Source organism: Malus domestica, chromosome 12, assembly GCF_042453785.1.
Source record: "Malus domestica chromosome 12, GDT2T_hap1".
NCBI lineage: Eukaryota > Viridiplantae > Streptophyta > Magnoliopsida > Rosales > Rosaceae > Malus > Malus domestica.
Genome location: NC_091672.1, coordinates 24,139,326 through 24,196,303, shown reverse-complemented (window position 1 = coordinate 24,196,303; position 56,978 = coordinate 24,139,326). Strand labels below are relative to the sequence as shown.

Here is a 56,978-nt window from a genome sequence, read left to right as displayed (position 1 = left end):
AAAATGAAATTCAATAAATACTGACTCAAAAAACAACATCAAAAGTTGTTTCTTAGTTATTCTCAATCACCTTTCTACACTATCTAAATATTGTTTGATTATCCATCCATTACATCTAATTAAATAAGGTTTTAACCTTTTAATGGTACTTTTTATAGTTAAACAACTTCAAAAGGTTTTTAGGGTTACCAATAAACAAAAACTTCAAAAGGTTTAGGAAATTTAACTTACTTGCGAAGTGGAAGATACATCGATCAATGATTCAATGTGAAAGAGATATTACTATTTTTTCCATAACCTTAATTGATATAGAATATGTTGTTGTGGTGAGTTGTTAATGACATTTCGAAAACGTGAGTCTGCACTTTTCTACATGTGCTTTCTCCTTTGTATTTTCACATGTTCGAATTGTAGAATGACTGTTTTAGTGTGCTAGTAACATCTTAAAGTTAAGTGAAATTATAATATCTTTGAATTTGTGGTCTTAATTAGTAATATTTTATTGCAATACTATACAGAGTAATTTTCGCTTCGATTCACCTACGTATGGTGAGCAACTCTCAAGTTCATGCGAAACCCACCGTAAATATATAGATATAAATATTAACAACTTGGATTGACGCGTGGGCGGATTATCCCTAGCGATATTATAATGCATTTGGAAGTTTCTTAGTGCATGATGGTACCAAAAGTCTTATACATTTTCGATTGAGGATCCTCTCTGGAACCTCTTTGTGAGGATCTCGAGGATCCTCCAAGTACATTCATTCATCATACATCGTGCGGTTAGTTTTTATCAGGTACTATTTATATTTAATTTTAAATAAAAAAATTTTACAATAATTTCTGATCGTACGATATACGATGAACGAATATGATTAGAGGATCCCTGAGATTCTCAGAGGATCCATAGAGGATCCATAGAGGATCCTGATTCTACATTTTCTACCTTACCAAGTGACTTGTCAACCAACCGGGGGGTCGAGTGACTCGGATTGTACCTTCCTTCAAATGATCTTGGAACAAAAAGGTAAGCAGGTTATCAATCATTTGTAGCGCCCAATTCTACTGTGGTCCATGTTACCATGTCCTGAACCTGCATGATAAGTAATGGGATATATGGATGGTTTGGGAGTGAGGTGCATAAAAAAAATAACACCCATGAAAAAAAGCTATGAGGGTTTTACATGTTTGGTAAACTAAAAAAGAAGGGGCTTATTTTGAAAGTTGCTGTGAGAATAAGCTGAAATCAAAGGAAAAAGCTGAAGCTGCTATTTGCAGCTTTGGAAAACTGGTTTTTTTTTCAAAGCACACGGAGCTACAGTGCTCCTTTAATGAAAAGATCCACTATCAGACTACTTTTTTTTTTTCCAAAAGCACTTTTACAAAAAAGTTTACCAAACACTCTGCTGATTTATTTCACAACCGCTTATTCTCACAGCCCAACCGCTTATTTTCACAGCAGTTTTTTTTCAAAGTACAGCAATACCAAACCAGCCCATATAGTAGTAAGGTACCGTATGTCAATGCGCATTACTCAATAAGCTATGTTTGTCTCGACAAGCCTTGATGGCATGCACTATATCTTAAGCCAAAGTAAGGTACACAATGCACTCACAATTTTTTGGTCATTGACAAGACAAACCAGCTTTAGGCTTATTTTTTGAAGTTTTAGAAATGTATTATTTGTATTTCTGATTTTCACCTACTAATAAATCCTACAAATATGTATATTATCATTTTTCACTCTTAACTAACCTGACAAACAATTGAAGTAATTAGTATTTATAGGTTCATTTGGTGCGCCAAATGGAATAGGCGATCAACCAATAAAATAAACTCAAGTCCACTGCCGTTGTTAATACTAATAATGGGCATCACGGGGATTGAATTCCTATTTTGGTTACAAGTTCAAAATAGGGTGGGTTTCATTACATGTCCGTTAACATAGGTTATGAGTCCAACAGCGTCTTCCTCTCTTCTCTTCGTCGACATCATCATACTTATTTTTCCTTTTTCCATCGTCTTCATCATCATCATCTCTCTCTCAATGTGCACATATCTGGTCGTACAACTATGTGGTGGGGTGGATCGTCGCGAGCAGGGTCGTGGGGTCGTAGTGTGGTCGTCGCCAGCAACAACATGGCTGGTCACGGACGGAGTCCGGTGAAGGGGGGGATATTGAGTTGTTGGTGAGTGGTTGAGATTGTCGCACATGGAGAACACCAAATTCAGCGTCGTTATCCGTCGTAGACCCAACTCCCACTGCTTCACCGCCCGGATGACACCATCGACCTTTCTCCTCTTTCACACTTTTACTTTTCAATCCAATCCTAGTCCGGTTGAGATGTTCCTCCTCTTGTAAGTTAAAAGTCTTAGGTTGAATTTTAGCCAAATACGAATTTGAATCACATTATTGCTAGCCCATTGTAAGGTTAATCTCACATCTTCATCTGTAGTATAAATAATATCGTTTGTAAAAAAAAAAAAAAAAAAAAAAAAAGATGAACAGCCCAACCCATCCAATCCAATCTAATCGTAGCCTAAACAGTTTGAAATATCAAATCTTATCATGTAAGTTTGAAATATCAAATCTTATCATGTACGACCCACCAAACTTGCCCATAGAATTCCAAGGGACCCGGCTGCTCTGCCCTTTCAGTTTCTATACATTCTCATTTCTTTCCATTTTGTGCGATCACGGTTAAACTATGTCAACATTTTATATTAATTTTTTTTATAAAAATAATAAGATAAAAATGAATAGTAATATAAAATATTAACGTGGTTTAACCGTGACCAAACAAATAGGAGGATGAGAGTATGAGAACCGGAAGGGCAGATAAACTAGGTCCAATTCCAAGATCTGTTACACAGGTAATTGCCTGTAATGTGTAAACGCCTGTGAAACGTACGTTCCCTTTAACTATCCACGTGTGCATAAACGAGTTGGAAACTAATCATTAACGTTATTGTGATTTGTGCTACAACGCATCTTAGTAATCATTAATTGACGTTCTTAAAATTAGGCTTGCAAATCTACTAGGTTAATACACAGTCAGTTAACTCGACAAGTATATATTATTATGATTAAATAAAATTGTTTACGAATACAAATTATTTGTTGCTTAAGAGGTTAAAAGTACAAAATTAGTGCACGAGAGGTCATGTGTTCAACTATCCTATTCTCAAATAGTTGCCATGCAAAAGTATGTTACGGAACAATTTAAATGCTGACAGAATATCATGTAACGTAAAATATCTTTTGTATAATAAAAATAGAAATGTTATACTAGGTGTTTCCAATGAATATGTTGTCATAATCTTTTGATTTTGCAAGAAATAAGCACGATCGAGGTCGATCATGATATGAATTTGCTTCCTGAATACGTTTTTTCCCTTTTTATTTCCTGATTTACTTTGATTTTAACAACATTTGAGAAGATGGCTGGAAATAGTTTTAATCGCCTAATACGAGTCACGTCAATGACTCAATCGTCCAAGATTGGGATATTGTCTATGTGACACTATGCCTAAGCTTAAGGGATACTTATTTCTTAATGTAATAATAACACGTTTAGAAAGACAGAAATAATTTTTTTTTAATACATTGATATATTTACTTTGAAAGGTGAAAAATAAATTGGTAAACAAGATTTATGGACTCCATGCCACCTCACGTTTTTGACACAATATTAACACAAGAATTGATGTTAAACTGTAAGATAACATAGAGTTACACTTGAGAAAATCTCCTTAGTCCTTAGCATTTCTAACTCTTTTAAGGTAAAACTCTCTGTCACCTCACAGTTTAACATCAATTCTCGTTTCAATATTATAAAACGTAGTGACAAAAACATGAGGTGACAAATAATCAATAAAAAATCTCATTTTTAAGAGAGTTCCCGCAAATATTTCTCATTTATAAACCATTCCCATTCAAATTGCTAGATTGGAATTGTGATGTAAATATCGAATCCCATTATTAATTAAAAGAGCTTTATTTTGGGATACCAAATCTCATTTATTTATTTATTTTCCATTTTCCTTCTTCAAGCTCAAAGCTAGAAACAAATAACAATTTTCTTGTTTTGTTAAATAGTCATTGACTTTACAACTAATTACGTCGTGCCAAATTCATCATAATTTCCCCCAAAACGAGTTCCGTCATTTTCATCCTTTTGCTTAACTCGCTTTTATTTTCACAAAAAAGAGGTTGCTAATAATCCGACCATAAATATTAAACCAATTTAAAAAATAAGAAACTTTTGAGTTTACGGTCACACTCTTCCTGATATTACTAACGCACGTGTTATAATTCATGTAAATGCAGCCAACGAGAACAAAAGTTTACTCTAAAAAGACGAAGAAAAAACATGACTAAGCGGGTTTCTGACATGCAAAAAATTAAAAATCACTTGCTTAAAACGGAGCACAAAGGGTGAAACTTTTGGTACCTCCTTTAACACGTGCCTAGAAAATCCCTATCGGAGCATATCTGGCATCTCATGGTATTCGTGGATGAGAGAGGATCCTCGCCGAATTCTCTTTGTGAGGATTTCAGGGATCTTCTAATTACATCAGTTTATTGTACAACGTACAACCAATTTTTATCAGGTACTGTTTATATTCAATTTTAAATAAATTTTTTTTAATAATTTCTGATCACATAATTTACGATGATCAACATATATGATTAAGGAATTTTCAGAATTCTCATAAAGAGGATAACGAAAATTACTCAACATATCCACTCTACCATGTACACGGGGGGCGTTTGTTTGCCCCCACTAAGTGGGACTGGACTGGACTGGACTAGCTGTTAGTCCAATACTGTGTTTGTTCCATGCTGGGACTAATATTAATGAGATTAAAGGGGACTAGCATGGACAAAACCTTTCACTAAGAGGTCTTAGCGAGACCTCCCAATAACCATGGGACTAGCTAAGACTATCATCTCTCGTCCTCGTCATGCTCAACAACCACTCCCGATAGACTCCTCGTCATCTCCGGTCACCTAGATCATAATAAAATATTAATAATTTATATATTAAATAATATAATATTAGAATTTGTTATTATCCAGCTTCTTAGTCCAACACTGCACCAAACGCTTCACTAAGTTAGTCCAACTTAGTCTAGTCTAAGCCAGTCCAGCTTAGTCCTTGAAGCTAGTCCAGTCCGAGATAGTCCGGCGCAACAAACGCCTCTGAAATGCTTCCTCCGGCCTCTGCTTTCTCCTCTAGTCCAAACCCGCACTGGTGGGACCCCGGCCCCACACCACTCTCAATTAATTAATTCAAAATTGCACATAAAAACAAAACAAGCAGTGTCCTTCTTCCTTTGTAGCCTTATAGGTGAGAGTTCAATACTAAATTAGTTTAAACCATTATTTTTTTAATAATAATTTCTTCTAACACAAAAAAATAATTTAATTGCTAAGAGATGAGAATTCAAACTCGAGATCTTAGATATACGGTCACGTAGTATTACTGTCTAATGATATTTTTCGTCAAATGTAATTGAGAGATCTTAAATCTGACAAGCAAGTTGGATACTAAGAGTAGTTCTACCGTGGGAAAGGTCCCCCCAGGGCTATCCACTATTTAATCCACCTAGTGAACATTAATTACCCTTAATGAACGGTAATTACCTTTTGCATCTCCACCCCTACACTTGAATAATCTTGGCAATAGGTAAATAAAATAATAGTATTTTTTGCAACTTGCTGGGAATTTCCCGTGCACTTTCCACTCCCTCACTTCACTCCATCTCTTTCCACTCATCTTTCTCACTTCTCTCCATTTTTCTGAAGTTACACACTCTCTCTAGAGCTCTAAGAGTTCTCACCCACTTTCCTCTTCAAAAATTAAACAAATCAAACTCCAAAACCATGAAACCTTAATCTCTGGGACTAAAGGATCCTAGCTATACCGTTGCATGCGTCATCGCACCATCACGGTGTAAACCACCATTGAAGCCGAGAGCTTCAAGATATGAAACTCGAACCTAGGTGAGGTTCTCTATGCAAATCTTGTTTCATTATGTCTTAATGTTGCTTGAGACAAGATTTGTGGTGTTTTTCCAGTTCAAAACCAGAGGTTTAACCCCCTGAAATTTCTCTGAAACCTTGCCCAATTTTTGGTCACCTCCTCGGAGCAAACTCAGGCATGTTTATGGGTTCTAGAGCTCTTGCTTGGTTTGAATCCATTTCAGGTACTTAAATGCCTCTTTGCATGTGAAAATTAGTTGGAAATTACTAAAGTTTGACATGCATGCATACTTTTTTTCCCTATTTCTAGAATATGGCAAAGAAACCTAGCCCTTGCAGGCGATTTTTCGGCAATAAAAAGGTGGCTGACGTCTGGGCGACGTCAGCCTTGCGTCACATTGCCTTCGGGCTCTCGGGCTGGCAACTTGTGCCAAGCCACTCCCTCGGGCTGGCACACGTTGGGGCAAGTCGCTTGGGCTCTCTAGCCTTGTTCCATCGCCAGTCCACTCCAGTCCACCCAGCAACAGACCACGATGGAACTGCTCTAAGGGGAGGGGCAAGGGCTATGGGCTAAGGACGAAATATAACCCCCAAATGGAAACTATTATTGAAACTACCCTACTTATTATTATTGGATGGGTTTAAACTGAAAATTTTTCTATCCACCACGCATATTTTGAAATATAAACTCATCCAAATGTGATAAATACGGTGGTGAGCAAAACTATTCTTTTCTAGCTCATGCTAGTTTTGTCCCATTAAAAATTAACTTTTATCATTTATTGCTAAATAACATTTTAGCCTAAGCTAATTTGCATCCCCATTATTTTTTAAATACATCTTTAATTAAAAAAGTTGAAGCATTGCAACAAACAAATAATTAAGGCCAAATAATAATTGTTAAAATTTAATCTGCAAAAGCGGCGAAAGAAAGCAGCAAGCACTCAACATTTTCCTGGTATTTAAAAAAAATGAATTTTCTAATATAACTATCACCGCCGATAAATAAAATAAAAAAACAAAAACAAAACAAAAAAACAGAGGGAATATGTCCTCTGCTCTCAGCTTCCATATAAATACGGACGCAGGTCTCGCTTGTCCCGAATACAAACAGAGTGCACTATCTCTGTTCTCTCTCTCTCCCCCCTGCTCAGCTCTCAGTAGGGTTTGTTTTCTCTCTCTAAAACTCACACAATCCAATCGAACCGACATTTTCTCTCTCCTGATTCCCTTTCCTCAGCAGCGGAAGCGGAGCGAGTGGCCGAGAGAAATGGAGTCGTCCGCGATACATTTGGCCATGGCGGCTCTGGTTGGAGCTTCGCTGGTGGCCGTGTCGGCCTACTACATGCACCGCAAAACCCTAACTCAGTTATTGGAGTTCGCCAAGACGGTGGAGAGGGAGAGGGAGGGGGACTCCGACGGCGGCGGCGACTCGCCGCAGCGCATGAAGAAGCGTAGGAGCCACGCGCGGCGCAAGGGCAGCGGCTATTACCGGCGGAACTCGGCGTCTTTGCCGGACGTGACGGCAATTTCCGGAGGGATTGACGGCGATGATCATAGGCGCAACGGCTGCCTTCCCGTCGACGGTATTCCGGATGGGTTGCCGAGGCTGCACACTCTCCCGGAAGGTATGGCTCAGCTGAACTTGTCACCACAGTAATCAATTTCGCTTTAATTTCTGACTTTCAATTTGATGCGTATAGCATTACGTCGTGGTTTTTGGACTGGCTTCATCACTTAGACTTGTGATATGGTTTTCATTAGATTATCAATGCCTTAATTACTCCTTCTAAATTACTATGTATTGGTATTTTGTAATATAAGTTTGTACTAATTGACATGCTAATAGGTATTGGCATAAATGGTGTATCTTTATGTTGAGAACCGTAGGAAGGACACTCATTTACTTTCATTTCTTGAGCCTAACCAATGAACAATACTTTGTGTTTTTTCGGTCTGAGAACTTAGTTGTTGGAAGCCACCGCCGGTTTAGGTATGTTGTGGCTACTGTGATTCATGAAGTTACTTGATTGTTCCATGAAGAAAGAAACAAAGAAAAGAAATTGATAGTGTTCTGTGGTGGTGCAAATCTTTAACTGTCGAATAACGACGAGGAAAGATACTTACTTTGCACAACATAGATCGTATACGACAAATTTACTATATACGAAACAAACCCGATGAGACAAATTTTCTATACACGACACAAATGCGAGGAGACAAAATTTTCAAGCATATGTTATCCATGTGCAAACTGGCAAATGGATTTTAAATTTCCTCTTAACACTTAAGTGGCACTATAGGCTGGGACACGGTGGCAAAGAACTTACAATGAGATTAATGCAAGGAACGTGGAGATATTTTCTTTCACAATGTAAATTTGTTTATGCTTGAAATTGTTATCAGGATGGGAAATAATATGAAATTTTTAAATGCCTAGTGTTTCATGAGTTTCCAATTTAACCTCTGATTTGATTTCGCCTTTGAGTAAGATATTAAGGTTACTTTCTGTCATCCTCAAATTGTTGATATGAACAAACCAATGAGATAGGTGCCATTTTTCTGTGCTGTTTAAGTACAGAGTTCTTCTTTTTCAGGGAAATCTACTGAGCTTGCGAATTCAGTTAAGAGAACCGGCAGTCTTATCCGACCACCGTCTCCCAAGTCTCCAGTTGCAAGTGCAAGTGCCTTTGAGAGCGTAGAAGGATCAGATGATGAGGATAACATGACTGACAATTCTAAACTTGGCACTGTGGTGAGTTTATTCAGCTTCTGTGCATTGTCTGTCAGAGGCGGTGCAAACATCCATAATATTACTTGCACTCATGCTGTTGTTGGACTTTAGTTTTGGTCGCACATTATTATCACACAATCCAGCTAAAGTTTATTTATCAGGCAAACTATTTATGTTGATTTCTTTTATTCTTGAAACTTCCATACGGATCTCTGGACTACTTTGACATTACTTACAGGGGCCAGATGGTAAGATCATATATGAAAATTTACCGAATCATGTTAATGCTAACGGAGAGCAAATACCTATAGCTGCTACAAGTATGATTAGGTCCCATAGTGTATCTGGTGATCTGCATGGTGTCCAGCCTGATCCAATTGCAGCTGATATCCTAAGGAAAGAGCCAGAACAAGAGACTTTTGCACGACTTAAAATTACTCCAACGGGTATGATTTCTCTCTTTGCTGGATATACACGTTTTTGGTTGATTTGTTTATTTATTTCATGCATATATTTACAAATATGAGTACCCGTGAAGCGTTTTGGATAGACCTGCTGACTGCTGTATATGGTTAAACATGACTTTTTGCTGAGTAATCATACATACATACATACATACATACATACATACATATATATATATATATCAATACATTAGTTCTATTAAATTTTCAATATCATTTTGAAGAAATATTCATGGTTGTACAATGTTCGTGGTCAAAATCTGAACATTGTTCCTTTCAACTTCCCCAGTTTACCATATTTGTGCTTCCTATTTGTTGGTTTTAATGATTCAATGATGGTGTTTTTGAAGTAGTTTTAAGAAGCTGATTGTAAATAGTAATATTGAAATTGGGGAGTTAGGGTGTCATCTTCATGGTTCTATCTTTATCTATAATTTTTCAGAAGTGCCATCTAGCGATGAAGCAGAGGTCTACGTGGTTCTTCAAGAATGCCTCGAATTGCGAAAAAGATATTTATTCAGTGAGACAGTTGCTCCATGGGAGAAAGAAATTATAACAGACCCAAGTACCCCAAAACCCAACCCAGCACCATTTTTTTATACTTCTGAGGGGAAATCTGATGTGAGTTTGTACTTGTTAATTTAGTAAATAAGCTATAACTCAGGAAACCTGTGTTCTTCTGTTGTCCAATTAACATTCTCCTTTATTTGGCAGCATTATTTCGAAATGCAAGATGGGGTCATTCACGTGTTTCCAAATAAAGATTGTAAGTGGCTGTTTTTGTGCGTAGTTTTTGTGCGTAGTTTTTGTTTGTCATATCTGAGGGACTTTTATTCGTTTGTAGTGTTCTTTTTTATGGGTTTCATATGTAGAGATCTTGATGTGCATTTACCCTCCCTCCTCTTTTGCAGCAAAAGAAGAACTTTTTCCTGTTGCTGATGCAACAACCTTTTTCACTGACCTACATCACATACTCCGAGTTATAGCAGCAGGGAATATCAGAACTTTATGCCATCATCGGCTGAATCTTCTGGAACAAGTAAACAGACTTGTTGATAATTTTTTAATCATTAAGATGCCTTCCAATGCTTTTTTCTACGCAGCAGTAGTAATAGTTGTTTGACAATGTTTTTTTTGTCAATCATTCAGAAATTCAATCTTCACTTAATGCTAAATGCGGATAGGGAGTTTCTGGCTCAGAAAAGTGCTCCTCATCGTGACTTTTATAATGTCAGAAAAGTAGATACACATGTTCATCACTCAGCATGCATGAACCAGAAACATCTGTTGAGGTTTATAAAATCAAAGTTGAGGAAGGAGCCTGATGAGGTAATTTGAAATCATTATGCAGATGTGTTGTCCAGTGGTTATCTCTTTTTTCTTCCATTTATTTCTATCAACTGTGGATAATCATTCCAAACTATCAAGTTTGTAAGGTGCTATGCATATAGTCACTCAACTGTTGGTTGCAATGAGATTTATTGTAATGTTGGTTATGTTCATGGATGATTTTCACTAATACCTCAAGTTCTGTGCTTCTTATCAGGTTGTAATATTTAGAGATGGAACCTATTTGACCTTGAAAGAGGTTTTTGAGAGTTTGGATTTGACTGGGTATTCGTTTGCCTCTTTTAATTAATAAAAAAGATACATTTCTTATCTTATTATCAATCCTTGTTCAGGTATTTGTAATGTATATTTTAAGATGCCGGATGTAATATCTTTTCACATTTGTTTCAACAGGTACGACCTGAATGTTGACCTTCTGGATGTTCATGCTGACAAGAGCACGTTTCATCGTTTCGATAAGTTTAATCTTAAGTACAACCCTTGTGGTCAAAGTAGGCTCCGGGAGATTTTCCTTAAGCAGGATAATCTTATTCAAGGTATAGTTTTTTTGTTTTCTCAACTATTATAAGGTTACTGGGTTATAGTGAAGAATTAGATATCTTAAACCATGGGCTTGAGAAGTCGTTCCTATCCACTTCAAATCAATTTTGATGAAGCTTGGTTTCTTGTCTTTGATCAATATATAAACTGTGGGATTTGATAATCTCTTCTTGAATAGGACGTTTCCTTGCTGAGCTGACAAAGCAAGTGTTTTCTGATCTTGCTGCCAGTAAATATCAGGTGCTTCCTTGCTCTTCTGTTTGCGGATGGGTTTTTATACATGTTCTAGTTTCTATCTTCTCGTCTTAGTTGCTTCTTTTGCAAGTATGCTTGTTAAGATGAGATTAGTTCTCCATATTGTGGTTGAGTTTTTAATTGTGTGATTTCTTGATTCCCCAATCTGTTATATCTAAATTCATTTAACCATAGGGATATGTGGATAAGATTTAGGTTTCAGAGTTATCCTTCCCTTGCCATGTCTGACTATGCAACCAATGGCCACTTGCGTGTCTTTGTTATCTTTCTGTTTTGGGTAGATCAGCCTCGCCTGATGCTCCATTTTTTTTCTGCAGATGGCTGAGTACAGGATATCGATATATGGTAGGAAGCAGAGTGAGTGGGACCAAATGGCTAGTTGGATAGTGAACAATGAATTGTACAGTGAGAATGTTGTTTGGTTGATTCAGGTGAATAAAAAAAATTGCACTTCTCGGTGACATTTGTAATATTCTTGGGATTGTATTGTACTGTTCCACTAAAGCACGTTTTTCAGATAAAATTCATGAATGCTACTTATACGTTTGGTGCTTGTATGTTTCTTCTTCTTTCAGCTGCCCCGGCTGTACAATATATACAAGGAAATGGGAATAGTAACATCATTTCAGAACATTCTTGACAATATCTTTATTCCACTGTTTGAGGTTACTGTAGATCCAGATTCCCATCCACAGTTGCACGTTTTCCTGAAACAGGTTTGCCATCTTGTCAAACTCTTCAATCTTTTCCCTGAAACATCTCTTTCTCTCTCTCGTGTGTGTGTTTCATGTTTTGAAGCATTTATCTATTTCCAAAATAAATGCTTGAGTTAAACATGTTTGAAATTCCAGGTTGTGGGGTTAGATTTGGTGGATGATGAAACCAAACCTGAAAGACGGCCCACGAAACACATGCCAACACCAGCACAATGGACCAATGTATTCAATCCCGCATTTTCATACTACGTGTACTACTGTTATGCTAATCTCTACACATTAAACAAGGTACACATTCTGCAGACAGAGAATTTTATAACTTACTATGTATTCTACTACCTACATTCTATTCCCCATACAAGTTGGATGAACAACTTTGACTAGGGCAGCATTCTTGGGAATCCTCCTTTTCTTTTCTTCTGCCAAAGTTGTCCATCTCGTTCATTTTGGTTGCAAAACCAGGGCTTAGATTCACGAATTTTGGTTGTTAACTTTACATGGCTTGGTTTGCATATTTGTTTACATATTTCGATGTTTCTTTACGATGTTTATTGGTTGCTTATCTCGTAGTCTTCCTAATTGTGATAGTTCATATATGTTTGTTATAAATTGCCATCAAGTGCTGAGCTGTTGGAATTTTGTTTTCAGCTTCGTGAATCTAAGGGCATGACAACAATCAAATTCCGTCCACATTCTGGGGAGGTATTTATTAAAAGATTTATTTTCTATTTGATCACAAGTATTTCATAATGTGAACTCATTTATTCAATATTTTTCAGGCTGGTGACATTGACCACCTTGCTGCAACATTTCTTACCGCAAATAATATTGCACATGGAATCAATTTGAGAAAATCTCCTGTACTTCAATATCTGTATTATTTAGCCCAGGTAAGGAAGAGAAAATACTCTTATTTTATATAAGCGACGTATCATTTGCAATTTTTGATTGGCTGCCATGTGCTGTTTGTCTCATCAGATTGGTCTGGCTATGTCACCCCTGAGCAACAATTCATTGTTTTTGGACTACCATCGGAACCCTTTTCCTATGTTTTTCTTACGGGGTCTTAATGTTTCTCTTTCCACCGATGATCCTCTCCAAATCCACTTAACAAAAGAACCTTTGGTGGAAGAATATAGTATAGCTGCTTCTGTGAGCGCTCTCTCTCTACTCTCTACTCTCTACTCTCTCTCTCTCTCTCTCTCTCTCTCTCTCTCTCTCTCTCTCTCTCTCACTTAAGCTAAAGGAATATAAAGGCCCAAATATTTAGAAGTTCTTCCTTTGCAGGTATGGAAATTGAGCTCATGTGATCTATGTGAAATTGCGCGTAATTCAGTCTACCAATCAGGTTTTTCACATGCACTGAAGGTAAGTTACTGCATTACGGACATACATGATTTGTAGTTCTCACATATTGCAATTGGTTTTCTTTAGTATGTAAACCACATTTATTTAGTTTGTGATAAGTTTTTACTTCTATGATGTCTCTGCAATGGCATATAATATGTCCGATTAGTTCCTCTAGTGTTGAACTTGAGTCAACAAATTTTTTGGTGCAGTCGCACTGGATTGGTAGAGAGTACTACAAGAGAGGACCAGGTGGAAATGATATCCACAAAACAAATGTGCCTCATATCCGGGTGCAATTTCGTGACACGGTGTGGAACTTTCTCTGAGATTTCTTCCAGTCCTAGCTTGTTCTATGCTTCATCTCTCTCTCTCTCTCTCTCTCTCTCTCTCTCTCTCTCTCTCTCACACACACACACACACACACACACACACACACACACACACACACACATTGGAAAATACTGAGGGAACTAAGAAATTTACCAATCACTGTGCTTAACAGATCTGGAGAGAAGAGATGCAACAGGTTTATCTCAGCAAGGTCAATATCCCAAACGAAGTTGACAGGTGAATCCCAAAGGCATATGCAACTTCAAGCCCATCTTGAAGAGTAATCTGATACAGGAGGTAGGACTGTATAGCAATTCTTGTTCGAATAATAGGTAGTTTGGTAGAAAATCTTACTGAAACGTTTTTTTCAGGTGAGGAAGTTGCACTTATGCCCTGTACCTCTGTGAAATTACGATAATCATGGAAACTCAGATTACGGGCACCGGAGAAGCCATGTGCAAACACAAGGAAAACTTTGGTTCCAAAAATGAGGTGGACCTGTATATGCTCGGATCAAAAATGCAACCAGTGAGTAAACGCCACTATATGGCCTTTAAGTCAAATAAGAAGTGGTTTTTGTACCCAAGTTAATTAGGGTTAGTTAATAATTAGCCTCAATGTAACCTTAATACCCTACTGTCGCAGTTAGTTTTATGTAAAACTATGTAAGATGTCACCATATAATTATAAGGACCTATCTATAGCAAGAGGAATGAAACTCGCTTTGTTTCGAGTTTTCGCTCGTTTTTTCACTGTACCGCATGAAATGGTTGGTAATGTTTGCCTTGTGCTCTTGCAACCTAACAGTACAACTCAAGCCGCATACATGCAGCGATCAACACCATGAACAATCAAGTCAGAATGGCTTCATGGTTGAGAAATCAAAGACGAAAAAGGACCAGAGGTGGTTTCATGAACAGTGGAGTCGAATTCGTTGATTCTATAGCCGCAGGGGGAACAGCTAATAGAACCCTAACCCAACCATAACCCAATTGCAGCGAGAACATGTTTCATAAAACTGAATACTCAAACCAATTTGGTGCTCAACGAACAGCTTAACCAACTAAACTAACATTTCATTAGTTAGGAACTGGCCAATAAAAGCAATACAAGTGTACAAATAAAATGTTGCCACTTGGCAGAATACTACCACCGGCAGGGATGAGGGTCCTCTCTGTAAGGATCATGGGAATCCTCAAATTGTGTCTGTTCATTGTACATCGTGTGGTCAGTTTTAGTCAGGTCTTGTTCATGTTTAATTTTAAATTAAAGTATTTAAAATGATTTTTGACCGCACAATGTACGATAAAACGGACCCGATTTGAGTATCAGAGAGGATCCTCATTCCGCCGGCAGGACTGGATGGGCAAAGACCCTCCTCTTTCTGTTCAGAGAATAGTAATAGTTGTAAACAATGCAAATATAACATTAGTAAAATTTGAAATTCAGACAACTTTACTGAAAATTGTCGCTTTCTTTCTCTCAACCTAGATAATGGCAACTACGGAAAAAAGGAAAACGAGGATCGATCTATCGCCTCATAACGTAAATTTGAAAAGTAACCATAGAAAATTATTCACTTGGAGTGAAGGGAAAACTAGTTTGCTATTTTTTGTACTGCTTTATCTCTTTCGTTATACCTTCAGCAAGTGAATCAACATTGTTGTTCTTTCCGAAAAATTTCACAAATTCCATCTCGGGGCTCATCAAGTACCTGCACAAAATAATCATTGATTTCAATATTGGAATGACACAAACAACTATTTTTCGACTTCCACTCAAGAAAGTAGAACATAATGATTGAATACATACATGACTATGGAATGGTCCACAAGATAATCTGAGTCTTCTTCTGTTGTTTTCATATAGTACACACGATATGCACGAGCAACACTCCGTATCTCATCAGGGTTACCAGTTAACCCAATCAGCTTTGGATGAAACTCTGAGACAGTTGAGAAAACATATCAGATAAGAAGAACTTACACTATGCGATGAATGGTCATTCTTAGTATATCTATGGTGCACTCTAAAATCTTGAGAAGTACCTTTCACATATTCACAGACTTGCTCAACGGTATCCCTTTCAGGATCAACAGATATGAAAAGGGGCACTATCTCAATCCCTGCATCTTTCTCTGCACACACGCAACAGACCATAAAAAATCTCAGGCATCACATGCTTGAGATACAGAGAATCAAAGCTAAAGGTCATGCCTATTGAAATTCTATGATCTGCACTATCTGCGAGGCAAGAGAAAAAAAAGTTTGACCCTCGTAAAAACGTAAGACTTACCTAATTTATCAACCGCAGCAGCTAGCTTTACTAGCTCATCTGGGCAGATATCAGGGCAGTGAGTGAAACCAAAGTACATCAATGTCCAATTCCCCAAAAAATCTTTTTCAGTCACTCGCTTCCCATCATGGTTGATAAGATTGAATGGACCCCCAATGGCAGCTTTTCCCACAGATGGTCCTTGCTTTACTTCCTTGGACGCCTTAAATATTTCTGCAGCAAAAATATAGTCAATTAATAGCAACAAAACTTATATTACAGGGAAGTAAAAATGAGAAAAATCAGATATCGAGCCTACGAGAAGAAGCGAGAAGCAATGAATTGATACATAATAATGACATTTTACTCTACTTTGAATACAAACTGGACATAAATATTCGAAATGAAGAATAATACAACGAGATATACTCAATCAAAAAGGCAACAGGTGACATGGACGTGCTTAATCATGTATTGTGTGCCTAATAGCAGTATGAGTACTTATCACTGACTTAAATCAACATGAAGCACCTTATAAACCTGCAACTTGATGATGGGTATCCGTTATGCATCAAATACAACACGGGCAAGATTTAACAAAGTTGCAGACCCACGAATTCAAGTCCAACATGCAAAACTCACATACAATCCAACTCACCATAGTAGTCTACCTTCAATATGTTGTCTCTTTTCCTTGTCGTAATAGAGTATAATTCCGGCTCCAGTCGCCACCAGCAGCAGAAAACTCAACCACGAAACGGGCTGCAAAATCGCCCACAAAATCAAACGAAATTACAATCACGTTTCCACCTACAAACATCTAAGAAAAATCGTTATACGGCATCGTATAGATTACCCCTCCGCGAATAGATTTTCCCGCATTACTACTCTCATGTGATTCCCCAGACTTGTTCCCTTCACCAGAATCACCAGAATTACCAGAATGACCAGAATTTGCATTTTCCGAGGTTTTTGGTTCAGGGTTTCCTTGATTTTCCGCCGTAGTATTGGGTGTCGTTGAAAAAAGACATCTTTGATAAATCGCCAACGACTGCAACCCAAGCAGATACCCAAACAGAAAATGAAATAAGCTCGAGGTGTTTGGATGCAGAGAAACAAAAGGAGAACAAAGAATGCGAAAGCTTGAATATTTACTTGATTTTTCTATAGAGGCAGACTGGGTATTAGCAGAAAAGAGTTGAAGGAGGCGAACCTGTCCGAGGAGTGGAAGATGCCGATTTTGGAGAGAGTCGGCGAGCGGTGGCGGTGGGTTCGGCAATCCGGATCGGATCACTGAGCGGTTGACGTGGCGGAGATGGTTAACGGTCCTGGAAATGATGGACGCCATGGATGGTGGAGTGGAGAGAAAGCTAAACCCTTTCGGTTTTCTGGCGAAGAAAGCTAAAACCCCTTCTCGGTTTTCGTATCAGATTTGCAATGGCGTTTGGAGGTTTATATCTGTAACAGTGACACTGGCCCAAAACCAAAATATTTTGATGGGCTTTATGTTTTTGGTAGAGGAGTTAGTACCCGTTTGGGATGTTAAAAGTGCTTACTAGAACGTGCTGAAGTAATTGTGCTTTTTAAGGTTTTCGTCACACATTCACATGGTCCGTCTGAAAGTTCGACTCTTAAAAAAACACTCATGCTCAAAGGTTCTTTCGGTAACACTCCTAATAGAAGCACGTTGAAAGTTTTAGCAAAAAGGCCCTAAAATGTACTTAAAATGCTCATTAAAATAAACACATGACTGTTTTTTTCAACCGAGTAGCACTGTGAACACTTTTTGCCAAATATGGTCGAAAGTACCTTTACTAATCTGAATGGAACTTAGATCCTTTTTAGATCAGGATTATAGGAATTCTCACATCCTAGTCGTTCATCCTATATCGTGCTGTCAATTTTTGTTAGATACTATTTGTGTTTAATTTTAAATTAAAAAAATCAAATGATTTCTGATTGCATGATATACGATGAACGACTAGTATATGAAGATCTCTAGAATCCTTTCAAAGTGGATCATGATGGGATCCAATTCCATGTGAATGCACCTTAACTGTTTTAAAATGCATTTCCACGTAGGCCCTTAGGCATTCAACATTAGATCGAAAAAAGTAAATGTGACACCAATAAATTGAACTAACACTTATGTAACAATAGTTTATATATATTAAACTTAGGCTACCTGATTCTTATACATAACTATCACACTCACTCAAACTACTGTAAAAGATCTTAGAAAGCCTTTCTAAAGCACCTGGCACATGCTCCAATATTTAGAGAGACAGGAAACTACCTCATTTCTAACCACACTAATACTATTCCAACTATTGCCAGGTACAGATTTTTATCACAAAATGCCTCACCTATTGCTAGGTGTAGAGATTTATCGCAAAATGGGTCGGTGTTACTGGAAGTAAAACCATTCTCATATACTGTATTTTGTTTTCTCAATGCACTGGGACTTATATTCAACATGTAGTTGGCAGAAAGCGTTTGTCATCCCATCAAAAGCAATTAGTAAGATTTGATGGAGTTCACATTTGTTCAGGATTTAAAGCCGTGACCCACGACCCTTTATATTCTAATTATAAGCGGAAGAAACACCAAGCTTTTGTGCCTTTTAATCCCATTTTCTTCATGTGTTGTAAAATATAAGATGTTAGGATTTACATTTCCGTCTCTCTCCAATCTCAAAACAGGCTTCAAAGTCTCAAACATCGACGACAAAGAACTTGAAACGAGACATGATTTCATCGCCGATAAAGCATTCAAAAGCAAATCTTAAAAACTCAAAATTTGGTTCCACTCTTAAAGGCAATGGAGAAAGAAAGGAATATGATTCCATATGTACACACATGTTTGCAAAACCAGGCCAACGACCGCTCAGGTATCACCCTTCATCGACCATCTTTGAAAGACTGCAGCCAGGAAAAACAAAAGCAGATGCCATCAGACGCTAACTAACATATGTTTTCAAAGATTCGGAGTGAACAATTATTTCAAGGAAAGGAAACTCACATCTTCCATGTTCTTCGAGAAATCCTTCATCTGCTCAGCAAGTTGTTCCTTCTTCTTTGCAGCTGCATAACCAAAACCAATTTATAACACCCTCAGCATGATATACTCAAAGGGGCAGTACGCCAAACAAAATCGTTTAAGTACAAAGTTAACGGTACCAATATTTTGAATATCTTCAATCCTCTTCGATGTTTTCACAGCAAACCTTTGGAATGCACGGCTGAAAAACCAGAAAACTTTTATGATAGGTATTAATAATGGTCATAGGTAAAAACAACAGTCTGCGACTATTGTAAACAACATGCAAAAAATTTTTGTATTTAAGGACATGGAAGTTAGCATTGATCCCAATGACAGAGTCATCGCTCCTAGTAATGTAAATGCGAAGAAGCTCTTGTGTAAAAAAGTTACGTCATGAATTAAGGACCAAATAACCGGTCCACCATAGAGGGCAATAGAAGTGGAGAAAACTAGAACATCGAGAGAGAGATATAAAAAAACACATAGCCTAGGACCCGATTCTACTCATCCAAATAATGCAGAACATAATTTTCAAGAACATAGAAAAATATCTCAGCTCTTTGGTTACAGTCATCTCTAAACGTGGGCGAAACAGGAATACATTCATGGTTGAGCCAATTAACTATGGTCTATGTATGAACATTTCTCTTACAAAGGGACATACGTACATGCATAACATGAATAGAATTCATCAGACAAAACTACAGTCATTGGAATTTGGCATCGGAAGATCAAGACAATTTCGCAACAAAGGAGCAAATTTATTCAGTCAGCATATCATCTCGAAGGCCAGAAAAAGGCTTTATTCACAACTTACGAAATCATTAGGAAAAAATCTTCAGGGTCCAATCAATATAAACCAATATGCATCACCAGGCGTAAATAGCATCTCTACATCAATGTGCAGAATGCATCAAACCATAAACTAAAACACCAACACGAGAACATTAAAACAATAGAATCCTTCCCTACAACAACACCAAGAAATATGGCAAAACATTCTCAACCCTGCAAAGCTGCAGTGAACTAAATGTTAAACTGCAGGTGAAATAAATCGAACGCTTTGTGAGCTTATTTCGCTTCTGGGAGCATACCAATCAGAAATCTATCAGTTCCGACGGCTTATTGAGAAGCTTCACCCACTACCTCAATAGTCACCAGCATGCGAAAATAAAACCGACAACAAAGAACAAAAGTTCCCACCCCAAAAACAAAAGATTCCCACCCCACAACGCACAACATATCAGAGAAAATTGAAATATAACAAAAAGAACCGTTCTTTCGCGGCGAAAATTTCCTCAAAGCATCCAAAGCCGTAGCACCATAAAATGTTGGCGCCACAGCTGATAAAAATAAAAAAATAAAAATCGAAGCTTTGAGCCAATTTTGCTTCAAGGGAACGAGCCAATCGGGAACGGAGATGTCCGTGTGGCCAGAGAATGAAGCTTTCAACAAATGAACAATCCAACAATCAAGCTAATCATATAGGATCAAAGAGATCGAGAAATCACCTGTTGGCGAGGCTATCGACCAGAAGCTCATTGACGAGGTACGACACGACTCTGTTCATGAAGTTCCCACCGCCCGCCATGGCTGTATGCTTACGTCACCTGATCAAATAGAGAGCAAATTCGCACCCGATTCAGAGAAAAAGAGGCGCGAAAGATTCGACCAAAACCCTAGAGCGCAAACCTCAGGTTTAATTTCTAGGTCAAACTGAGAAACTAGAACGGATTGGGATTGGGATTGGGATTGGGTTTAGAAGCCCTAATGCGATTGGAGACTGAGAAAACCCTAATTTTTTGGGAAATATTACCTGAACAGCGTTGGCGATCAGACGTTCGCGTAGCTTCTCGAATCTCCCAGAGAGAAGAATGATTGGGGTAACCAACAATCTTCTATTATACGGACCTTAGGCCCACTGGGCTAAACTCATTCGGATCTTTTAGGGATGAATCGTACTTTGAGTTGACTAGACACGTATGGGGCGTTTGTTTGGCCTCGTTAACTGGGACTGGACTAGACTAGACCGTAGTCCCATGTTTGGTTTGTATTGGGACTAAGTTAAATGAGATTAAAGGGGACTCGCGTAGATTAGAGGCCTCGCTAGGAGTTCTTAGCGAGACCCCCACAAAACCACGGGATTGCTAAGATCTTCGTCTTCTCTCGTATGTTCCTGCACTTCGCATCCTCTCTCTCCCTTCCTCTATCTCTTTGCACTGACAACTCAGACTCGGATCGATGTCGGCACCAACATCCAGTCCCTGGACTTCTAACTTCTTTCTTTTGCAGCCCCGCCATTGTGGCTAGGCAGTCGGCAACGCTTGCTTTCCTGTGGCCCAATTTGGAGGAACAATAGCAGTTCACAGCCGATGCGGCCACACCCACCGCTTAAATATCAAAATTTGACACAACCCGCCGTCCACACCCACTGCCGAAATCTCAAAATCTTGTCTATTTTTTTTAGTGTAGAGTTGCAGATGGCGAAAAGAACCACCAAAATCCACCCAGATCCATATCATTTGCCATTAGTTGGGGAAGGAGTAGAGAAATGGATTGAAAAGGGGAGAGAAAGTTGTTATAGGGACGAAGAGAAATGGAAAGAGGGAAAAGCAGAAAGAGGGAGATAAGGACCAGACGGAACCAAAGAGGAGAAAGAGAAGTTTCCAGATCAGGATTTTTTTGGAAAAACAAGGAAAAAAGTTGAAATAATAATAAAATATGATTAAATATGTATTAAATAATACAATATTGTAGTTTGTTAAGTATCTGTTTTTTAGTCCGACACTGCACCAAATGCTTCACTAAGTTAGTCCAGCTTAGTCTAGTCTAAGCCAGTCCAGCTTAGTCCCTGAAGCTAGTCCAATCCGAGACAGTCCGGTGCAACAAACGCACCCGTAATGGATTGAAAAGGAAGATTGTAAATTTTAATCCGACCATCCTTAATTCATTTCCTTCTCACTCATTTAGAAATAAGTAAACATGTCATAGTTGTATTAATCAAGCAATTTTTTGAGTTTAAATTCGGTTGAACTTAAATTCATTTTTATGACAAATTTAGTGACAAAACAAGCGTTTTGTGTGCCGAAAAAAAAAAAACATGTATGTTATACTAGAGTATCGCAATGGTCGTAATACAAGTACACTGCACACTATTGTGTGTAATAAAACTCATCTCGTACACTCGATGCCTAACATGGTGGTCATTTTACTTCACATAACAAAAACTTAAGAAATTGTACTTGTACGTGAGTTGTTTGGAAGCGTCAACCAATACGTGAAAGATCGTGTGTATAACAAATAATAAATATGCAAGGGCTCGTTTAGATGTATTTATAAAATAACCAAAAACACTTTTGATAAAATTGATTTTGGATTCCAAAAAAACTTGAAGTGTGTGTGTGTGTGTGTTTTTTTATATTTTATATTTTATATTTTTATAAGAAGCACACGTGCTTCTTGAAGGAAACACCTAGAATGTTTTTGTTTCTTCAAAATTCACTTAAATTTTTACTAAAAGTTGACTTCAAAAACATTTTGATCAAAATCGATTTCGATCATTTTAAAAGAATAGATTAAGAAAGCAAACCAAAACAACAAGAACACTCAAATATGCAGAGGCCATCTCTGTCTCCCAATAACCTTGGTGAGACAAATTAACAAAGCCTGATGAAGTGTAATACGCACTCCTCCAATAGCGTGTTGAAGAAGCCACAAAATACTAAAGCTGAAAACAGCCCCACAAACTTTTGTCGGCATGGCAAGTCAACAGTCACGGAACCCTTTCTGTCAAATAATTTTTATAGTGCGACTCCAATGCTAAATACGAGTGTTTTAGCTATTAATTTGATTTTCAAAATTGTTAGATCTTTTATTTTCAATTTCAACTATTCATTTTTAGTATTATTCAATGTTACGTGGTGTTAAAAAAAATAAAGTAGAGAATAGGCATCAACTTTCTGGACAAGATGAGTCAGACACAAATACCAGTTTGAATGCAAATAGTCAACATGTAACAGTTGTATACAACCCGTCGTTTCACAACACTGGTCACGTGACGAGTATGCGAGAAGCGAAGGTGATTGTATTAGGATCAATAATTTTTCTTGCATCTCACATGTTTGATGGTGTATCTGGATGGCTGTTTTGTATATTTTACCAATTTTCACTGTGTAATGTTGTGAAACATGATTTGCAGGGCAATTAACCATGGTAAATCAGCCGGGATAATTACCATGATCTAGTTTCTTGGTTGATTGGAATTTGCCAAAACAAAAACTAAGAACATGCAAGTTGCTTCAGAAGCTTTTGCTGTACTAATTCAATCCAATTCAATTGAAAAAAAAATAAAATGAAACAAGAAACTTGAACAGAAATAAGAAACTTGTTACTTTCGATTCTTATCGCTACAAATGTGCCACAAAAATTTCATTCCATGTGTCTGGAACTCCAGGAAGGCACCAATGTATGCAATCTGAATTGTGCAGCACATCAGCCTTTTGCTCATCAGTTAGTACATTGCCTCCGGTTTCGGTGTACACTTTTGTGTGAGCATCAACTCTGTAATTTGACATCTGCGTTACATTGAGTACTGAAACCGGACATTTCATTTTGTTTATTACTTCGGACACCACGCGCATGATCTTCTTGTCCGAACCAGTTCCCCAGAATCCCTTTTTCATGTATGGCTTTGTTTCGTTGAAGCATCGCATCCCATCTGGATTTTCCCAGTCTGCACTTCTGCAGAATTAGAGATTTAACTTGTTACTCAAGTCATTAGTAAAAACATGCTCTAAATAATTTTTATCTCGTGTTTAGTCATAACAAGTTGTGTATGGGAGAGATATACCTCATGTGTGTAGGGGACATAGTAGTGAAAAAAACACGGGTCTTGTTCGGATTCACATTTGTGTCGACCCAGTTAGCCCATGTCTTCAATGCTATTCTGTAGGCAGCAGGTGCTTCCAATTCTTCGTACCCTTCTTCTCCGTTTGGAAATGAGCCCCAGCTGTGTTCAGTTACACATTGTTGCTCAGATTGATCAATCTTAAACCAAATAGAAAATGCCGATACTCCATTGGCAAAGTTAAATTTCTTAGAAAATATGCACAAATATAACCGGTTATGAACTTTTAACCAAAATAGAATCGGGAAATATAAAGCAATGTTTGTTTGGTGCCCCTCCGTTTTAATGTCTCCGCGGTTCTACTTTTGTCATAAGTTCATATTCCCCTAAACTTACTATGATTTGATCGTGTAGCCGCTCATCCACCAAACGTAAGTGTTGAACACAAGGATGTCAACTCCTGTCCAGTATTTGGCATGCTTGGCAACTGAATCCACTTTTAGTATTCTTTCCTTTGGATTTCCGATTATATGTTCATCAGAATTGGAATCAACGAGAAATGGAGCCCAGTAGAATTCAATACTTGCATTATACTCCTGAAGATGGAAAGATTTTGATTAGCTTCAAGCCTTCAATTGTTTCCTTTAATCGTTGTTTTAAATGAGCGAAAACCAAGAACTATACGTACCTTGGCTCTGAAGACTGTGTGAGAGTGCCCGCGTCGCATGGACTTTTGGTCCTCTGGTATGATGGATTCAACCATACAGACTAGAGATTGCCATTGACCTCTTTGCAAAGAATCCCCAACAAAAAGTAGCCTCTTTCCGCTAAGTTTCTTAAGAACAACTTCTGGATTAAATCTACATATAAAGTTGTAAGAAATTAGCTGTTTAGAAAAACAGAACTTCATGCAGTAAGTATAAATTCATCCATGAAGATTGCGTATGCCTCTGTATAAACTTTAGTCATCTTGCACTCATCCTTCCTTTGTTTTTGTAACTCGGGAAGATGTAAGATGATTTTTTCGGAGTGCAGATAACAGCGCCCAATAAATATATCAACATTCTGGCTTGCATAATAAACTGCATAGATGTGTTTTGACATGCATTGTAAGTTACCAACCTTGGCAATGTGCAATCTTGGATCTGCCATTGCCAGTAGCGATAGCCAGAATCCGGACGTCCATTCTTGACACATGAAACTTGCCTATCAAGATACGGGCAACTTCTATCAGAGTAAAGAGGCTTGATCGAACGGTTGAACACCCACTTTCCGTTCTCAATACTGCACTCCTCAGGGTCGAACTCAAACCTATCATCTAATATGGTATCCCTCAACTTATCCAGTGTAGCATTTCTATTTTCTGTAAGACAGTGATTAGTGACCACAAAACATCAATTAGGAAAATTTTAGTTGGAAAAAAAAAATTAACAGGGTAAAAAATCAAAAGTTAATTAGACTTACTATTTTTCGAAGTGGCATTGGTTTTGGAACATGATTTAACTTTGAAAAAAGGGTTGGAGGAAAGAATGATGCTAATCCGTTCGGTGTAGAGGAGACTGATGAAGGCGATAGCGCAGACCATGATAATAGGAAAATGTAGCTTTCCGCGAAACGCTTTCATTGCGCCAGATGCAGTAGATGGAGGGAAGCTCATGGCTGTGGAGAGGGTGGAGTGCTAGAGAAAGGTTTTGAAGGGAGAATTATATGAAAGGGTGTGTGGGCAAACAGAATGATGAGGACTTGGTGAGAGATGTGTTTTACTTTGGGGAAACATCTTTTGGGTTTTTGAGTAGGAGTAAAGCCAAAGGAATGTATTATTTGAAGGAGCAGGTTTAGGGGTGAGTTGCAAGGCTAACATCTTGGGTTCCATTTCTGTCCTCTGCATATAGATATAGTGCCATGGCCCTATATGATGATCATCCAACAACTGTTTTATTGCTTTCATATGCAAATAGTATAGAATCTTTCATTAGGTGAGAAAAAAGCCGCTGATATTTTTATAGATAGGGTAACAAAGAAGGGAGGCTCTCTCTCTTTTGACTTCTTTGGCTATCTGGTAGGATTCATCCATCATATATATGTGTGTGTATCATATATGTGTGTACGTATTTGAATAGACAGCCGTCTGTTTCATAATCGGACTATAGGTATATACTCGGTAAAATCCGATTAAACGGACGAACCTGTTAGACGAAGTCAAGCTCACAGTGTTATTTCTGCAACTTGAGGAGTCTTCATCAGTTCAAATTCTTATCCTTTATCTGTTCCTAGTTTATAGGATTTTGTTTTTCAAATGTTTGTTGTAAGTCAAGATGTACATGCAGTCTTCTGCTAACTGATTGTATTTTTGAAAGCTCCATGTATCTCGGGTTTTCAAACCCTTTCTGTAATCCTCAAGTTAATATAAATACATGCATCCCATCATTAACTGGGTATGCAATTGAAGTGAATCATGAGTGTGTATAAGTTCTTATATGGTATTGAGCCTTACTGTCTAACGACTAGATGTAAAACTATATTAGCCTATATAGATTAAAACACATATAAGTAACTAACCTGGAGACGCCATGCGTGAAACCTTGGTGTGCAAAGAGTCTTCTACGTTGTACTGATCCTTAGCAATCAAACCGTATGGGGAGTTTGTGAATATTGCGTATCTCAGCAAACGCAGGGACCTTCACTTATATAGGCATATTAACCTAATAGGCTTAGCCCATCATTGAGACCTAATAGGTAACTGAATATGTCTATATCTCCTTAACCAATCAGGATTAGGAACCCCTTTAGCAAGAATAACAACTTAATATTACATTCCTTTTGCAACCGGTAAAGTCCAAGTTCATTCCCTAATCCTATAACTTGATCCTCAAGTAACGTACAATGATTGTGAGACCACAAAACCTTGTGAGAACCGGATTTTACTCCAACATTCTCCCACTTGGTTGAAACAAGCATTGTATGAAACTTAACTTAAGAGAAAACAAATCAGGATTACTTTAGTGGCCATGGAAATCACTTAAACTCAAAGTTCCTTATAGCTTCTGTCAATTAGCACAATCACATAGAACTAACAAGTCTACTGGACAAGGGCAACGTCCATAGTCTTCATAATCACATATGTGAGCATGGTTCATCACATGAAACATCAATAAGTGAGAAAATCGAAATATAAATATCAGACTTGATGTAATATATTGATATTTTAATTTCTAAGGTCCTCCTTGATCAAACCATGAAAGTCTGCTTAATGCTTCAATCGAAGCCCTCCAAAACTATTAAAAGAATGAAGAATAACGACTGAAACCTTATGTCCAAAACCCAGTCAGTTCTAGCATGATGACTGGTGTAACTGTATCAGAACACCTTAATTTTCTACTCTTAATGAAAACAGTATCTGAAAACATTCTTCATATCATCTTGTAAATGCTTGTGACTTTAAAGCATTAACTTTACTTTTTACTTCATAGCTGCATTCAAACAGCCACACAAATATATAAAACAATCAACAAGTTCATAATAAAAATAACTGAAAATGCTTCAAACTTTATAATCCAAACTCACGAACCAACCAAAACTAATAGTTTTAGTGACTTAACTCCAGAATCAATGCAAGGGAACTAACTAAAATAAATGAATCTCCCACTAATTCAGTGCATCAAAATCGAAAACTAAGCCCATGTTTTTCACATGCACATGGAACGCTGCATTAGGAAGAGCTTTGTTGAGTGGATCCGCCAACATTGACTTAGTATCAATGTAATCAATTTTAATTTGCTGCTTCTTGACTTCCTTGCGAATCATCTTATACTTGAGATCCAAATGTCTAGTTCCATTAGACCTTTTGTTGTTCCAAGCATGGAAAACAGCAGCTTTGTTATCACACAATAACTGAATTGGCCTAGCAATCGATTCAACAACATTCATGCTAGATATGAAGTTCTTCAACCACACAGCTTGTGAAGTGGCTTCATAACAAGCTACATATTCAGCCTGCATTGTAGACGTTGCAACTTCCCCTTGTTTTGCACTTTTCCAAGACACTGCTCCCCCAGCGAGCATGAAAACGTAGCTGGAAGTAGACTTGAGAGAATCTGCACACCCCGCAAAATCCGAATCCGAGTAGCCAATCAACTCGAGATTATTGGTCCTTCTATAGCAGAGTTTATAAGTCTTAGTCCTTTTCAAATATCTCATGACTCTCTTTGCAGCCATCCAATGAGCAAAACCTGGATTAGATTGATATCTAGACAAAACACCAATTGCTTGAGCGATGTCGGGTCTAGTGCACACTTGTGCGTACATGAGGCTGCCAATAAGAGAAGCATAGGGTCTTCCAGCCATCTCTACCCTTTCAGTTTCAGTTTTAGGGCATTGGGATTTACTTAGCTTATCTGCCTTTGCCATGGGAATGTCACAACCATTGCAATCCTGCATCTCGAACCTTTTCAAAACTCGTTCAACATAAGTCTTTTGAGATAAGCCAAGTATTTTATTCTTCCTATCTCTGATAATTTCTATCCCCAAGACGTAAGAAGCCTCTCCCATATCCTTCATCTCAAATCTATTAGACAAGAAAAGCTTTGTCTCATGGAGTAGGGTAAGATTTGTGCTAGCTAGCAAGATATCATCTACATAAAGTACCAAGATTACAAAATGCCTCCCACTGAATTTTAGATATATGCACTCATCGGACGGGTTCTCAATGAAACCATAATCTTGTATAACTTGATCAAACTTCAAGTACCATTGTCTTGAGGCTTGTTTCAAACCATAAATGGATTTCTTGAGCTTACACACTAAATTCTCTCTCCCTTCTTGAATGAACCCTTCCGGTTGCTTCATGAAAATTTCTTCATCCAAAACACCATTCAAGAATGCAGTTTTTACATCCATTTGGTGTAGAAACAAGTCGAAGTGAGCTACAAGTGCCATTATGACCCTAAATGAATCTTTGGTAGAAACGGGAGAAAATGTCTCATTGTAGTCAATTCCTTCCTTTTGAGTGAACCCTTTGGCTACTAATCTAGCCTTATATCGCTCTATATCTCCCTTAGAATCTCTTTTGGTTTTGAATACCCACTTACATCCTATAGCCTTGCACCCCTTTGGTAATTGTACTAGCTCCCAAACTCCATTCTTACTCATTGATTCAAGCTCAGACTTCATGGCTTTCAACCACTCTTCATTTTGAGAACTAGTCACGGCCTCCTTGAATGTAATTGGATCATCAACCTCTCCTAGATTAAATTCAGATTCTTGTAGATAACAAATAAAATCATCCGATATTGCATGCCTTCTAATTCTTTGGGATTTTCTTAAAAGGACTTGGTTTTGGTCATCGGTATTACTAGCAGGGACTATGGGCTCACTCACTTGGATTGGTATATCATGGTGATCATGTACAATTTCTTGCTGCTCACTTTCCACGTGAGCATTAAGAGATGGACTTTCATCACTTGCTGCCATGGTAAAGTTAACCACAACATCTTCTTGTACAACAGGTCCTTGTTCATTATTTAATTCCTTTTCCTTTTCAAAGCTAAAGCTTTCAACCTCTAAATCACCAACCGACTCTTCTATAAACTTAGCTCTCCCAGTTTCAATAATTCTTGTGGTGTGATTTGGACAATAAAACCGATAACCTTTGCTCCTTTCGGGATATCCAATGAAAAAACAACTAATGGTTCTTGGGTCTAACTTTTTCTCCAATGGATTATAAGCTCTTGCTTCTGCCTTGCAACCCCAAACTTTGAGATGAAATACACTCGGTTTCTTCTTGTACCATAATTCATATGGAGTGCTTGGAACAGATTTGCTAGGAGCTCTATTTAAGATGTAGTTTGCTGTCTTTATAGCATCACCCCACAAAAACATTGGCAACTTTGTGCAGCACATCATACTCCTCACCATATCTTTAAGAGTTCTATTTCGTCTTTCCGAAACTCCATTCTGTTCAGGTGTTCCAGGATTAGTGTACTGTGCTACAATGCCATTCTTTTCCAAAAACAGTGCAAAAGGTCCAGGACGACGACCAGCTTCATCATACTTGCCATAGTATTCCCCGCCTCTATCGGATCTAACAACTTTGATCTTTAAGTCCAATTTGTTTTCCACTTCAGCTTTATATATTTTAAAAGCTTCAAAAGCAGCAGATTTTTCAGCCAAAAGATATAAGTAGCCATACCTTGAATAGTCATCAATGAAGGTGATGAAATATTTAAAACCATCATGTGTTGGTGTGGGAAATGGACCGCAAATGTCGGTGTGAATAAGTTCCAGCAGATTTTGGCTTCTAATTGCACCCTTCTTTTTGGTGTTAACCATTTTTCCTTTTATACATTCAACACAAACATCCATGTCTTGATAATCAAGTGGTGGCAAAATTTCAGTTTTTGTTAAAGTTTGCATTCGTTCCTTTGATATATGTCCTAACCGTTTGTGCCATAACTTGGATGAAGTTTCATTGGTTGAAATCCTTCTCTTAACTCCTACGGTGTTCATGGAGACAAATGGAACCTTGCAATTTAGTTTAAATAAACCATCACCAAATAGACCACTGCCAACGAAATTCAACTTGTGATTAATATCGAAGCCATCTTCATTAAAACTAGGAAAAATTTTATTCTTGATGAGTTTGCCAACGGAAACCAAATTCCTTCTCATTGAAGGTACATAAATAACATCTTCTAAATCTAAAACAAAACCAGAATCCAAAACAAGTCGAACTACTCCAATGAACTCCACCGGTACCTACGAACACGCTTACTTCATCCTTGTTTGGCACCCTCTTGCTTATGAACCCCTGCAAGGTATTTGTAATATGCACAGAAGCACCACTATCAAGCCACCATGTATCAGAAGGAACATCAACCAAACTAGTTTCAAAGCAAACAAACACAATGTTCTTACCTTTAGCCTTTTGTTTCTCCAACCAACGCCTATACTTTGGGCAATCCTTTTTCAAATGTCCAGCAAACTTCTTACAGAAAAAACACTTCAAACCATTTGGCTTGGTTGCTGCCTTGAAGTTGTTAGACCCTTTAGGTTTGTAGGAGGGGTTTTTGGAAATCTCCTTGACTGAATTCTTAGCATGGGTGTGGACTAAATTAGCGACCATGCTCTTGTCATGTCTTATGTTCTGCTCTTCGTGAACACAAATAGCTATAAGCTCATTGAGATCCCACTTTTCCTTTTGAGCATTATAGGTGCTTTTCAGTTGAGAGTACTCCGAAGGCAAAGAGTTGAGAGCCACATGAACCAAGAATGGATCACTAATTGCAACATCCAAAGCATTTAACTTAGTAGCAATATCAATCAGCCCCAATATGTGCTCCCTCACACTTCCATCGACAAACTTGGTTGTCATCAATGAGTTCATAAGGTTTCCGGTTTCAGCTTTGTCGGATTCCTTGAACTTAGCTTCAATTGATGCCAAAAATTCCTTAGCACTATCCGTATCAGCAATACCACCTCTCACAGTGTCAGACATTGCCCTTTTCATAATGAGAATTGCCATCCTATTTGCCTTATGCCACTTTTCATACTTGTTTTTAATCTTAGTCGAGTCGTCCTCTTCAGGAACATCTGGTTCTTCCTCTCTCAAAGCAACATCTAAGTCCATGAGTCCTAGAATAATCTCTATGTCTTGCTTCCACTTTTTATAGTTGGTCCCAGTTAAAGCTTGGATTGAATTGAAATTCAAAGAAGCATTGACAGCTGAAGATTTAAACAAACAATACATACTTAATCCCCATAAACTTCAAAACATAATTAACTTACACCTACGGGCAAGAAAGTTAATATGTATGTGGCACTAAAATACATAGTTATAAGAATTACTTTCATGAAAAATTTTCCACACTTACGAGCAAGAAGAAAACCTTCCACAAATTCTTACAGTATATATTCCATACCATGCTATTGTCTAATTGAACCAATTAAAATAATCCACACTTACGAGCAAGAAGATTATCATAATCGTTATAATTAAAACAACACAATTTGATCAATAGGACTTTGGATTTAGAGACCACTCAAATCAATTAAGCCGCTACGGCTTGCTTAATCGATATCAACCAAGTGATACCTAAAAACTTGATCATATATTACTTTATGCATGTCAGATTATTAATCTTTACATCAGACATGTCTTTCTAGAACCTGGAAACAATCCATCATGCAAATATATGTCCAGTTTCAATGTCTTTCAATTAGTCCTTATATTGGCAATACGTTAATTAACACGGCATCCATGCACAACAATATAATAATGTAAACCCATCATCCACTTTGAATGCCAGATAATTGAAAAATATAGCAGCCATCATGCGTAATTATTTTAAGGCAAAAAACTGAACCAGAAAACTATAAACTATAACATGATGAACGACAGAAAAGGAACTTTACCGAGTTTTCTAATTTAATTTTCTTTTAAGGTCTTAATCATACAAGCTATGCTCTGATACCACATGTAAAACTATATTAGCCTATATAGATTAAAACACATATAAGTAACTAACCTGGAGACGCCATGCGTGAAACCTTGGTGTGCAAAGAGTCTTCTACGTTGTACTGATCCTTAGCAATCAAACCGTATGGGGAGTTTGTGAATATTGCGTATCTCAGCAAACGCAGGGACCTTCACTTATATAGGCATATTAACCTAATAGGCTTAGCCCATCATTGAGACCTAATAGGTAACTGAATATGTCTATATCTCCTTAACCAATCAGGATTAGGAACCCCTTTAGCAAGAATAACAACTTAATATTACATTCCTTTTGCAACCGGTAAAGTCCAAGTTCATTCCCTAATCCTATAACTTGATCCTCAAGTAACGTACAATGATTGTGAGACCACAAAACCTTGTGAGAACCGGATTTTACTCCAACACTAGATCCTTTGTTTTTTTTTTCCATGCTTCAATGGCTGAAAACAATGTCAACTCTTCCAACTCCACCTCCTCCAACCCACCTACCAGCACTCCCTTCCATCCGTTTTCCACTGTTGTCAATGTCAAACTTGACAGAACCAACTACCCACTGTGGTTGGCTCAAATTCTCCCAATTCTCAAGAGTAGAGATCTGATTGGGTACGTGGATGGTACTTTCGTATGCCCTCCCAAAAATCTGCCTGGTGTTACCACTGTGGACCCTGCGTACATTGCGTGGATTTTCAAACCCTTTCTGTAATCCTCAAGTTAATAAAAATACATGCATCCCATCATTAACTGGGTATGCAATTGAAGTGAATCCTGAGTGTGTATAAATTCTTATAAAACCTTTCACCAACGTAGATTCCTGTTAAGGAGAGATTCTAGGGTTCAACCCAGTGGCGGAGACCATTTAAAGAATCTGGGAGGACCAAAAGTGCATTTGTTAACAACTTTCTAGTATGATTACGTGAAAGTTCAAAATTATATAAGTCAATTAATTGGAGCCATATCATAGCTGAGGAGGCCATCACAACCTCGAGTCTACATGTAGTTCTGCCACTGATTCAACCGTTGTATGTCATCTTATTAATATTCATCACGTGAAACACAATGAAAAAATAATACTAATATAATATATACACTCGGTTACATGTTAGAATCTCAGTATCAACTTATAAAATCTCACTATTAGACTAACTACGTAGCTTGAACTGTATAAAGTGCATGTCTCTCTGTTGGTCCGAGTTATCAATCAGCAGCCAATATTTCATTTTCAGGTTGTTAAAGGTGGATTGATGATGAGAGAGCATGTTGAGGTACAGTATTGTATTGAATTTTCGATATAGCAGCAGTATATCAGTATTCAGTACCACGTATCTGCTTGTGCACATCGTTATCATTGTCAATGAAAGCCACTCAAAACTTTTGGTCTCAAAGACGAGACTCGAGAAGTTTACTTATATTTAGAATGTCATGGTATTATTATTCTAGTCAACGATAAAATTCGAGAAGTTTGCTTATATTTTGGATGGCTCAATTATTATATTCTAAATCAATTACATATTATAATGCGTTTTTAATTTTTTTGCAGTCATGTGTGATTAATTTGTAATAATGTCGCAGACATGAGGAGGAGAAGCTTTGTGCAATTGTTATAGACATGATAACTAGGGTTACTGTGGATGAACAGGTACAGTTATGAGATTTTGACCTAGGTATGAAAAAGTCTGAATTAGCAAATCTGGCAGAACAGGTTCATGAAATTTGGGGTGACGGTGGTATGATGCTGTTGGCTTGGAAAATTAATCCAACCTAACATTGACATCATCTTCCACTGCAACAAAAGTCCTCCCATGTCAATGATTGCTTAACATTAATTTAGGTTTGAAGTTAGCTGCAATTTTACTCCAAATTTCATTTATTTAAGCAATGATCAACTTGTAAAGTCCATCATTGTAAATACCAACAAGATCATCTTTGTGAGGATCTCGAGGATTCGTGAATTGTGTTTGTTCATCGTACATCGTACAGTCAGTTTTTGTCAGGTACTGTTTGTGTTCAATCTTAAATAAAAAAATTTAAAATGATTTCTGATCTCACGATGTACGATGAACGGATAAAATTCACGGATTATCATAATCCTCCCAAAGAAGATCTAGAGAGGATCCAAATTCATAGTAAATATACTCTGGTGGGCACTCACTGTTATGATCAGTTTTATTTAGGTCCTACCTAGGTATAGAGGGTCTTCTGTGAAAGAACAACTTACATGAAAAAGATCCATCATTACTTGACTTTTTAATTTGATAATACAATGAAATGTGTTGAGAAACTTATAAATATCATTTTTATTAGTACATAACGCTATAGTGTCGGTAAACCTGTTTCATATAAGTCATTATTCTTACGTTTGCATAAGAGCAAACTCATAAATTTCTAGTTAGGCGACCCGTACTAATTTTTACCGAATGAAAGAACTTCGTACGAATTACTAGTAAAAATTTAAATTACTGAAAGGGTAGCCTTGCCCTTAGCCAACGCTGCCCATCGCATCTCTCACAAATGACAAAGCCAACATGGGTCATTGGTTGTCCATGATTCCAACAACTTAAAAAACCCCGTGTATATATATGTGTATTGTATTTTATCCTATAAACAGTTAGGGCAAATAAAATTACATCCTCCTCCTACTTCTTTTTCTATTTTTTTTCTATAATTCATGTTTTCATTTCTCTCTTATTGTGTGCGTCTCTATTATACGCACCGTAATAATTGCTTGTAGCTACTCTCGATAAGTCTCTACACATCATAATAATTGTTTACATATGTTAGCATTAACCTTTGACAAATATCGGCAGGTATTGACAACTTTCTACCAAATGCTCAACGAAAAAGTCCAACAAAATAATTTTAGTCAAAATCATGACCCCTGCTATTTAAATATTCTGAGTCCACCAGTGGAATCTTCTCATACACACGTTAATGTTTATTGCCAGACAATTAAGTTGTTGGATTACAATATGGATTACTGATAATTATTATTTAACCGTCCATATTATATTAATAATATGATAAATAATATTTTAAGTTGTTTAACAAGAGAACATCATTCAATATATAATATATATTACTTTTTTTTTTCATGTGACGGTAAAGTACATGCAGGCCACGCAATGTTCATATTTTCCATATTTCACATAAATTAGCTTGAAGTACGACTACAATGACATTATTGATGCACATAATATTTTCTCTTTTTATCCAGAGAAACCCACATCGGAGATGCAAACAATTTCCCAAACCATCAAATCTTAATAACTATATTAGTATTCTAAGTAAATCACATGTTGACATGGGTCCTAGCTTTCCAACGCCGGCCGATTTTTTACTGGCGCAATGACATTTTCGTAACACGGTCTCAATATTATTTATTTCTTTTAATCCATACTCTTAGGCCCAACTCCATTGGATCGGATAGTCAAACCCAATAGCTCCTCTCAAACAGTCGGGTCGGGTCAGAAACCGAATCCGTTTCCTCAACAATATCTGTTGAAGTCTAAACCAGAACCTTCGTTCCCGACCTTCTCTCTCACTGAATCTCAAATGGCGACAATCATCCACCTCTCTGCAATCCACACTTCATCTCCCTCTATCCGCTTATTCTCTTCTCACTCTCCCCAAAATACCCCCAACCCCTCGTTCAATTTACCAACCAAAGCCCCTACCTTTCGCTCCATTTCTCTCAAACCTTACATCGCATCCAAGCCCCGAGCTTCGGTCATCACTTCGGCGGTTCAGTCCCTCTCGGAGACCGAGCTAGTCACCGTGCCGGAGGAGGTAGAAATCGCCGGGAAATTGCCGGCGGAGACGGGGGTCTACGCCGTTTTTGACCAGAACGGCGAGCTGCAGTTCGTCGGGTTATCGAGGAACATAGCGGCGAGTGTTCTCTCCCACCGGAAGTCGTTGCCGGAGCTTTGCTACTCCGTCAAGGTATGACTTTTTCTGGGACTTTTATTGGCTGCTAAAGTTTAATTTTTGTGAAATTGTACATATATAGATTGATTCAAGGGCTCAATTCAATTTATAGTGAGCTGAAGAATTCAATAATTGTTAAAAAAAATATATATCAATTCAATTCAATTTTCTTTTTTTTTTTTTAATACAAGCGATAATGGAGAAGGATAATTCTAACTAGGAACGCTCTTAACCAACTAAGCTACAAACTCTTTTTTTTACGAAAATAAATTATGCATCTTTACAATTTAAAGATTAACCCATAATCCACATTGTTGCTTATTTGTGTGGGTAATGCACCCTCTGGTGAAAGCAGTGTTTTTTTCCCTGTAGGATAGAAGTTTATTGGACCGAATCGAAATGTTTGAACTTTACTTTCAAAGTGAAAAGATTAAGAAGCCATTTTGGTTCTGTGTCTAGAAAGAAAGGAGACAACTGATAAAATCGGTGTTGATTTTACTGCGTATAAATGTATAAGGAAATAAGCGATATTGCTCTGCTAACAGTGATGATATTGTACTTGTAGGTTGGGGTAGTTGATGAACCAGATAGGGCGGTTCTAACAGAAGCTTGGAAATCATGGATGGAAGAACACATAAAAGCAACTGGGAAGGTTCCCTCGGGAAATGAATCGGGCAACGCCACATGGGTCCGAAAGCCACCACCGAGGAAGAAGAAGTCTGATCTCCGGCTAACACCTGGTCCTAACGTGCAGCTGACAGTGCCATTGGAGGAACTCATTGACCGGTTGGTCAAGGAGAACAAAGTCGTGGCCTTCATCAAGGGCTCGAGAAGTGCCCCATTGTGTGGTTTCTCGCAGAAGGTGGTTGGAATTCTTGAAAACCAGGGGGTGGATTATGAGAGCATTGATGTGCTTGACGAAGAGTATAATAGAGGATTGAGGGAGACTCTGAAGAAGTACAGTAACTGGCCGACTTTCCCCCAGATATTCGTGAATGGTGAACTGCTTGGGGGATGTGATATCCTAAGTTCCATGCAGGAGAAGGGCGAGCTTGCCAGCTTCTTTAAAAAGTGATTGTTCAAGTTTTGGTGTCGATGTAGATGGCAGATTTGATCAGGGGTCTGTGATACTGAAACTGTACGAGGCAATCGAGGTTGTATTCATATAAATGATTAAGTTTAGGCACTCGTGTGTCAAGTGTTCAATTTTCTCTCTCCTAATATCGCTTGTATCAAAAGTTTAGCTGTCATGCTTAGATTTAGGCTTGGAACTCTTAAACTTTGAGCAAATAAAGTTGGGTGAAGGAAAATTTGATTGAGTGGGAATGAGAACCTGTTTTTCATCTTCATTGGTTTTTCCTTCCTTTTGCAATGTGATATTCGTGGTGATATCTGCGCATTCTTTTTAACATTCTACACACTTCTTGTTAATTTCTGTTATTTGATTATTTTCAATTCATTCGACGCAACGGTCAAAAATTGAGAGAACTGTGTAGAAGGTAAAAAATAGTGTGTGGATAGCATCACCTTGAAACTATCGGGAAGGAGACTTGAATTTGGGTGTAACGCCATGCTATCCTAACCAATTGGTTTAACCCGCATTTGCTGTATTTTTCAAGTTAAGGCAAACTAAAGAAAAATGAATAATGATAAGACCAGTCGCGCATTGGTAAGCTGATCCTGATCATTTGCAAAATTTCACTTAAAAAGCAATGGAAAATTTAGAATCAACTTACCTGTGCGCGATTGATCCCAGAAACCGCTCAGAACCAAATGATCAGCCGAATCATCACACAAATCTAACGGTTCCTACTTTTCGCATAGTCCATCTACTTCCAACGGTTCCAACTAACAGATTTTAAAAGTTAGTTACTGAGCCCAAATACGTGTACCCAATTCCAACTGTTTCTCGTTGACAGTCCAAGTCTCCGTCCACACTGAATCTCGGCGCTATCCAGATGTCGCCACGTCATCCACTCCCGTCACTTTGGACGAACATTGCGGCCGTAATTTTTTTACGGTACAGTAGCAGGTACCGAATCGTCGCTCCTGGCACAAACACAAGGACCAAAGTCATCATTCACAGCTGCCCCCCGCAGACAATATTAGAATAATCACGCATCGTTAGGGGTAAAAACGTCATTTAATTAATTCATCGTCTTCGACATCGATTATCAGCTAAAAACAGAGGGAGGAGTCGTTTGGACATTTCCAATTCGATAAACCACCATTTTCTTCTGCGATCAAAATCTGGTGGAAATGGACGGAGTTGGACCTTTCTCCAGCGGAAGTTTCAAGCTGTACGAGGAGCTGGAGTTGCAGGAGTTTCAGGACAAGTTCGTGATCAAATCCACCGCGGCGGTGCCATTGAGCCGCTTAACGGTATGAATTGTTCATCTCTTTCATCGAATTTGATGTTTTTTTTGTTGCTAAATTTGTGTAGCTCAATCGATACTTGTTTCTGATTGCTAGGTGATTCTTCTTCTTCTGTAAGTCCGTCGAAAACCTCGACGATATACGGAGTGGCGCGAACGATCAGATTGCTTGCAGGTAAGTCAATTGCTTGCTTTTACTCGCTTTGGAGGTATTTGCAAACGAAAATGTGTTAAGTTTTTTGTTATATTGTATAATTCTGTGGAATGAATGGCTGTATTTCTAGGAAATGGTGTTTGTTTGCTGAATTGATGTGTTTGGTGCAGGAAATTATGTTCTTGTAATAACTTCGCGGACAGAAGTTGGGACTTATCTTGGCTTCCCTGTTTATCGAGTGACGTCGATGAGGTTTCTGTCCTGCAACGAGGGTATGAAGAATTCAACTGCTCAGGAGGTAAGGGTTTTGATTATTTTGATTCGTTAGCGAATTTGAGTGTGACTTGGGATTTTTTAAATTTGTGATGTGTTTGTGCAGAAAAAGGATGAGGCATACTTCATGGCTCTGTTGAAAACAGTCCAATCAACTCCGGGGTTGTACTTCTCGTACGAGACTGATATAACACTAAAGTAAATTCTTTTAACTAGCACTCAGCCAAAGTTTAAAAGTTTTGCATCTGTTAGGGTGCCATTAAGTACATTCCACTGTTTTCATCGTTGTTGTGTGATTAGTGTTCAAAATCTAATCATGTCAATTTATGTCTCTATTTGGTAAAGTGTTGTGTTTGTTTATTCTAATCATATGTATTTGATCATTTTTACCAGCTTTCAAAGAAGATGTAAGTTAGTGGAAGGATGGACGGCCAAACCAATATGGAAGCAGGTTAGTTGGAAATTTGGAATATTTGGTTTATCGGGACCTGATTAGTTCTTAAAAGTGATTCATGTTATATGCATCAGGTGCATATAAGCATATATATTGTGTTGGTATATGGTCCAGCCCATGATCAATGTTCTAGATTATTCTAGTAAGCAAGAGATGAGGCTGGAGCTTGCTAGACAATTCTAGCATGTTATTAAGTTGATGGAAGAAGCTAGAGAGTACTAGCTTCCTTGGTTGCAAATGGAAAGATCTAGAAGCTACAAGTATGTGGCTAGTCTAGATTTTTCTATACTAGAGGTTTGAAGAAGGAACTAGAAACTAGTAGAATGCCAAGCCCTCACCTATAAATATGGGTGTGATGTAACCAATTGAGAACCAAGAGTGAGTAGCAAATGATCAAGTCCAAAGCTAGAGTTCCACTCCAAGTGTTCCACTACACATTGTGTGAGTGAAGTTTAGAGTGATAGAAAGTGTGTGTTATACTTTCTTGTATCCATCAAGCCTTGTCTTTGGCTTGGTAAGACTACTCTTGTTGTATTCATCTTTTTCATATAGTGAAGATTGATCCTTGTTTGGTGGACGTAGGCATAAATTGCCGAACCACATAAATTCTTGGTGTCCATTTTCTACTTTACCTTGTGCATTCTCTATCTTGTAGTACCGACATTCCTAACAAGTGGTATCAGAGCCAGGTTGGCTCGTACTGCGAGATGGAAGGAAGTGGCACTATGATCAAACTCACCAACTCCAATTGGGTAACATGGAAGCCAAGGATGGAGGACATTCTCTATTGCAAGGATCTGCATGAGCCAATTGAAGGAGATGCCGCTAAGCCAGAGAGCATGTCCGATGCCGAGTGGAAGAAGATGAATCGCAAGGCTATTGGCACAATTAGACAATGGGTGGACGATAGTGTTTTTCACCATGTGTCTAATGAAACCAATGCTCGCGAGTTTTGGACAAAGCTTGAGTCCTTGTTCGAGAAGAAGACTCCAGCTAAGAAAGCCTTCTTGATCAAAGAGCTCATCAATGTGAAGTACAAGGATGGTTTAAGTGTAGCAGAACACTTGAACAATTTCCAGAATATCATCAACCAGTTGGCTACTATGAAAATGACGATCGAGGACGAGCTACAAGCGCTCTTGTTACTTGGATCCTTGCCAGACAGTTGGGAGACCTTTGTGGTGAGTATAAGTAACTCTGCTTCTAATGGTGTTCTTACCCTTGATAATGTTAAAAATAGCATGCTCAATGAAGAAACAAGGAGAAAGACTTCTGGCACAGATAGCAGCCAAGTATTTGTCACAGAGAACCGCGGAAGAAGCAAGAGTAGAGGGCCTAGAGGTCATGGCAGGAGTCCTAGCCGATCCAAGTCAAGGTTCAGGGGTGCATGCCACCATTGTGGCAAAGAAGGCCATATGAAGAAAAATTGTCGAGTTTGGAAGAGAGAGCAAAGGGAAGGAAACAATCAGAAGAAAGATGATACTGGCAATACCACTGCTGTCATATGTGGTGATGTACCAGAAATATTGTCTGTTGGTGAATGTCTGCATATGGGCAACTCTGACAGAGACATTGAATGGATCTTTGACAATGGAGCTTCCTTCCATGCTACGTCTAAACGGGAGTTCTTCAGTACATACAAAGAAGGTGACTTTGGCATAGTGAAGATGGGGAATGAAAGCTATTCCAAAATTCTTGGAATTGGTGATATACGTCTAAGAACTAATCTCGGCTGCCAATTGATGTTGAAAGATGTGAGACATATTCTTGATATACGTCTCAATCTGATATCCATCGGTACCCTTGATCGACAAGGATATTATCACCATATTGGCGAAGGAAAATTGAAGCTTACTAAAGGCTTAATGGTGGTAGCAAGAGCACGACTTTGTTGTACGTTGTACCGGTCAAATGCCAAGGTTTTGAAAGGTGAGTTGAATGCTGTGGAGGACTCATCTCTAGACTTGTGGCATAAGAGGCTAGGTCACATGAGCGAGAAAGGCCTACAGGTTTTGGCAAAGAAGTCTCACATTCCCTTTGCCAAAGGTACGTCGTTAAACTCTTGTGAGCACTGTTTATTAGGAAAACAAAGAAGAATTAGTTTTTCGATTCCATCTACAAGGAAAGGAAATTTGTTAGATCTTGTTTATTCAGATGTGTGTGGTCCCATGGAAGTCGAGTCACTCGGAAGAAATAAATATTTTGTTACTTATATTGATGATGCTTCACGAAAGGTTTGGGTGTATTTGTTGAAATCCAAAGACCAGGTGTTTCAGACATTCCAGGAGTTCCATGCCATGGTGGAGAGGGAAATTGGGAAACCTCTTAAGTGCCTTCGTAGCGACAACGGCGGCGAGTACACATCTCACCAGTTTAGAGAGTATTGTGTGAAACATGGCATACGTCATGAGAAGACAGTTCCTGGAACTCCACAACATAATGGTGTTGCTGAAAGAATGAACCGAACCATCATGGAGAAAGTCAGGTGTATGCTGAGGACTGCAAAGTTATCTAAGCAGTTCTGGGGTGAAGCTGTAAGGACAGCCTGCTATTTGATCAACCGATCTCCATCAGTACCATTAGGTCTTGATGTTCCAGAGAGAGTATGGGCTGGTAATGATGTGTCTTACTCTCATCTGAAAGTGTTTGGCTGTAAAGCTTTTGTGCATGTGCCCAAAGAGCAGAGATCGAAGTTAGACTACAAAGCTACACCGTGCATCTTTCTTGGTTATGGCGATGAAGATTTTGGTTACAGATTATGGGACCCATACCAGAAGAAGTTTATTCGAAGTAGAGACGTGGTCTTTTATGAAGATCAAACAATTGGGGATTCGGATAAAGAAGCACAACCAGATGGTGCAGACAGAGGAGTTGATCCATTAGCTTCAGATGAAGAAAGTCACGATGACATCCCTGAAGCAGCTGCCAATGAAGTGCCTGCAGAACCAGATAATGCTGATCATGGGGAGCCTGATCAAGATGTGCCAGACCATGAGATTGCTGATCAGGTGGAGCCTAGTCAAGAAGAGCAGATTCAAGGAGAACCCAATCAGGGGGAGCCTCCAGCCCTACAAGAGAATGAAGATCAAGTCAGAAGATCCATCAGAAATCGAAGACCGTCTACCAAGTATTCTTCATCAGAGTATATCATGTTGACTAATTATGGAGAGCCTGAAACATATGAGGAGGCCAGAGCTCATAACGACAGTGACAAATGGATGAAGGCAATGGAGTCGGAGATGGATTCCTTATCAAAGAATGATACCTATGAGCTGGTGGAGCTTCCAAAGGGCAGGAAAGCATTGAAAAACAAGTGGGTGTTCAAATTGAAAAGAGACGACAACATGACAAGGTACAAGGCTCGTTTGGTTGTCAAAGGTTTTGGTAAAAAAAAAGGAGTTGACTTCGATGAGATTTTCTCACCGGTGGTGAAGATGACTTCCATTCGAGTTATCCTTGGTATGGCAGCAAGTATGGATCTTGAGCTCGAGCAGTTAGATGTTAAAACTGCATTTCTCCACGGCAATTTAGAAGAGGAGATATACATGGAGCAACCCAAAGGCTTTGAAGTCAAAGGTAAAGAAAATTTGGTGTGCAAGCTCAAGAAAAGCTTATATGGTCTTAAGCAGGCTCCGAGACAGTGGAATAAGAAGTTCAACTCATTCATGGTGAGTAATGGGTACAAGAGAACTCATGCTGACTCTTGTGTCTATATCAAACAATTTTCTGGAGGTAAATTCATCATCTTATTGCTTTATGTTGATGACATGTTGATTGTCGGACAAGATACCTCTATGATTAAAAAGCTCAAAGAAGAGTTATCTAAGTCCTTTGACATGAAGGACTTAGGGCCAGCCAAGCAGATTTTGGGCATGGATATAATTCGTGACAGAAAATCCAAAAAGTTGTGGTTGTCACAAGAAAAGTATGTTGAACGGGTGCTTGAAAGGTTCAACATGAAAGCAGCCAAATCGATAAGCTCACCTTTAGCCAATCATATCAAGTTGAGCAAAGAGTCGTGTCCAAAAACATATGAAGAAAAGGAGAAAATGGCAGTTGTTCCCTACTCTTCAGCAGTAGGAAGTATCATGTATGCAATGGTGTGCACACGGCCAGATATTGCTCATGCAGTAGGTGTGGTGAGCAGGTTTCTCTCTAATCCAGGGAAGGACCACTGGGAAGCTGTTAAGTGGAATCTCAGATATTTGAAGGGGACTTCTAAGATGTGCTTGTGCTTTGGCGGTTCCAAACCAATCTTGGAAGGATTTACAGATGCTGACATGGGAGGTGACCTGGATGGTAGAAAATCTACGTCTGGGTACTTGTTTACTTTTGCAGGGGGAGCCGTGTCTTGGCAATCCAAGTTACAAAAGTGCATTGCTTTGTCCACAACCGAGGCTGAATACATAGCCGCTACAGAAGCATGCAAGGAGTTGTTGTGGCTGAAGCGGTTTCTCCAAGAGTTGGGTTTGAAGCAAAGTGATTATGGCGTTTATTGTGATAGTCAGAGTGCTCTGGATTTGAGCAAGAACACTACATATCATTCACGCACTAAGCACATTGATATTCGTTATCACTGGATTAGAGACGCTATCGAGAACAAGTTGCTACAGCTGAAGAAGATTCATACCGATAATAATTCTTCAGACATGTTGACAAAGGTAGTCACAAAATCAAAGTTGGAATTTTGCATTAAGGCTGCTGGGATGAACTCCAGGTAACTTGGAGTCATGATCGGAATTCCTCCCTCATGGACTGGAGGGGGAGATTGTTGGTATATGGTCCAGCCCATGATCAATGTTCTAGATTATTCTAGTAAGCAAGAGATGAGGCTGGAGCTTGCTAGACAATTCTAGCATGTTATTAAGTTGATGGAAGAAGCTAGAGAGTACTAGCTTCCTTGGTTGCAAATGGAAAGATCTAGAAGCTACAAGTATGTGGCTAGTCTAGATTTTTCTATACTAGAGGTTTGAAGAAGGAACTAGAAACTAGTAGAATGCCAAGCCCTCACCTATAAATATGGGTGTGATGTAACCAATTGAGAACCAAGAGTGAGTAGCAAATGATCAAGTCCAAAGCTAGAGTTCCACTCCAAGTGTTCCACTACACATTGTGTGAGTGAAGTTTAGAGTGATAGAAAGTGTGTGTTATACTTTCTTGTATCCATCAAGCCTTGTCTTTGGCTTGGTAAGACTACTCTTGTTGTATTCATCTTTTTCATATAGTGAAGATTGATCCTTGTTTGGTGGACGTAGGCATAAATTGCCGAACCACATAAATTCTTGGTGTCCATTTTCTACTTTACCTTGTGCATTCTCTATCTTGTAGTACCGACATTCCTAACATATTGTCCACGGGTTTAGTTTACTAGGTACCCTCAACTCTTTCCAAGTCAGAGGGTTAATAGGGAAAGAAAGGAACACCGCCCTAAGGATTTTCCTATTTCTGTGTTTTTTGTGCACCATACTTATCTTTTGTTCTCAAGGTGAAAAGTTTCAGCTCACTAAAGGTGCCTTCTCAGTTCATATCCTTGAAGACATGCCATCCTTTGTGGAATTTTTTGGTTGTCAACTGATTCTCCCTTCCCCTTTATCCAAAGGACTTTCTTTCAGCACTAGAAAGCATGAGTACCACCAGATCAGATGGATTTTTATCAGTCTTTTCTCTTAATGCGATTATAGCCCCTATCAAATGTTTACTTTACCTTTTACGTTCTCTGACCAGTAATTGCTGGGTAGTTTTTACTATTATCTGTGTTTTCAGGCTGACCCTCGATTTGTTTGGAACAGAAATCTTTTGGACGAACTTATCGAGTATAAGGTTAGACTTTCCATCTTCTATGTCATAATTAGTTAAACAATTTGGAGTATTTTCTCGCTTGCCTAAGCCACTTAATGTGTATCGTTAAGGAAAAACAGCATTTCCAAAAGTTGTCAGTTCTTCGGACACAAATTTTATTGCTAGTGCACATTAATTAATTTTCTCATGGCAGCTTGATGGGTTCATTATTCCTCTAATACAAGGGAAATATCCTAAATTTACTGATTCCTTATGTGTATTACATGTCTCTCTCTCTCTCTATATCCGCCCCACCCCCCCTCCCTGCCCCTCTCTGTCTAAGATGGAGATTCAGAATTTAGGTGAGTAACATATTTTGTGTTCCTTAACCTGCATTTAAGCTTCCAGACTGCACAGCTAAAGCTAAAAGGCTCATCTGCCACACTTACGATAGTCTCAAGGAGGTGTACCATGCGTCTAGGTACAATCTTATAGAGATGATTGATTCTTGTAATCACTTTTGTGTCTGTATTGGCATGTTTTGAAAGACCTAAACGTGAAACACTGTAATGTGGCCACTTAGGGACAAGAATGTGGAGAAGAGGAGCGAACCTTGATGGAGATGTAGCTAATTTTATTGAAGCTGAGCAGTTGGTGGAGACTGAAGGTTTCCAGTCCTCATTATTGCAGGTAATTCTCATACGAAGGTTCAGAAAATAAATGTGTGCTGAGGTATTATTGGTTTTGCCAACTTTTATACATATAGAAAACTTTTCCAATACCATACTTTCTAAATATGCAGACACTGTTTCACTATTAACCCTTAAGACTGATGGTAGAATGGAAGTTTTGTCATGATTTAATACAAGAAGATTTATTTATCTATTCCTTTTTTCTGAATAAAAACCCTCCATAATACTTTTGATATGTTTTTCAGATTCGAGGTTCAATTCCGCTTCTTTGGGAGCAAATTGTTGACTTGAGCTATAAACCACAACTTAGAATTATTACTCATGAGCAGACGGTAATTTGTTGCCAGAGATGCAAATCCATCCCTTTTTACTCTTTTCCTGGCTTCATGATACAGCTCCCTTGTTTGAGTAGTGTTCTGAATTTTCCCATCTACTTACAGTCAAATGTTGTGGAGCGCCATTTTTTTTTCTTTCCCAAAGATATGGAGAGACAATGGCAGTAGGCCTAACTGATAAAGTAAGGGTTTCTTCTCTTTTACATAATTTGAACATAACAATCCTTGCACACGGATTCACCGTGTGTTAAGCTGAAAAGTTTGCAATTTTTTCCTTCAAATTGTGTTTGTATGACAAACTCACCATTGTGGCTCTGGGATTCGCTAGATGTTTGTAATTCTTCCCAGCTGATTGCTTGTGCTGCACTAGTTTTACTGTTTTTTTTTTTAAAAAAAAAAAAAATTGTATGCAAAGTATAAGTTGTTTCATATATTTCCAGTTGTTATAATTTTTCCATTTATTGTTATTTGTAGCTTAGAGGTCGCACTTGGTGCGATGACAAGTGCCTTCGCCCATGAGCGGTAGGTCTTGGGTTCGAGACTTGGGAGTAGCCTCTCCATAAATGGGGGTAAGGCTAGCCGACATTCACCTCTCCCAGACCCTGCGTAAAGCGGGAGCCTTGTGCACTGGGTACGACCTTTTTATTGTTATTTGTAGCTTGGTGACGAAGGTCAGCTAAGCACGGCATTTTCTGCAGAAATGCAAAATCTACCAAACGTGAGGTGACAATTTGCATACTTATGTATGCAACTATGTTGGCTCCCAACCGAATCATTGTCCCACCTCAAGTAGATTCCTTTTGTTTTCGAGGTTGCTTGTAATGAGTCAGTTCTATTGGTTGGCATTGGGAACAATGTCAGAAATGAGATTTTGTTCTCAACTTACTACTTGTGTTTTTGTTGCAGATACGTTTCATTTGACTTTCATCATGTATGTGGTAACTCAAACTTTGAAAACCTAAAGCTTCTATACGAGCAGATCTCAGAGCAATTTGAAAAGCAAGGGTAATGAAAGCGTAGTATCTGATTGAATTAAGTATGCCAAAATCCAGGTATGCTGGCTATATGTAATACTGTTTTTAATCAAAACTGTTCCAGCGGAGCAGATACTTCCTCGTAGATGCAAAAGGCAATATACTGGAGGAGCAGAAAGGGATTGTCAGATCAAACTGCAATGATTGCCTTGATAGAACAAATGTTACTCAGGTTTCTAAGAAAATTACCTAGTGTGATTGATCTTAATAATTTGTGCTGATATGATATACCATATCCATATGCCGTAGCATGAGTAAACTGAGATTTAACATTAAATTGTTTACTGATTCTTTATTTTGTAGAGTTACTTGGCCCAGAAGTCTCTCGATGCACAGTTGCAGAGGACTGGAGTGCTGGATTCTTCTGAAAGCATTTCTATGTTTGCTGAAGACTATCAAACATTTAGAGCATGTATGGAATTCTTCGTGTCATGTATCCTATCTATCATAAGTGATCATACGATGTCTATAATAAAATGTTATCCTTATTCTCAATTCTGTTGCTTTAGTGTGGGCGGAGCAAGGTGACGAGATAAGCCTACGTATGCCCTGAAAGGGGACCTGGTTAGGTAAATTCAACCGTATAGTATGACTTGAATCATGGACAATATATATATCCATATTACCACAGATATGGGAAGCAGACATTTGGAGGAATAATTAAAGACGGGATGAGTGCTCTTTCAAGATATTTTTTTAATAACTTTCAGGACGGCATTCAGCAGGTAATCTGCCTCTCTTTTGCAAATATATGAGTATTGCTCATCTGCATGAAAGCGACTTCCATTTATATATAGTTGCTTAAAATAAATTTCAAATTTGTTCAGGATGCTATGGATCTTATCAGCGGCCGCTATACAGTTAGAAGGGATATTTCACCATCCTGAGCTGAATCTTTTTCCGTAAGTATAATGAATCTTTCAAAGAAATTGAAGTGTCTGAGTTCCATGTCTGCTTTTATATATCCCTTTGTTATCAGTTATCCCTTGGTTCATCTTCTAGGAACCTCAATATTTTAGTTTATGATGGTTTGGGGAGTACTCTGAGGGTTCAATTCCATCTCTTGAAAGTAAGTTTAGTGAGAAATCATGCCTACTTGAGCAAATATGAGCGTTATTTAACAGATATAGTTGTAGCAACGAAAGGAGAAGTAAAATTCAATTCTGGCAAACTTGATGTTTGGTTGGCTAGCTTGGCTGTAATCGTTATTAGGTGGCCGTGAATGAAAGTAACTTGTGCCAATGGCTTCACTGAATCTATAGTCAAGTTTAAATGTGAGAACAAACATTGCAGTATCTACCGGCGGCATCAGCTTTGCTAATCGGAGGGTTGACACTGACATCAGTCACACTTAACAAGGTATTACTATTATTTTGGTCTTGCCTGAAATCTTAGTACATGGAACTTTGTTCTCAGGTGCGAGTTCTATTCAATATTCATTAAGACCTGCGAAATTTTGAATCCTACTTGCAGCGGGTCGAAATGCCCAACAGTATATGTCTTCTGTTCTTTGTGCTGGAGTGACTGCTGGAGTAGCGGCAGCGGTTAAAGCTCACGGAAGGCAATTCTGTTCGAGACCTCACTTGTGCAGACTCGTGTAACTATTCTAAACTTTTTCATTCAAACCGTAGAGTTACCGTTGTTGCAGGCCTTGTAATTTTTTATAGAATATTTACAAGCGATTTGTGGTTAAAATGGTAAACTTGTTTTACTATTTCCGGTTGCAGCCGATAAATTACTTGGTACATTTAGCCACGAGTTCAAATGGCAGTGCAATCGGACATTGTACACTCCTTTAGAGATTGTGTGAGATCGCTAATTAAAGGGGTCACGTTGTTTACGATAGCATGGGTGTGTTTTGATAATCTTATGCAATCCAAACAAATCGAAATCGCTCTGAATTTACTCCAATTCTAACGTGATTTCAACCGGAAGAAACACTTACAATGCCCTTTTGTATTTACTGATGCCGGTTAAACTCATCTCTTTCGATCGTTGTTAACTTTGCAAACCCTGACTAGAAATAAATATATAAAAGCAGTACGAGAAAATCTGTCCTATCGCCAGTTGTTTTCTCGTGTAAAAACCTAGTTCTATACAAACTTTGATTGCAAACTTTCTGGGGATGACAAGGATCAGACTGTTAGGTGGCTAAACCGAACTGAAGCTGTGGACTAAGTCGGTCTGACTCTTCCGTTCCCTCTACGCTGTGGACTAAGTCCGTCTGACTCTTCCGTTCCTTCTACGCTGTGGACTAAGTTGGTCTATCTTAATATCTGAGGCCATCCAATCTCAAGTTTTTTTTTTTACTTGTGATAAGATTTCTTAATTTCTGTGGACTAACTACTAAGTTGGTCTATGTTAATTACTGTGGCCATCCAATCTCAAGTGTTTATTACTTGTGACAAGTGTCATACTCTAGGAGAGGCCATAAAGAAGTCAAACACTGTTTGCTGAAAAAGATTGATCTCAGAGTTGGGAGTCTTCCACTAACTCCAAGTCACCGTTTTAGTGGATGTTATCATGGATAGCAAAGACTAAGAAATCAATTATCTGCTAGCAAGTATCACACTAAGGAAAAAAAAATCAATTATCTTCTCTTTTGTGCTTTTGTGCAGATTAAACTTTGGTTTTCTGGTTTTCCATTTGTCTTTGAACAATGATGGAGCATTCGCGTACTATTCGTAATCTGGTTTGGTTTTTTGATACCATTTGTTGTATTTTTATGAGCAAACGGAAGCGAATTCTAACAAAGTACCAATATCAACGTCGTAGGTGAAAGCTAAAACAAACAATCTCAAACTAACAAAAGAGATTTACGTGATTCGGCGTAAAGCCTACGTCCACGACCAAAGCACGGTGAGGAATTTCACTAAACAAACGGAGATTACAAAAGAGTGTTTAAACTTTCACAACTCAAATCCCACAAATTACAAATCCTAAACCAAACGAGTAGAGAACCCAAAACTAATGGAGAAGATTCTCCCAAATTGCTCTCTAACTCACAAATCACAAATTGACTTTCATCAAATTGCCACACAAAAGAGCCACACCAAATACACTAACCCTAAGATCCTATTTATAGTGAATAGGACTTAGGTTACAATAAGAATCCTAATAGGAAGCAAATCCAAATCCAAATCCTAATCAAATAGGTATTTAACAAAATCTCTCCACCAAGAAAACCAACTAAGAAGTCAAAATCCAAACCCAAATAGGACACCAAAACCAAATAGGTAACACAAACCTAATGCTTTGCATCATCCTAATTTTGATCCATAAAACCTAACAAAAATAATTAAAAATTAAAAATTAAACATAAAAAAAAAAAAAAAAGTTGTCTTCTTCCTCAACCTTCCCTCCCTTTTCCCTCCCTTCTCTCCGAGAGCACCACCCAACCTCTGCATAACCTCTGCACCTTTCACGACTCTCCTTCATCCCTTCTTCCCCTCCCTTTGACTCGGCCATCGATTCCCTCAACTCGCCTGAGTTCCCCTTCTCTGACTCCATACCCGCCGCTTCTTTCGCCATCGAATCGGAACTTCCATTGCACGAATCCTCCACCGCCGGATTACTCGACTGCTCTGCCAACCCAATCTCCCCATCGGCTGGTTCAACTGGTTTATTCGGCTCTGAACCATTACCCGTACCCGTATATCTGGTTTCAGGTTCCTCGGGTTTCCGATCTGTAGTGCTCGACTCATCAAACAATTGCCGTCGTGTACCAAGAAATCGGAGAGAAGGGAGGGTGCTATCAGATTTTTCTACAGAGCCGTCAGAGCCGTCAGAGGGGAATGGGTGGGTGTGCACTCACCCACAACCACCTATCAGAGCCGTCAGCGCCATCTCTGTCGAACACCGTCGCTAGCACGCCGTATCTTTGTTGAATCGAATTCGGAAGTTTTGGATTTTGATTTTGATTTAGGGTTTTGGTTTTCAGAAAGGGTGAGAGACAAAGGAAGAAAAGGGAGGGAGAAGGAGAGAGGATGGGTGCAGGAGGGGTGAGGTCGCCCAGATTATTATTATTATTTTTTATTTTTTATTTTTTTAAAGTTTTTTACTTTTTTAATATTTACGTGGGCCCCATGTTGACACATGACGCCCAATCATGTTCACGTGGACGCCACGTCATCATTTAACGGCTAATTTAACCGCTAGACTAACGGATGTATGAGACTGTCCTAAAATTAACACTTTAGGTATGACTCTGGGACGAAAAAAACTTCATGTACTAAATGTTGAAAACCACAAAACTTATGTAAATAGTTCCTACCTATCTACAGACAATGGTTACAGCACATTTAATCTGATATTTTAATACTTATACACAACAATTATAATTCATTTAACATTCCCGCGGCAACGCGGGCCAAAACTACTAGTCCTACCTATAATAAGACTACAAGAATATTTACAACTAAGACTCAAATCAATGTAGTGTGCATTCTGATTTATAGGTTTGTCCTCCTACATGATGTTTGTTTTTATTCTTTTTTTCCTAACCTATTGCTTTTGGTGCTTTGCAACTTGTGTTGAGGTTTTGATGTGATTAAATTGAATGAAGAATGGCTTTAAGTGAGTTAACAACGTTTAAGAGTGGAGTTAGTAATGGACAAATGTCATACTCTAAGAAAGGCCATAAAGAGATCAGACACTGCTTGGCTGCAAAAGATTTGAACTCAGAGTTGGGAGTCTTCCACTAACTTCAAGTCACCATTTTGGTGCAATTTCAAAATTCTCGTAAAAAAAGGTTTGAACTCAGAGTTGGGAGTCTTCCACTAACTCCAAGTCACCGTTTGGGTACAATTTCAAAATTCTCGTTCAATTGATGAAATGAAATGATAGAACATAATGTTTTAGTGGATGTTATCATGGATAGCAAAGACTAAGAAATCAATTGTCTTCAAGTAAGTATCACACTAAGGAAAAAATTAATTACAATTTATAATGAAATGATAGAACATAATGTTTTAGTGGATGCTATCATGGATAGCAAAGACTAAGAAATCAATTATCTCTGCTAGCATCACACTAAGGAAAAAAAAATAATTCCAATTTACAATGAATAGAAAGAAATACAATAAGGAATACAAGTAAAACGTATAAAACGGCTGTATATATATAAAAAAAACATATAAAACGTCTTCTTTATACGGAGGAGTCAGCTCAACTCAATGGTTGGTTCTCAATAAGAGAGTCATCTTAGCGATTCTCTATTCCAGCTCAAGGGTCTTTTGAGTTTGGTCCAATAATGCCTCTGTAAAAGAAATTATGAAAAAGTCTACTTCTGTTTTTTTCCTTAAACATCAAAACTGGTTATTGGACAAAGGCGGAGTTGGCTAGACTACCAAGACATAAGAAACATATAGAAGCCCTGATTCGGTGAACAAATATGTTACAAAAGATTAAATTTTCGTCCAAGCCATCACTGAGAGGAGAGCTGGTCTAGTTAAGTAGATAAGCTTGCTAGAAGAGGGACAGTGAGATGAGAGAGCACCTAGTTCTACGGTCTGCAATTCAGAACCATGAATGGACAATGCATTGCAATGTTTGAATCTAAATGTAAAAATCAGAAGTCGCATGAGGTTTGAAGCATATGAGGCATGTGAGTGATGAAAAAACGAAACTAGGAAGGAAACACTGCAATGCAACGTCATAATTCAAATGTAAAAAACAGAATCAGGAAACAGAAACTTCCTTGCGGTGTCTAAATCTGTATTGACCTATTCTAAAAAATATAAAAAAAATATGAGAAAGGGGTGCCAATTGAGTGAGTGCCAGCTCTAATGGAAGATTTTTGTAATTTTTTTGTTTATTTTAAATGCATTTAAATATCACAATACACGATTAACTTATTTATAATTAACATAAGGTAACTTTTTATTGCTTCTATACAAAATCACCTTTTAAGATACAATTTTTATTAAATTTTTATTGGTTTGAGTTAGTTTTTTTTTTATCTTTTAATAATCTTATGCAATCCAAACAAATCAAAATTGTTCTGTATTTACTCCAAAGGTAACATGATTTCAATTGGACTAAACACTTACAATGCCCTTTTGTATTTGCTGATGCAGGTTAAACTCATCTCTCGATCGTTGTTAACTTTGCAAACCTTGACTAGAAATAACCATATAAACGCAGTATGAGAAAATGATAATCATGTTCAAACATTTATGAATGCTTGCATTGTCTCCAAAAGCAACCGATGAAATCAAATTACCCTACAATCCCCCTTCCTTTGTGCTCCTAAGCCTATGCTTATGTGGTTATATATATATACATATTTGTATAAACTAGAAAATTTGCCTGTGCGGTGCTGCGGGACTTGAATGCATGACGTTGAACTGCATGAATAAGATACATTTTATCTGAATAAATTCAATGTAATAAAGAATGAAGAGAGGGATAGATGAGTGAATATATACATTCAACTTAGCTTAAAAGACATTGTACAATTAACAGGACGAAACTAAACGTTTTGGTTCCCTAATAAACATAAGTAATTAACATGTAATTCACACAAATTTTGCCCTTGTAGTCAAGGTGGCAAAATATATATCCTATAGGTTAGGCATATGTTTGAGCAGTTGACAAAAAACATAAAAACTGTTTTGTTCTTATTCTAGCATCATAGTGTTCAAGCACAAACAGGCAAAGTAAAAAACATGCAGGATGCCTGTTTCCATAAGAAACAAAAGTAACATGTAGTCGACACAAATTTTTCCCTTGCAATTAAGATGGCAAAATATATGTCCTGCAGGCTAGTTATCTGTTTCAGTAGTTAACAAAAAACAAAAAAAAAGTGTTTCGTTCTTGTTGAAGCAGCTAAGTCTTGTAGCAAAAACATTGAAAGCCAAAAACATGTAGAACGTCCTGTAGCAGTCTATCACGGAGATTGCAATGTTCACTTTTTCTGAGAGTGGACATCTTCCGCACTATAGCAAAAAATATAAATCATAGTTTAACATTTTGCAGTAAAATCGACACCGATTTTACCAATTGTCTCCTTTCTTTTTAGACACAGAGCCAAAATGGCTACTTAATCTTTTCACTTTGAAAGTAGAGTTCAAACAATGCCAATGTTGAAAACCAATCTGTGAGAAAGAAAGATCATCTATTCCTCCCTCTTTTATTTGTCATTCACTTGAGTTATAATTACAGTATGATATTTTACCTCTTTTATCTCTCAAACTTTTAACATGTTTATAACATATATATATATATATATATATATATATATATATATATATATATATATATATATATATATATACAGATTGCTTAAGGGAAGGGATCCCCATTTTTTGAAAAAAATGGGGATTAGGTGTGGGGCCCACTCCACATCGAATTTCAACGATCCGAACCGTTTATTTTGTTAGTCTCGATTCATAGATCATCCTTGCAAAATATTAGCTAAATCGGAAATGTTTAAGACATCTAATTGTGTTCAAGGAAATGAACAAATACTTTGTTATATAAGAAAAAAATGAAATTTGATCTTGATAATTAAATAGGCAAATGATTTTGGATTGAATTGAATTTTTGCAAGGATGATCTATGAATCAAGACTAACAAAATAGACGGTTCGGATCGTTGAAATTTGATGTGGAGTGGATCCCACACCTAATCCCTATTTTTTTCAAAAAATGAGGATCACTTCCCTTAAGCAATCTGTGTATATATATATATATATATATATATATATATATATATAGGAATTGCTTAAGGGGAGGGATCCCCATTTTTTCAAAAAAATGGGGACACGCTCCCCACCGTTGGATTTGAATTAAATGAAATCCTGTGGTTGAGATTCTATGGTCTGTGTTTTAATCTCAACCACACAATTTCATTAAAGTCAATCTAACGGTGGGGAGCGTGTCCCCATTTTTTTTGAAAAAATGGGGATCCCTCCCCTTAAGCTCCCTGTATATATATATATATATATATATATATATATATATATAATATTAAAAAAATAAGCATTCAAGAGAAAACTAAATAATGCTAAAGTCGTCCACGAAAACAAAGGCTCAATAATTACTTACAAGTACAAACAAAATAATATTATAATTTACATTGAGATACAGACACCAACATAATGGCACTAACATATATAATATATTAATTATGTTATACTAACAAAATATGTGAGAAAAAAACAAAGAGTGCTACTAGATCTAGCCAGTACTTATTTTTCCACCCACATGATAATCCCACCCACCATAGAAAATTAAAAAAGTAAAATGTTATTTCCCCACCCATCATTATTCCCAAATTAACCATAATATATATATATATATATATTTATATATATATTTTTTAAATAACTCTAATATATCTTTAAATAATATTATAAATAAATAAATAAAAATAGAAAAAAATGAAAGAAAATGCAAGACTTAAGACCTAGACATTCATCATCTTCTTCACACTTAACGTCGTCCTGACGAGACCCCGGATCCCCAAACCACTCTTCTTCCGCTTTTTTTGTCAAAATCGCATATCTCACTCCCAATTCTCTTTTTTCTCCATTGAAATTTCTTGCCTTCATCTAGCACACACCCATTCGTTCCTCCAACCTTTCCGTCTATTCTAACCCAAATCTTTCTACCAAAGATATCACACCCCACCCACCATTATTTATTTATTATTTTAAATTATTTTTTGTTTTTTCAAAATTTTAGTACCGAATTAAATAGGGATTTAAGAGTCTTCTTTTAAAATGATAAATATGTTATTAACATTTTCTTTAAACGATGGGTGGAGAAATAAGATATCGAATATCACCACTCAAAACAAAAAGAAAAAGACTGACTTGACCTGTGTCTCTCTCAGAAGCAAAAGCTCTCTCTTCGTTGCTTCTCTCAACAGATCCCACCCAAAATACGATTGCTTCTTCTCTTACCTGTTCTACTGTTCAAATCGAAACCCAGTTACCCAGCACCAGCAGCCAGCAGCCAGCAGCCTTGCAGTTGTAGACGACGTAGCCAACACAGTTGCAGACGCCGGTCCACGGTGAGAGTCTCTCCCACCAGAGTCTGATTATCCTCTGAAATCGTATCCCGACAGTCGAATTCGCGTATCGAAAGCGTATCCAGAGGTCAACTGGTCAACGGATACGTTCAGATACGTATCCGGGTCGTATCGGGTGCGCGTGTCGTATCACAAACCGTATATGATACTGGATAAGCCATAAAACTGGCATGTCCGTGCTTCGCAGTGCGGGCAAAGTTCGTCTGACTGACTCTTCCATTCCTTCTAAGCTGTGGACTTTGTTGGTCTATCTTAATTTCTGTGGCCATCCAATCTCAAGTGTTTTTTCTTACATTTGATAAGACTTCTTCTCTGTTGTGCTTTTGTGCAGATTAAACTTTGGTTTTCTGGTTTTCCATTTGTCTTTGAACAATGATGGAGCATTCACGTACTATTCGTCATTTGGTTTTGTTGAAATTCATGCCTGGCTTCTTTCTCTTAGTCTTATACATGATGAGCACATGTCCGGAATCTGCAGCATTTCCCAGCCCTACCCTGCTTGGAAACGAGTCTGATCGCTTGGCTTTGCTAGACTTCAAGA

General features: G+C 37.9%; 6 protein-coding genes and 1 pseudogene across 8 annotated transcripts in view; 4 read left to right on the top strand and 3 right to left on the bottom strand.

Moving 5' to 3' along the window:
• Positions 1-7,028: 7,028 nt before the first annotated feature.
• On the top strand, positions 7,029-14,464 carry LOC103430423 (AMP deaminase-like). 2 transcript variants are annotated; one of them, XM_070809472.1, is made up of 20 exons: positions 7,029-7,620; positions 8,590-8,747; positions 8,965-9,172; positions 9,633-9,811; positions 9,905-9,956; positions 10,102-10,229; positions 10,340-10,519; positions 10,737-10,804; positions 10,934-11,076; positions 11,259-11,320; positions 11,653-11,766; positions 11,911-12,051; positions 12,187-12,339; positions 12,700-12,753; positions 12,831-12,941; positions 13,030-13,203; positions 13,339-13,419; positions 13,611-13,709; positions 13,904-13,968; positions 14,103-14,464. In XM_070809472.1, exons 1-20 carry the CDS (start codon positions 7,041-7,043, stop codon positions 14,104-14,106), a joined length of 2,754 nt encoding a protein of 917 aa, XP_070665573.1. In that variant the 5' UTR covers positions 7,029-7,040; the 3' UTR covers positions 14,107-14,464. The 2 variants fall into 2 exon arrangements, 1 of the variants encoding a protein (XP_070665573.1); XR_011573874.1 differs by having other exon boundaries at positions 7,030-7,620; positions 13,904-14,028.
• Positions 14,465-15,133: 669 nt separating this feature from the next.
• LOC103430529 (protein SCO1 homolog 1, mitochondrial-like) lies at positions 15,134-17,455 on the bottom strand. Its single transcript, XM_008368676.4, has 7 exons — positions 17,220-17,455; positions 16,863-17,057; positions 16,678-16,768; positions 16,028-16,240; positions 15,780-15,869; positions 15,544-15,676; positions 15,134-15,445 (listed from the first exon to the last, which is right to left on the bottom strand). Exons 1-7 carry the CDS (start codon positions 17,352-17,354, stop codon positions 15,337-15,339), a joined length of 966 nt encoding a protein of 321 aa, XP_008366898.2. The 5' UTR covers positions 17,355-17,455; the 3' UTR covers positions 15,134-15,336.
• Positions 17,456-18,618: 1,163 nt separating this feature from the next.
• LOC103430422 (uncharacterized) lies at positions 18,619-21,287 on the bottom strand. 2 transcript variants are annotated; one of them, XM_008368559.4, is made up of 5 exons: positions 20,865-21,287; positions 20,560-20,658; positions 19,186-19,247; positions 19,028-19,089; positions 18,619-18,927 (listed from the first exon to the last, which is right to left on the bottom strand). In XM_008368559.4, the coding sequence occupies exons 2-5, from the start codon at positions 20,637-20,639 to the stop codon at positions 18,907-18,909; spliced, it is 225 nt and encodes a 74-aa protein (XP_008366781.1). In that variant the 5' UTR covers positions 20,640-20,658; positions 20,865-21,287; the 3' UTR covers positions 18,619-18,906. The 2 variants fall into 2 exon arrangements, with proteins under 2 accessions (XP_008366781.1, XP_070665494.1); XM_070809393.1 differs by lacking the exon at positions 20,865-21,287 and having other exon boundaries at positions 20,560-20,812.
• Positions 21,288-23,341: 2,054 nt separating this feature from the next.
• LOC103450671 (protein trichome birefringence-like 3) lies at positions 23,342-25,761 on the bottom strand. The gene is made up of 6 exons (XM_008390043.4): positions 25,359-25,761; positions 25,017-25,257; positions 24,583-24,754; positions 24,291-24,490; positions 23,898-24,056; positions 23,342-23,788 (listed from the first exon to the last, which is right to left on the bottom strand). Exons 1-6 carry the CDS (start codon positions 25,549-25,551, stop codon positions 23,455-23,457), a joined length of 1,299 nt encoding a protein of 432 aa, XP_008388265.2. The 5' UTR covers positions 25,552-25,761; the 3' UTR covers positions 23,342-23,454.
• Positions 25,762-35,678: 9,917 nt separating this feature from the next.
• On the top strand, positions 35,679-37,632 carry LOC103423492 (bifunctional monothiol glutaredoxin-S16, chloroplastic). The gene is made up of 2 exons (XM_008361575.4): positions 35,679-36,321; positions 36,872-37,632. The coding sequence occupies exons 1-2, from the start codon at positions 35,935-35,937 to the stop codon at positions 37,379-37,381; spliced, it is 897 nt and encodes a 298-aa protein (XP_008359797.2). The 5' UTR covers positions 35,679-35,934; the 3' UTR covers positions 37,382-37,632.
• A 794-nt stretch (positions 37,633-38,426) lies between these two features.
• Positions 38,427-49,246, top strand: LOC103423491 (phosphoinositide phosphatase SAC8-like; annotated as a pseudogene).
• Positions 49,247-56,197: 6,951 nt separating this feature from the next.
• LOC114819938 (probable LRR receptor-like serine/threonine-protein kinase At3g47570) overlaps positions 56,198-56,978 on the top strand; it is a 4,208-nt gene continuing 3,427 nt past the window's right edge. Inside the window, exons 1-2 of the mRNA XM_029089659.2 lie at positions 56,198-56,419; positions 56,769-56,978. The exon at positions 56,769-56,978 is cut by the window's right edge and continues 2,559 nt beyond it. Coding sequence (XP_028945492.2) covers positions 56,810-56,978 — 169 coding nt within the window. The 5' untranslated portion in view covers positions 56,198-56,419; positions 56,769-56,809. The remainder of the gene's footprint in view (positions 56,420-56,768) is intronic.

Coding starts and splice junctions, on each gene's coding strand:
- LOC103430422 (XM_008368559.4), bottom strand. CDS start 20,639: ATGGCGGGCGGTGGGAACTTCATGAACAGAGTCGTGTCGTACCTCGTC. Junction 19,248..20,559: donor GTCGATAGCCTCGCCAACAG/GTGATTTCTCGA, acceptor CTGGTTTTTCAG/CCGTGCATTCCAAAGGTTTG. Junction 19,090..19,185: donor TGAAGATATTCAAAATATTG/GTACCGTTAACT, acceptor TTGGTTATGCAG/CTGCAAAGAAGAAGGAACAA.
- LOC103450671 (XM_008390043.4), bottom strand. CDS start 25,551: ATGAGCTTCCCTCCATCTACTGCATCTGGCGCAATGAAAGCGTTTCGC. Junction 24,491..24,582: donor ACACAGTCTTCAGAGCCAAG/GTACGTATAGTT, acceptor TTCCATCTTCAG/GAGTATAATGCAAGTATTGA. Junction 24,057..24,290: donor GGCTACACGATCAAATCATA/GTAAGTTTAGGG, acceptor AACTGAACACAG/CTGGGGCTCATTTCCAAACG.
- LOC103430529 (XM_008368676.4), bottom strand. CDS start 17,354: ATGGCGTCCATCATTTCCAGGACCGTTAACCATCTCCGCCACGTCAAC. Junction 17,058..17,219: donor ATCTTCCACTCCTCGGACAG/GTTCGCCTCCTT, acceptor CTTGGGTTGCAG/TCGTTGGCGATTTATCAAAG. Junction 15,677..15,779: donor AGTCTGTGAATATGTGAAAG/GTACTTCTCAAG, acceptor CAACTGTCTCAG/AGTTTCATCCAAAGCTGATT.
- LOC103423492 (XM_008361575.4), top strand. CDS start 35,935: ATGGCGACAATCATCCACCTCTCTGCAATCCACACTTCATCTCCCTCT. Junction 36,322..36,871: donor AGCTTTGCTACTCCGTCAAG/GTATGACTTTTT, acceptor TTGTACTTGTAG/GTTGGGGTAGTTGATGAACC.
- LOC103430423 (XM_070809472.1), top strand. CDS start 7,041: ATGTCCTCTGCTCTCAGCTTCCATATAAATACGGACGCAGGTCTCGCT. Junction 10,230..10,339: donor GGCTGAATCTTCTGGAACAA/GTAAACAGACTT, acceptor TCAATCATTCAG/AAATTCAATCTTCACTTAAT. Junction 10,805..10,933: donor GAGAGTTTGGATTTGACTGG/GTATTCGTTTGC, acceptor TTGTTTCAACAG/GTACGACCTGAATGTTGACC.